Here is a 72089-nt window from a genome sequence, read left to right on the forward strand (position 1 = left end):
GGGAATGATTTAATGAATTTATAATTTATTTTCAATTCCGCGGAAAGTGTGAAACTTTAAAATTAAATTATCTATATATATAAAAGGACTTGTCCTCACTGACTGAGGTAAGACGCACGCACAGCCGTAACCGCTGTGCGTAGAAACGTTGAATTTGGCCAAAAATTTTCTTTCGTAATCTGGACATCCACTAAGAAGGGATTTTGAAAAATTTCAACCCTAAAGGGATGAAATAGGGGTTCAAAGTTTGTATGGATAAAAATTTACATCGGCACCGATTTTTATAAAATTTGATATTTAGATTTTTAAAAGTATTTAATTGAACACGTGTTTCATCGTTTTCTAGAATTCTCCCCCTAAGGGTGCAAATAAGGGGTTGAAAGTTTGTATAGGTTTTTTTTAAATCGTCACCAATTTTTATAAAATTTGAAATTCGAACTCTTAAACGTATATAATTAAACACATGTTACATGGTTTTCTAGAATTCACCCCCTAAGGGTGCAAATAAGGGGTTGAAAGTTTGTATGGGAAAATTCTTAAATCGCCACCGATTTTTATAAAATTTGATATTTAGACTATTAAAAATATTTAATTGAACATATATTTCATGGTTTTCTAGAATTCACCCCCTAAGGGTGCAAATAAGGGGTTGAAAGTTTGTATGGAAAAATCTTTAAATCGCCACCGATTTTTATAAAATATGAAATTTAGACTTAAAAATATTTCATTGACCCCATGTTTCATGGGTTATTAGAATTCACCCTTAAAGGCGAAGCTGCGCGCGTCCACTAGTATAATATAATAGAATTTAGGGTTTGTGCTAACCTTTCTATTTAACTGTCCATCTATTTTAGAGCCAACTTACAGTGTCATATGAGATAGAGGATGTAAATTGGGACCTTTGTTATATTCTTTTACAAACTTGTGAAAGTTTGTATGAAGAACAAGTGTAATAAATAGTAGAATTACGAATACACTATAAGGAGAAATAAAAAATATATATTTTTCGTAATAATGACAATAAAAAATAAAAAATGGTATCTAATTAGAAAAACTTAATGCTAGGTATCAAGTTAGACTATCAGTAACCTTGCGGCTAGTATTGCCCTTAACGATGTAGATCGACAATCAGGTTCGTTTATACCTTTCATAGTGTGAAGGTTGTTTGTTAATACAACAAATGACTGGAGTCAATATAGTTTAATATTTTTTTGATGCTCGCTTATATAGAACTTTGTAATATAAGCTTCAACTTAATAAGCTCATATATATATTAAAATTTTATTTAAATATCTATTCAATATTTTAACCTAATAAAACTAAAAAAACTAAACTATACTAAATATAGGTAAATATCCATTAAGTAAGTAAACAAAATATCTCAAAAAGATTTCCATTAGCAGAATTAACCTAAAATCCAAAGTAGGTAACTATATTCACAACCAACAATTAGTCAAACTTAAAAAGGCAGCGATGCAAAACTTCAGTATTATTCCACTCAACAGAACTGTAGAGTTATTTATTTCATTAACTGGATCTCTTAAGGTTGTTGTCTAGATCCTGCTATACTATAAAATTGGTCTATATTAGGCGCAGTGGCGCAGTGGAACAGCATTTGACTGTAAACGCAATGGCACCACCATTTCAATTCATACTCGGAGAAGTGATTACATTTTAAATTATTTTCATTTCCTCGCTTTGGTAGATTTTGGTGGCAGTGGCGCTTAATTCAACATTCCACCATTCAACATGCAATAGTTCTAACATTAGGCTGTGAGTTGGGATCGGAATATCTTACCAATAGGTTCTTTCTGCTTCCCCAGATACGAGAAAAAGCGTGACGGTGAACAAAATAACATATCACTAAATACTCGTCGTCTCGAAATAATGTGAAATAACAAATGTTAATGAAAATGCAGTTTGTTTGTTTCTATATTTTTTGCAAGAAAATATAAAAAAATATAGCATTAGCGTTCAGTGGAACAACAGGTGGGTAGCGTAACATTATTCCCAAGACATCTAGGGAGAACTTTAAAGTTATTTGCGGAATTCTAGATTTAGTACTTAAAATGGAATCCTGAAAGGCTAATAGAGTACGGAACGTAACTTTATACGAAGTAATTATAAAGCATGGCTTTTATATTTAACTAGTGGACCCGGACGCGGCTACGCCTGCTTGAACTATAAGAATATTTATTAACTATATTTATGAAATTATTTTCAGTTTTCAATATAATTAGTAAGAAAATATAAGCCTAAATAATCAAAAAGAATAATAAGTAGAGACATATTATTAGAAAAAATATCTGAGTTATTGAAATGAATCAACAAAAGAAGTAAAAGTAACTAAAGGATATTCTTAATATTAGAAAAAGTACCTAAAGTTTTCCGTGCGTGCGTACATAGGTACTCGTAGATATCGACTCTTTGAAATAACTAAACATTTCTCTATATTAAATAGGATAATTTTTGTGAGCAATATCAATCATATAAATATCAATTATAAATAGCAAATAATTACATAAAAATTAACAATAGTGCGAAAATGTATGAAAATTTTTAAAACGTCAACATCATCTGCCCGTTCACGTCGGTCATACTCATACTATGCCGCCCGAAGGCTAGGTCATTTGGAATCAGTGACATCTTCTTAATTATTTATTAGAATGTTATACAACAAACTATAATTTCAATTTAGATAAAATGCTAAAAATAACTTTTATATTTATTTTCATAAGGATGAATATCAAAATATAAGTTCATTTTGGGTGACGTTTTCTTAAAACAACAATCAAACTTTGCAAACCGTTGCTTAGCAACGACGGTTGTTATTAACATGGCAGAATAAATTGCATGTCAAATTAGAAAGTATTTTAATTTATTAGTATATATGTATAATGTAATGTTATATAGCCTATAGCACTTCTGAAGAATGCAGCTTTCATACAAAACAAAAACAATGTAAATCGGACCAGTAGATCCAGAGATCTTAGCGTTCAAACAAACAAACAAACAAACAAACAAACAAACAAACAAACTCTTCCGCTTTATTATATTAGTATAGATAGATTAGTGTTAATTACAATATGATAACTGGGTCAAATTATAAAAATTAAGCTTTATATACTGCTTGCTAGTGTTGAGACACTACGTTCTATGTGATTTGTTGGAATTTGATACATTTATATTTTACATATTAAAAACCGGAATTTAACGCCGCATTTTGTCTTTTAAGAGAAAGTAAATTAAATATTTAAATAAGTTTTGGCTGTTATAGGGTAGGCTGAAGAAAAATAATTTTAAAACACTCCATTCTCACGTTGCGCCATTACACCACAACGGCCAGGATTACTTCCACATTTAGGGATCGAACCTATTACTATAATAACTATTTCAGATACATTCCATCTTCACCATTCTTGTATCTAAGATAACCACTTACCAAAGCTGTCGAAGATATTTCAGGAAAATCTAAATATAAATATTTCTTTGTTCCAGATCACCCCGGCGCTAGCATGACGGCTGTCACATCTAAAAATAGACAACTCATCACCTAAAGGATGTTACATCTCCTCAAGATGTAAAACAATTTAAATATAACTAATGTATAGAGAATAAAGAAAAATGGTGAACTCAAAAAGACTTAGAGTAACAAGTAGATGTGTTCAACCGTTGTTCCTCTTGTTGCGGACTTGCTGTGTCATTTTTGTGTGTGTTCTAAGTGTGTGTGAGGGTTTCGTGGAGCAAAAGTTCGCGATGGAGCCCCAGGATCAGGTGAGGTTATCTATATATTTGAAAAAACGTAAAGTAAATTCACGTTACTCCCCGCATATCAGGGTAGGCTAAGGGAACTTAGTGCTAAAACACTCCGATTCTCACCGCCCTATTAAGACATTGAATGCCGTCGTAAAATATGTCTACGCCACGATGGGCTCTATTTTTATATTTTTTTTAACTTCCCCTTCTGTGTTCCCGCTTAGCCAGAGGGAATCTAGGAAGCTGGTGTTAATACATTCCAATCCTCATTAAGAAATATCGTTTCCCCACTTTCCGCTGAATTCTAGAGGCATTGTATGTTGAGTGGCGGTACTCAACGCCGCGCTTTCCTCGACAACAGAGCGGAAAATGAAAATATTAAATATTTCATTTCCTGGAGTGGGGATCGAACTCACAACAACTATCTTAACATTAGGTTCCTGCCTATCCTGCTGTACGCGAGATACGGTGAAGTTGAAAAAATAAATCATAAAATAAATAAGAATATAATTTCTATACACAAACATACAAACGTACTGTATTTTAATGTATTAGAACAACTCCAAATTTGCTACAAAAGAGCATCGAACTTCTGTCAAATAAGTGAAATACATTGTATAATGAAATTTGCATAACTAGGCTTCAGCTTTCGGATAATAAAAGCTGTAACAGTGTCAGTGACGTGATGAAGCACAGAAATGTCCAGTAATTTCGAAACTGAATATTTTGAATGTATTGACAAGCAAAACGCTAACTAAAATGACGCGGTAATAGTTTATGCCAATATTAGTGGAAATTGAAAATTGCTTTAATTTTTTTGCGTTTATAGATAATTTGCAAAATGATGAAATAATAAGGTTGTTATGGCACAGGAGCACGAAAGTGTAACTGTAACGCGACGGCTCAATGGCTCAAATAATTCGAATAGAAAGATTAGAATTGAACTGTTTTAATGTAAACAGCGTTTTAACTTAACTACTACTAGGTTCCCAGGTTCCTTCTGCTTACCCTTTTATGTGTGAGATAGAATGTGAATTTAAAAAAATAATCAAATATTTTCTTCAACAAACAATAGAGAAATAATAAAGGATTTCGTAACAAAAATACTAAATAAACAACTCTATATATAAGTACAGTCTGTATCGAAAGCGAGGCAGTGGGAACCCATACAGCTGTGTTACCTTTACACCGCAAATATTTGTTCGTTATGTTTTTGTATCGCCCAAAGATAGATACTAGAGACACGAAAGGATAACACTATTTATTAAAGTAACATAACTTAAAAATTTTGTGAATTTAGATTTTGTTAGAAAATTAATGATTAATCATAAGACATTCGTGGCGCAGGAGCTCAAAGTGTAACTGTAAACGCAATTGGTTGTGGGTTCGATCCCCACTCGAGTGGGGGATACAGATACAATAAAAAGAAAACTTAAGTTTTTAATTTTATAATTAGTACAGTAGGTAATTATAAAATGATCAAACAAAATTATTTTTTTTTATGAAATAAAACAAACGCAATTTTAATAGAATCTTCCAAAGTACAATAGTGAAAACTGCATTAAAATCAGTGAAGCCGTTTCTAACATTAGCGTGCACAAAAGCAGAGACGAAATGACAAACAAACAAAAATTTTGAAAATCATTGTTTCTATTCGATTAATATTAGATTTTCTCACGCGTCTACCATGTACAGACAGTCAATTTGTAATAGACAAAGCATTAAAAAAAGAGAGATACAACACTCATTTCTCCATCCCTCTGCTATATTACACATAATATATTCACAAAACAAAACATGCACAGTATTGCCAAGTTTATTAAAATTGTTAACTTAGCGCAATTTTCCCGAACAAAATTCTCTCACACGTTCCTCGAACTTATTTTATAGTTCTCAATACTGACAACGCTTCAGCGGAGACATGAATGGAATATGAAGTGGCTCTAAGATAACTTTACTAGTACTATAATTTTGTAACAATGCTTTGATGGGGAACAAGAAAATCTTTGTTTTAGGTAGGAAAAATCTAATTATGCATTACTTTTTTGTAGATTTTTCTTCATTTATATACGAATATACATTCATGTTATATGACGGAACCCAACGCTGTAAATTATCCGATTAGTTCGCTGGTCTAATGACATGAAAAGTTAGTTTAGTGATCACAATCGTATCTACTTGATAAATGAAGGATTGAGAAAGAATTGAAATTTCTTAGATATCTAAATTGTTTTTTAATTCGCGAAATTCATATTTTTTTATATAGCAGAGTACACTCCGATCCCATTAAGACACTTCTGTTCCTCACTTTCCGCCAAATTCTTTAGAAATAAAAAACGGACTCAACTTAAAGCCGCGCTTTTGCTTTGATACCAGAGCTAGGAAATGAAAATATTATATTACATATATAATTTATTTCCTCGAGTGTGAATCGAACCCATAATCATCGCATTAACAGTTGTACGATTGTGCCTCTGTGCTGAGACGACTTACTAGCGTATTATTATGTGAAACCAATAACTTAATTCATGTAAATGACTAAAGTTACATATAATCTTGCAAATTAAACTATAAATTTAAACTTGTTTTATATTTGAACTACGTAGCTAATTTCCACTGCGCTACTACCAACACAGAACTAAGCATAAAGTAACATCCTGTATACAAAAATGGAAATTTTCAAATCAAAGTGACTTATAACCTCAATTTAGATACATATATTACAAAACGATATCAAGAGGTTACATTAAAAGAAAAATAGTACAATCTTTATAATTAATTCGTTAGATAACTCGTTCAGATTAAGGGGCGTCCGGATGCTGTACGCAGAGTGTTTAAATCGAGATGAATCTTAAGATAAGGCAATATTAATTTAGTCAAGTATAACGTAGTGTGTGGTTATGTGGTATAATAAATAAATATAATATATGTAAGTTTGTATGTGTATTATAAATGATTTAAATATAGATTTTGTCAGCTATGAATATGTCATAAAGTTTCTAAAGTAATAAAAGGCCACCTACGTAAGGATGTATGGTAACAGGTGGTGATAACTGTAAGTTCAAATTTGTATATGTAAAATGTAATAGTTAAACTACGTCACTTAACAAGCAATATCTCAAATTTAGATAAAAACAGGAGAAAAACGTGTTTTGACGCCAGATCTATCTCTCCTTGAAAAACTTAGTATTAGGAGGAAAAAACTAAAGCTGCTTTATATTTCACATTAATTATTTCACTATTTCAAATATTTAATGTACTAATTAGCGACCTATACGTAGCTTTGCCCTCTTGAACACAAACAAAATCTTTACGTAAATTGCAACCTATACGTTATTCTAATACATAAGCTAGATATATTATTAGCAAAGTTTCATCACAATCTGTTTAGCATTTATAATATTAGTAAGAAATTTATCTTATCACAACTCTTCTTTTTCAGACTGCTGTAGTGGGTTCGAGGGTAACACTTCCCTGTAGAGTGGAGAACAAAGCAGGTCAATTACAATGGACCAAAGACGACTTCGGTCTTGGTCTGCACAGAGAACTTAGTGGCTATGATCGGTATAAGATGATTGGTAGCGATGAGGAAGGTGAGAATTTTTTTCTTTTATAATTATTTATTTTGTAATTTTTATTTTGGACTGTGTGGCGCACCGCCAATCTTTAAATCGGACGACCACGGCCGCTCTGTCAAGAGCGAAACGACAAAGAAGAAGAAGAATTTTGTAATGGTATATAAGGAGTATACATAATAATTACTCTTGATCTTTCTAGCCAGCCGTGGCGCAGGGTACGTACCTTGGAATCCCACTTGAAGTGATGAAATATTTAATATTTTCATTTCTTCGCTCTTGTAAAAGCTCTTCGTTGAGTTTCGCCGCAGGGAACGGGGGTCTCGTAACGAGAACGGAGTATCTTAACACTAGATTCTCAGAATTCTCTATTACGTGCAGCGTAAAGCTATAAATAAATATACAATTTTTAATGCAAACTATTATTCATAATATTTAACTACCTTTAACTATATGAGCTTTTCTTGATTACAATTTAATTACGTTGTGTGCTTTGCACCGACTTAGTTGCTTGGAAATTACATGCACGCTTCCGACTCGGAGGTATTATAATCTATGTTTATTTTCTTTTTACCCAGTAATATTCTCTTAAAGTCGACTAGTAGGCTAATTTCGTTCTACATTATATATTAGGCAGTAGTAGTTACTCCTTCATAAGGTAAATAATTACGATAAAAAAAGAAAATTTCTTATTACACTTTTAATTATGGTAAAACTTATGTTTATTGTATAGTTTTTTTTTAGTTATACACTGTCTACAACACACAGCTTGGTAGGCAGAAGGAACCTGGGAACCTAGTATTAAAACACTTCCGTTTCCCACTTTCCGCTGAATTCTCGTTATTGTTATATTATTACTTAAATTATCAAAAAATAAAAACGTAAATTGTAACCTATAAGTATATTACTATAAAGTTTCACCTAAAACAGTTCAGTAGTTTTAGCGTGAAAATGGAACAAACACACTCACAAACTTTCACATTTACAACATTAATAGAATATTAGTAGGACAAGAACTTTTGACTATTAGAAAACTTTCTTGAATTCTGTTTATTTCGAAGCGTTTGCTGTATAGATTACGAGCTTCGGTAAACCCAAGTTGACTGTTCGTAGTCAATTGTGACGGTCGTTTATTGTGATAGAATGGAAGTTTAGAATGGAAGGGTAGGTTTCAGTACATTGCAATCACTCGCTTAGTTAATTAAGCAAAGTTTTTATATCTTGATTTGTTTAGTTTATTATATATTTAATTCTATTTTGAATTTAAATTAGCTTTAGCAGGAAAAGGCGGAAAGTGGGGAACGGAGGGTCTTAGGTTCCCTCTGCCTAACGTGAAGCTGTGGCTTGTGGGTCCGATTTCCATTCACAGAATCGGTATTAGTTATTTTCAATTACACACTCTGGCAATGATGATTAGGAGGCGGCGCAACGGGCACCCAAAGTGGTGAACGGAAGTGTCGTGACACTAAAAAAAACTTTTGTAACGCCGGGAGAACTTAATTTCGAAACACTCCGCTCTCCGTTTCCAGCCATACAAAATTTATGTTTTATATTTGTCTAATTTTGTATTTGTTGTTACAGGCGACTATTCGTTGGACATTAGAGACGTAACTTTAGAAGACGATGCGAAGTACCAGTGCCAAGTTAGTTCAGGTTTAAGAGGTAAGTTGAATAACGATTTTTAAACTCTAATATACTAAGTAAATTTAAGTCGGTCGATATTAACATTTAAATTAAAAAATTAAATATATCAAAATGAAGGTTACACCATTTTACTTTAAACCCGATGACGATTGACCCGAACCCATACGATGATACTCAAATGCGTTCTCATAACTCCGATCTCACGATATGATATGTAATTTTCTATATAATTATACACGCTGTTCTTCAAATAGTGGCTTGTTAGCTCTATTGGTGGTGAAAAAACAAATAATTTTGGATTAAGTGAGGCAGTTAGAAGAATTTACGTGGTCGGCTATATATGTACATGTGAACTCATTTTGTTCGAAATGGATATTTTTTTAAAGCTTCACGCTATATCTTGCACATAATAGGGTAGGCAGAGGGAACCTGAGAATCTATAGTTAAGTTACTTCCGTTCCCCACTTTACGCTGAATTCTGGAGGCATTGAGCTCATATCCCTGTAAGGATTTAAAAAGTGTATCTGAATTTAACACCAGATTATTCTGCCTATTCTGCTTTATGCGGGATTAAACTTTAAACTAGTTTTATATTTTGACTGACAATCCATATTATTCCATTTAACTTAACAGAAGAATGGCTACCAATGAAGAACAAAATCATAACTTTTAATACAAAAATAACCAATTATTATAACAATTTAAGTAATTTATTATAAATATTAAAGTCACAGAAATATGCGTATAAAAATATGAACCATTCACAACAATACTTCCTAAGAAACTACTTAAATCCAATATCCTTAAGGTTCAATAGCGTAAGTTGAAACGTTTTAGGGACAAAAATGGCAGTAATGGCCTACATTCAGTACTTTGAGAAAATGTTCGATTTCAGATGTTTGAAGATCGTAAAAACCGTTCTAGTTTAGGTTTAGTACGGTTTTCTTATAGCTTCACGCTTTTTTTCTTATAAGTAGGTAAAAACTCAGTTTTCCGCTTTTCTGGTTTGCGGAACACAACGCCGTGGTTGCCTTTACATTTTAAAATATCATGTAATTAGACCTTGTTATTAGATCGAGATATTTAAAATTTTCATTTACTTGCTTTGATAACGAGGCAAAGCGCAGCATTGATTTTGCGCGCAACACGCAAAGCAACGAGAACTCGAGGGAAAGAGGGGAACAGAAGTATCTTTATATAAACGAATTGTCCTAATACTAGGTTCCCAGGTTCCTTTTGCTATATGCAGGATACAGTGTGTAGACAAAAATATGTCCTTTTGATACCGTTTCAGCACACTTAAGAGGATCAAATTTCAATGCTTTAAATATTTTAAATAGACTAACTTAAATAGAAAATAATTAAATAGAAATAAAATAACATAAAATTTAAATTTAAAATGTGTGAATAAATAATTATTTACATATTAACTATGAGTTAACCTCAATAGCTCATACAAAGTCTTCTAACCAGATTATATAAATTGGCTTCATGAAGCATCATAACAACATTTCTATGTTGCTTTATTTACTATGGACTGAAGTAATAACTTACATAATTATTAATTTTCTCATCTGTATTACTTTCGTTTTCTAATAATAATATAATTTTAAAAATAATATTTTTACTTATATATAGATTAAAAACAAATAGTTCATTTCCTCGAGTGGGAATCGAATGCATAACGCCAAGACTGCTGGTACTGTCGACAACTGATGGCTTCACCAACAAAGTTAATAACTACTTAGTAAATTCTAACTATTCGTTATCAAGCAAATGAGAACATTTTCTAAAACAATATTGAGACCAAACAATACAACGAAATTCTTTGAATAAACAAAAATAATAAAGAACACTTTAAACTAGTACACTTGGGCGAAACTTTAAAATTTCCTTTAAAAATTTCACGTACTCATATTCGATTTCTTTACAAGAAACTATTGTTTTTGTTTTTATTTTATTGTTGTTTTGTTTTATTTTGTTTTTGTTCTAAGTTCAGAATCTGGAAATTGTTTGCTTTAAATAAATTGAAAATCTCGGCCGGACATTTTCTTCTTTTTTACGTTATTATCGACGCTGTTATTAAGAGGGTACTTTTATAGAGAGCTCTTTTAAAAAAGTAGAAGAAAAAGGAAATTATAGTGGCTTTTTTAGTATTTTCTACGATGTTTTGATATCATAGTAATCTTTAAAATTCTGTCTTGTTATTTTGTCTTGTATACGAATACAAATTCGGTTTTTGTTAATTATATATTTTGTAATATATTTTTTTATAGTTTTAATAAAATAAATATCGCTTACTATTGTAATATATTTTAAGCATTGGGTTTATATTTCTAACAGAAGGATTAAAACGTCGATCAAATGCAAGTCGGATTCGCCCGACGAGGCGTACGTAGGGGCAAGGGCGTTGTGGATTCGATTCCCATTCGATGAAGTTAAATATTTAAACCGGTAACAAGGCAAGGTTAAGTTCCGCCACACAACTCGCGATACCTCTAGAATTCGGCGAAAAGTGAAAAAGGAAGTGTCTTAATGGGAGCTAGACTAGCAGGTTCCCTCTGCCTACCTTGATATATGCAGAATACAACGTAATGCTAAAAAAATACTCAATTCCACGATTTGGTTTGCCATTTAACTACTAAATTTAATTAATTAAAAAATCTTTCCGCTTTACAAGAACATTCAATAGAAAAGCAATGTCCTTTTCTATACTAATAAAATATTCCTTTTATAAAAAAAAAACGTTCCTAACGATTTCATGTTACAATTTATTTCAAGTATTTCTTAAGGAAATGTGAGATTAGGAACAAATTATTATTTTATCTTCTTTGAACTGTAATTTAACACTCATTTATAAAATTAATTAAAATCTCCAATGGTGGGTATTTGTGAGCTTTCGACGTTTTATAAAGGGAAGAATCTGAGAACGGTCTAAATTTTATAAAGAATATTGTGTCATAGGGAAAACGTTTTGTTATTTGACGAGAAGTTTTGAAAATGGGAAATAAACAAAATTAATATATATATATTTTTCCTTAACAGAAATAAAAAATATCTCGTGGAAATTAAATAATAATAATTAATATTTTCATTTTCTTGCTCTAGTAACGTGGCAAAACGCGGAACTAAGTTCCGCCACTCAACACACAATGCTTGAAGAATTTAAGTATATCATATTTTAAACAATTCAAATTATCTATAATGACTTCTTAGAACATAAATATAAAGACATTAACTTTGTAATTTGATGAGCGATGAAAAATGATCCGGAACTTTGTGAAATATAGAGATTACTATAATTGTGTTATTATATATAATTTTCTATATATATTATTCTAATTTTATTTATATGTGTGGCTGTATTCTATATAGTTGTGGGTTCATTGCTCACTCGGAGTAATAATTATTTTGAAATTATATTCATTTCATTGGATTATTGAGCTCCATATAAATTGTATGAAAAATATACGTTCACAATATGTGTACAATGTACATACATAAAATATTATATTTTGTAATATAGCGTGTTGAATACTTGAACTACCAGATAGAAGAAATAAAAATAATTCTCGAATGAGAATCGACCCTAAAACCGTCGCGCAAAAAGTCAAAAGCTTTTCTACCAAGCATCCGGCATCCAAACCGAATCAAAATACAAACTTCGAACTGGCTTCACCAACAAAAGGCCCAAATCATTAGGAAAATCGTCTAAACACCTAGCTTTATACGTAGGATTAGGTTTGAAACAATTCCTTAAATTCATACAATAAGGCATCTTAGTCATTCTCCTTACCATCCATTAAATACCAGACTGTACTGAGTTCAGAAATTAATTTACATAAGCTAAAATGTTCTTTTGATAAATTCTCACTGGGAAGCCTTTGAAAATATTCTTATCTGCGAACGCCTCTCATGGGCCTGCCTTTGTTCTAAGATTTAAGTTAAACTCAGTATTTAAGTAATCGTTGCTCTTATTTCGTTGAGGTATTAATTAATTTTGCGTTAATTGAGGAAAAAGAGTGTGGTTTTAAGTGTTTATTTTATTTTTGCAGGTTAGGCAGGGAACCTAGCCTTGTTTCTGCCTTATTTACGAAATATTACATTTTTAATTGCCGAAATTCTTGTTACCAGAGAGACGAAAAATTTCCCCGAGTGGGAACAGAACCCAAAACTCAACATAACCCTTCCCTATGCCTACCCTGTGATGTGGAAAATAGCTTGAAATTATAAATCAATATTGCTAGCATCATTGTCCAAATCTTCATAATTTTCCCCAATTTTTACAAAACTCATTTTACTTCTAACATTACTCAGCAGTTCTTATATCACAAGGTCCAAGAAGACTATCGAATACCAATCTAGCCTAGATTAATAAAGTTTTATTAAGGAAAATCCTCTCCCACCAACTTCCTGGTTAATTTAATCCAGAAAATTTCACTAGTATCAAAACTCAATCAGAAGTTAATGACAAGACTTCAGTTTAACCGACTTTGGATTTTATAAAGTATTTTCTTTGACACGATCGAGCCGTGCTAAGTTACGTAAGTTGTGCGTTAAGCGATCTTTAATGTGTTATTTTATCGTAGTTTTTTGTAACTTTCCTATAGGAGAATTAGTTAGGTTTGCAATATGGTGAGATTCTACGGATTTCTCGTTTTTTTTTGTGTGGAATAGGCTGATAATATTGATGACAAGGTTTCTCAAGGCAAAGATTTTTTCTTTTATTTCTGTAATTGTATTACGTGTTGTGAAAACTGTACTGTATATTTACACTTATAATGTATAACAATTACTGATAAAACTACTCTATCTACTTAAATAAGTAACGGAAGTGATAAATTTTAAAGCCTATACCCTTCCAGTAGCGTAATTAATGTAAATTTTTCATAATAAATTCCAAAACATACAATTAAACATATATCTATTAAACTCTAAACCATGAAATACTTACCAAAACTTAAAAAAAACCAAGACTCCTTCGTTAGCTTTTAATTAAGCAACGAGCTCCACAGGAACCACAAAGGGTCGAGAAGATCTAAACTTTCGAAGACAACTTCCCTACAAATAAACGGAAGCTATATAAAGATTTACATAAAAGTAACTGGCGGTTTTTTTATCTACCGACTACAATGGACAACTAGCTTGCGGGTAAATTGTACAAGTTCGTACTATTTAACTTTGGAACTAAGTTGGTTGAAAGTTTCCTTCATAGAAAACTATTCCAACTCCGTCTATATTGTCTTTTCATGTACTACGAACGAATACGCAATTTGTGCTCGGTTAGATTAGTCGTACGTGATTTAAAATTAGCTATTTGTTTCAAGTAGGTTTTAATTTAAATTATCTATAAAGACATTACTCTGTAATTTTATGAGCGATACAGACTAGAAAAATAAAATATATAGGTATATATTTCTACTCTAAAAGAACTAATCGGAACTAATCGGAACTTTATGAAAAATACTTATAGCTATACCAAAATATGTTATTGTATGTAATTTGATATATTTTCTGTTTTTTGTTTTGTATGTAGGTGAGGCTCTCTGGCTGTAGGCTGAGATCTCGTCTATTGACGACATTCCTTGAAAGGTTCCTATAGGAAAAAAGGTTCCTATAGGTTCCTATTTTATAAAAAAAAAGAACTATTCCAACGTCGTCTATATTGTCTTTATATGTACCACGAACGTTTACGATACTATTAGATTAGTTGTACGTTATTCTAAATACGTATGCTAGTTTGTATAATGTTATTTAAACTCGTCAGTTATGGGTTCGAATCTCACTCGGGGATTTCTTATAGTGTTATTAACTTCATATCATTTTATTTGTACTTTTATTCCCGTCGTTATTTTTTTGGTAATTGGGAACAAATTTTTTCAATTCCTTCTATCTACCCTGCTATATGCGGGATACAACTAAAAAAGTCTATGTGGGAATTCACAATCAGACGCAATGCTGATAAGCCAAGCTGGCCTCGTATCATATATAATTAGTAACAAAAGTTCACAAATCTATATTAAAGCCTGTAATCCTAAACTTCTGTATCTCAGTGCTACAGCGCCTGTTACAAAACTTGGGGCGTTATACACGCTTGCTTTCACATTTTAGGCGGTGGAAGTTTATTTGTATTTCATATATATGACTTAGTGACTAGAACATTAAAATAATAATAGAGGGAACCTAAAGTAACCATGTAATTCCCAAGAAAATATAAATAAAATGAGCTTAATAATTTTAGGGAAGTTAAATACTATTTTATGCACCGTATTTAACTAATAACTACTAAAATAACTACCATCTAAATTTCATATTCCTTGACGGTTCTCACAGGTTGTTAATTGTATGCTCTGAGAAACTTTCAGGTAACATAACTAAGGTCTGGCTTGGTGTATCTCTTGGCTTAGAAGTGATTTAAATAACTTATATTTTTATTATGATTTTGTGTAGAAATAATGAATAAAATGTATAAGATTCATAAAAAAAAATTTTTTTTGTAAATTGTCATTTCAGTTGTATAAAGATATGAATATGTTGTATTTTACTAGACATGTCAGGGTGAACACGTGTTCTGAAAAGTGAACCCTAGAGCATTCACTCCCTGCCGTCGTGGCATTATAGGTTCGATTCTCACTCATGGGAATGATTAAATTTAAAATATTTTTATTTCCTTGCTCTAGTAGATAAAGCACGACGATGAGAATTGCCATTCAAAACGAAGTCTCAAATAGAGATCTTAAGCAGAGAGTGGGCGAACAGAGTGTTTTAGCACTAGCCTACCCCCCTATACAGAAAAATACGGAACCCTAAGGATTTAAACGACCACTCAACACCATATTTTACAAGAAAACACCTCACTAACAAGATATAAAGAACATTTTTCAAACATAATTTTCCAAGACTGCATTTTTTTACAAAAAATATTTAAATTTACTAAGCCCACAAGTACGTTGCGTACTACAGAAAGCCACACGCTAGTTACTCGTATTTTGAGAGTCGAATATTTTTGACTAAAGTGTTTAAAGCTTGCATTAGAGTTTTAAAATATTTCCAGTGCCAAGTAATGTAATAACAAAGTGCGGTCGTGAAAATTTTAACCTGATTCTCGAAACTGAATTGTACTACGCCGGTCGGGCTGCAATAAACATTTTATTGACTTATACGAGACTTTTATTATCGATATTGGTGTATGTTTTAACTTAATATAAATTTGTTTTATACAATTATCTTTACTTGTATTGTTACTCATATTATGTATTTTAGTATATTTCTTAAGTTGATAAAGATATGTCTAATGTGGGATGTTCAACGTAAAAAATGTTTTGACACTAAGTTCTAAATACTTACCCTATTATATAGAAAAGTGACGATATCTTCCCAAAACTAATATTTCAATTTCATCCCTTTGAAGGATTTCAATTCCACACGTAAATTTCAACAATATATACTAAAGTATCAATTACTACAACTAGGTACTACTATACTACATCTATACATATAAGCGATAAACAACAGTGAAAATAAATTAAAATTTCTTTGTACAGGTGAACCCGCAATTAGGTCACGATACGCCCGCCTCACGGTGCTAGTACCGCCGGAACCACCGAAGATACTGCAAGGGAACTTCCACTCTACCACCGAGGACAGAATAATCAAATTGGAATGCATTTCCGTTGGTGGAAAACCACCCGCCGAGGTGGGCTATGATTGTATTAATATTGTTATAAAATTGACCCTTTTAGGCATTGAGTAATGTTAGTTTTTAAAAATGTATATTTTTTCATACAAAGCCTTCGTAGGAAGAGGAAACCTAGCGCTAAGAGAGTTCCTCAATTTTTCCGTGTTGAACTCAAGACCAGGTTTAGTCTTTTTACGAAAGAAAATGAGAATAAATATTCTGGAGTTCCTGAGTGGAAATGTTAGGATCCCACAAAAGTCGTATCTAGAGTCCACTGCACTACAACGGTCACAATATTTTTTTATCTTCTCGCCGCACATACCAGAAGAGGCAGATGGAACTTGGAAACCTAGTGTTAAAACACTCCATTCCAATTAGACTCCGTTTCCCATACGCTGCCCAATTTTTCAGATATTTATATATTCTATATTGTTTACCTTGGCGAGGCTAAAACTACCAATTAACAGATATGTCTAATTAAGGGGGAGTGATAACTCCTCCTTAATTAAACCGTACGTCTACATGTTTACAAAACGTTTGCCAAACTTTAAACCTGTAATTATCGTCAACTTATGTAGGTATAATAAAGAAATTACACCACTATGGCTCAGTGGGTAAATATTCTGTGCAAATGATGACGAATTCAATCTTTACTGAATGGAAAGGCCATCGTGGTTAACACTAGGTTCCCAGGTTCCCTCTACCTACTCTAGTATGAGCAAAATACAGTGTGAGTATCACTTCAACACTAGGCTAGCTCTAGCCTGCTGAATATCATATGTTTTAATAAATAAGAATTTTTGTATTTCATGCTATAAAAGTAAGAACTTAATTAATGCGAAACAGTTGTGGTCATTCATTAAAATTTAAATAATGCAACATTTTAGTACTCTGGTTCAAATTCCGACGTCGAAAAATGAATTATAAATGTTATGTGGGCGCAGTAATTATGGAAATACCTCAAATATGTATAGTGTAGTATAGTGTAGTGTAGTGAGCCCTAGTTTTGTCTTTAAAAAAACTGTTGATATTACTAGTAATAATAAAAATATAATTATTGTTAATTGTTCATTTGGTATTATTATTTTATATAATCGATTATATTATGAAGTAAATGGGCAGGGGTACAGCTGTGCGTTAAACTTCGCCATAATTATAAGACGTTAATTAATTAAAGTTCCTACTAAATTTTAAATCTCTACAGCAACGTATTTTTTTTGCTTTACACTTTTTAACAGAATATAAACAAGATAGTGTTGAGACACTCAACTTTTCTCCCAAATTTCAGTTTTCTAGAGCGTGTAAGTGAACATATTTCATTCCTCCGAATGTGACTTGAATCCATAGACGCTGCCATATTGTCTTCAATTAAATTTATTTTCTTCATGCTGTATCCCACTTAACCCCAGGGTAAGCAGTTGAACTTAAGTTAAGACACTCCGTTCTCCACTCTCTGCCCAATTTTCGAAATATTACGCATCGAGTGGCATTACTCAACGCCATGCTTTGTCTTATTACCAGAACAAGGAAATGAAAATTATTCGTCCCCCCTGAGTTTGAATCGAACCCATAACCATTGCGTCTAGAAAAAAAAATATTTAACACGTTCAAATAAAAAAGTGCGTTTACGCCTAATTAATATTCGTTAAGTTTTAACAGCGCCTTGTGAACGACTCGCAAACATTTTTGTTGCTAAAATTACTGAGTTTAAATATAAATGGCCTAACTTTTTACCCCTTTTACAAGTTTGTTCTCAGATTTATTAATTGTTATGCATTTTGTTTACGAGTTTTGCTTCTAATTTGTCGTTTTAACTATTAATTAAACTCTTGTAGCTTAGTTGGAAATGGGAATTCCGGTATAGTAGAAGGTAGTGGCGTCGATTCGTGGATGATGTATACAAATATTAGTTTTAAATGTATGTTAAATAATTTTTAAACTAAATATCCAACTAAGGATAGGTAGAAGATAAAAAAAGTTACTTCTTTGTGCTTAAATGTTTTATAAAGCGTGATACTGAAAAATATATTTATTTAAAAAAAAATCATCCAAATTGAGAACCTCTTCTTTTTTGAAGTCGGTTAAAATTAAAAACCCATCAGTAAAGACACCTATATATATAACGAATATACCATATAAGATTTTTGCTCTATCATTTAAAAGTCAACCCAGTTTTTCACATCCACAAACGTTCCCCTGAGCAATTTACTTAAAGCTATGGTCCAATTTACTTGGCTCGATAAACTACATGTTTCATTTAATCCATTCAAATTGTACGAATAGATATATTTCGCGATTTCCAGTTAAATTGAATATGATGTCGCGGAACATGGTCTCTGGAGGTTGCCGGGTTGTGCTTGTTAGTTTGAAATATTAATTGTGAATACAGTTTAATTTGTATTTAAAGAATGTGGAGAATATTTATTAATATATAGTTCAAAAGTTAATTTTTAATTTTGTATAGATTTGTAGCTTTTTCATGTAGGTATAGTAGGGTAGATAATTATTATATAATACTAATGATGCCATCTTGGACTAGTGGGGCAGTGTCTATTCATAAAGGCGAAAGTTTAAGGTTCAAATTCAATTAAGGGGAATTTATTTTCTTCTCCGTCTTGCTATGTAAAGAAATGTTCGATGTAGACTTTGAAATTAATCCTAGATTCTCGCTATGCCACCAGATTGCTTAATCTGGTGGCATAGCAGAAAGGAAAGCGTAAAAACAACAGAAGCAAAGTTATAGACTTTGGCTAAAATTTTCATTGAATATCAAATTCAAATTCATTATTATATTTCAAATAAATTGTTATATTTGAGTTAGAATGCATTCAGCAATTTAGCTTGCATAGATCAAGTAAATTAGCTGCACTAAAATTAATAACGTACTTTATGTTCATTGATTAGTTTCAAACTACCCGTTTGCCCGACTATGCAAAATGAGGGTTATGTTTTTAGCGTAGCGTAGTATATATGTCCGTTGTTTTGGCACGGGATCAGTCTCAATATTTTAAAATTTTAAAACGTTTACTAAAATAAATATTTATTTCTTATGCTATATTTGGTCCAACTTAGTTTAATTAATATTTTGCCTATTTCTTGTATACAATTAATATTTCCACTTCATAGATCACATGGGTGGACAGCAACGCTGGTGTTTTGACGCAGGGTGTGACCTACACTGTGGAGCCTCTGACTGATGGACAGAGATTTACTGCGAGGTATGTAATTTATGTTATAGCATATCTTAATATACGTATTTGTAGATTTGAATAAAATTAATTTTGAGATTTTATTTTAATTTCCTTTTCTTAACTAAATGCTGTATACGTTTGGTTTTTAAAAACGTTATGTATTCTTGTAAAACAAATATAAAAATAGGAACTCTGAACTACTACGTGCTGTTATATAGGCATCTAAGTCTTAAAAGAAACAAACAATAGTATCACAAAATATTTAAAACCACCGTGTTCAATTTTAGTATAATTTTACAATTCTTGTTGTAACTACCCTCCTACCAATCCTTTATTTCGCTATAGCAAACATATATTTTACAAATATAGATTTGATTCAATGTAATGTCAATCAAATTTTAATTAACATCTCTGAGTGTATACAATGTTTATACTAAAAGTAATTTAATATTTACCTTTCTCCCCACCAGATCAATTATAAGAATGGCACCTAAGCAGGATCATCATAATCAAACTTTCACGTGTCAAGCTCAGAATACAGCAGACAGGGCGTACCGAGCTGCCAGTATACAGATTGAGGTAAGGTATTAATAATATATATTATATTTAGGCCAGTGTGACTGTAAACGTGACAGGTTGTGAGTTCGATTCCCAATCGAGGAATAGAAATATTTAATATTTTCGTTTGTTTGCTCTTGTTTCGAGGCAGAGCCCGGCGTTGAGTTCAGCCACTGACCACGCAATGTCTTTAGAAGTGGTTACCAGATTGTTGAAAAAAAAAGATAGATAGAAAGGTACGACAATCTATTTAGGCTTTCAAGCCTAAGCTAAATTTCGTTAATGTTTGCAAATTTGCTTACTAATTTCTTATCTTGGATCATTGGATTTCATCGAAATCGATTTTTTAGTTTTTAAGTTCGTTTTTTTACATTTTGTTTACCAGAACCTACTTAAGTACATGGTATGATGAAAGATCTTTTAAATAAGTATAAAATTAGGAGAAAGTTTTAAAATTCACCAGATTATTTCATTTTAGTAAAATAAAACAAAATATTCATTCCTAGATAGACAAAGCAGTTCGCCCTAGAAAAGTTGGAGCTCGTTTAGAGCTTTGTTAACTTGCCTGAAGACTTACCGTTAATCATTAAAACCAATTAAGTTCCCTTTGTTTATTATCGCTGTCCAATTAAAACTTAGTTATACTGATTTTAATACAATCATTAATTTAAATGTACGTGTTACGTATAATTTATTTTGCTACTATGTGCCTATATGAATGTGCATGAACGTACTTCATAATAAAATTTAATATATCTTGGAATATTTCAGTCACAAAAAGAAGCAAATCAAATACTTTATATTAAAATTTCCATCTCCCAATTCAGATACGCTATTGCATATATTTTTGCAGCGATCTCAATCTATATGGCTATAGATCGACGCTTTACTGTAGAAATGGTATCGACTACATCAGTTATTGACTAATTCATTTATTTTTTGCATGATCTGTTATGAAAGAATGAATTAAAAGACGTTATGTGGAAAATAGTGTCTCAACACTAGGTCCCCTCTGTTCGATTGCTAACTTAAACTTTAACTTCCGAATTTAAAACTTCGTCTCGTTACCAAAGCCAGGAAATGGAAATTTTAAATATTTGATTCCCTCAAGTGAGAATCAAACCCACAACCTGTCGCATTCAGTTGCAGGCTGCCTCTAAATAATAATAATAATTAATATTAATACATTATGATCGATAATAAATAACTTTACTAGATAACTAATAAATTAATATCAGAATCGGAACAAACAGTTATTAATTCCGTAATTATACATATATTTACCTTACATCAAGGGTCACAAGTCCAATAAACAGATGCCTCCTACAATATCCTCTAAGCTCAGAGATTAGACGCGTATTGACAGAGCTCGTGTACATTAGGCCTAATAATATAGATTATCACTACGTTATAATGAAGTTGTTGATTATTATGGCTTAGAAATGGATTTATTGTTTACTATTTGGCAGCAATTCAGTGCAGGTTCGATAAAAACTGTTAAAATTAATATGTATAGTATGAAAGTAGCGAAGTAAAAGTATTAAATTAAATTAAAAATTAAAAACCATTCCCACGGGTGCGAATCGAACGCACAACCTATTGTTTGTTTTTCTGAACCTCATTTTATCTATTAAGAAATGCGTTGGCTTGGTTAAACGCAATAATCTCAGAACCCATACGTTCGAATTGAAATAAAATATTTGTGTAATGTATGTCCATTTATTGAGAAAAAGTATAAGGTTATATATAGTACTAGCGACCCCATTGCGGCTTCGCCCGCTTTTACTACTGGTTTATTCATATAATGTATGTTTGCAAAGCACTTAAGATAATGTGAAAATTAATTAAACTCTAATGCAACCCGCATTTTCGTAGTTTCAATAAGGATTTTCCAATTGTTTTACACAAACACAACACACAACAAAAACCTACCTACTAATAACTAATACAAAAATTATGAAACCAATATCGCGCTGAAATAATTCATTTAACTGAAATTATCCAATATGTGAAACGCATCTAAATCTTCTTTGCTATAGAGGCAGGCGGGTTTTTTTTCGAGCTTGTGGTTAATGCTGTTAAAACAGCGACACCGGTTGGGTAGGCACTACGTGGCTGCCTGTGAGCAAAATTAAATAGAATGCATCGGCCGGGAATCGAACCCGGGCCGCCGGCGTGGCAGCGAGCATTCTACCACTGAACCACCGATGACTGCTCATGACGCGCTTGTATAAATAAGCAAAACGTCGCGAGGCGCGTTTCGCAGCAAGGATGTTTTAGTATTTTAATAACTTCTAAAGTACTTATTAAAATGAAAAAACAGTAAAAGACAGTTCATCTACATTAAATGGCCAACGTAACTAATATACTTATTTATATGCTGAGAGTAAAGGATAAGTGAAACTTGACTCGATACAGTTGATGTGTGAACGGCGTGATGTGTCCATAATTAAATGCGTTTTTCTCTAAAACTATTCGCAATTTCGAAATAGTGTAAAAAGCAAATTTTATCTTCGTTTAACGTAGAAAATTAATAAAGTATTTTAAAGGATAAGGATTAATACCATTATGGAAAAATATCCCTCACAATAAAAAATATATTGAAATTACTATTTTTAGACAGAAATATGATCACTACACGTTATCCTTAAAAGATAAAAATATGCTCTCGCGGATTTTTTTGTAGATCTTATTAAGAGGAATAATACTCCAGTACATTTTTTTCATGTAGTACTTACTATTAAAGCAGCGCATGCGCGAAAGTGTCTCAACGGGTAGGACTTTAGACACATTTATCGTATTTATGTTAATTTACATAAGAATGTGCAAATAATAAACTATATATAAACCTTCCCTGAAAAATACTCGACCTAATGGTGAAAACCGCATAAAAATCCGTTGGGTGGTTTAGAAGAAGAAGAGTTAGAAAGTTCAGACAGACACGAAAAGCGACTTTGTTTTATAAGATATAGGATACTTAAAACTCTAAGCTATTTACATTTGATTATAGTTTTTCACCTATCGAAAAACTATAAATAAGACTTTTCATAGAAAAAATATTTGACATGCCACTTCTATTTTCTACTGTTCTTAAGCCTGTGTACATGATAGGAAAACGTATAGAGGGAAATATAAAAATCGATGTTTATACCGTTCTCTACTACATAATATGTATGAACGGGCGGTATTGACTGGAACTTTCAACATTCCCTTAGAATAATTTTTTTTTTTTTTAAATTAACATTTTGCCAAAAATTGTAAAGCCTAAGAGTTATTGAAGATTTTTTTCATTAATTGAATAATTTTAGTGCATTTTTTACATTATGAGAGCGTTGTACTTATTATTTATATTTTATTAGCTTCACGTTGAATCCCCGCAGAGTATGCAGAAGGAACCAAGTTTTAAGTCCATTCCCTATGCACCGCACGATTGCACGCACGTTTTGTGTAGGGTAGCTGAAAAATAATTATCCTCCAAATGAAAATCGTATCTACAACCGTCGCGTTTATAGGCAGATGTTTCACCGCTGCGCTACCACGTATAATATTCTTCAATATTCTATCAAGTCAGTCATATGTCACATTTTTCATTATTATTTATCCACATTAAATTGCACGTTCTGCCAGTCAACGGAAAAATTGAACAAAATCGATTTTATTATTTCCTTTTGTTTATACAACTCCCGATCGGAAAAGAAACTCACAACCACTGCAACACAATGATGCTAATAATTTTCTGTTTATTAATAATATGCATATTTTGCAGAGGGTACCTTCGTTACTCCATTTCCTAATAATTGTCACCCAATTTTCGAGACATCACGTATTTCAACATTTACAATACAAACTTTTTCATACAAAATAGTCTATAACAAATATTATTTCATCCCCAAGCCAGTCCTTGCTTATTACTGTCATTGGCACGTTACGGGCCTTATGGGGTCGTTAGTGAATTGTGAGTCCAAATTGTCCCATTTTACATTTCACTTGGCAGAATATTGATTTTGTACAATTATTTAAATGCTTGAGTAAATTTTTATGATTGTATTAAAAATTTGCTATAATATAATAGAACTAACACTGAAAGATAAAGGGAGTTGTTGAGGAACATACAAGATACGTTATTTCCGGGGATTCCCGTGGGAACAAAAAACGCAACAACCGGGAATAAATAAAAAAAAATGTTATTATAAACAATTTTCGTAACAGAATTCGAACCTACAACTACCAGGGATATCAGAAGGCCTACCATTCCCTAACTGCGCTACGACGGCATCAACATATCAATTTCTCCATTTTACCGTTCTATTCTCTCTACAAAATAATAAAGTGGAAAGTAAGCCAATTTCTATGGAACGACAAAATGTGATAAAAAAACTATGATCGATTCACGTCGCACGTTAGGCCTCGAGCGATAATTATTTTAAAAATATCACACTATTTTTATTATATTCTGTTCAGAAATTCCTTGTGTACATATTTATTTTAATTTTCATATACATACTGAGGTATTATAAATAGAATTTAATATTCCATCCATCCATCAGCCTTTCAACGTCCACTGCTGGACATAGGCCTCCCCTAATTCTCGCCACTCCGTCAGGTCCTGCGCCCGGACGTTAATTGTGTAGTGGCGGTTAATTTAATATTAATTACTTGAATTATTTTTAGCTTCACGCTGTATCCCGCACATAGCAGGATAGACCTCTGCGTACCCTGCTATGTGTGAATTTGGAAACGTAGTGTTGAGACACTCTGTTCCCATGTTAGAAAGTTAGCGAGTTGAAACGTTTAGTTATTTCTAATTAGCTAGATTACCGATTTGAATCAGTGATAACCTCGCTCCTGACGAGGTCCAACCACTGTGCCTCTTAGCGGTCACGTCCAAACGTAATATGTTGTTTTGTGCGTCCTTATTTATTCTAACCCCGTATTATTCTTTCTTTTCGCAAGGTGTAGGCAGGAATACTGTATACAAAAGGCTATGTTTCTACATTATTTATATTGTGAGGCCAAAAGTAAAGGTTTTATATAGTTTATGGAACTTATGGTGCAGTGGAATTTTGTATGCCAATCGATTTTAGTGAATTCAAATTTTATATTACACATAAGTGCGATTAGGATGTTGTAAAATGATTATAATTTATTTTTATCATACAATATTAGAAGTTTGGAGAAGCTATTGAATTTTAGAGTAAAATTTACTTAAACAAATAAGTTAACAACAATTGAAAAAGAAAGTAAAAGTCTTAATGAATCAAAAAGAGTGGAAATCAAACTCTCTACTTTCGCGTTAAATGAGACACTTCGAAACAGCCACGATAGCTTCAAATTTAAGAAATAATACATAAATATATGGATCGATACAATCCTTCTCGTTTTTTTTTAACTAAAAGTATATTTTTATGACAGAAACGAGTTCAAGCATTTTATTATCGTCGACAAATTTAAAGCAACAATATCTGGTTCGATTTAATTTTAATATTGTAAATAAAAATAGGATACTTTTAAATATACATGCAATAAATTTAATGATCAATAGTGTTTTGCTTGTGGTTTTACTCGCTTCGACTACGCGAACGGTTTTGCTTTTATTCGTTTTTTTTACGATTTTAAAATGATAATTAACATATGAAATACAAGTATATGTTTTTTTATGAAAATTGCCTAATAAATTATGAACTAACAATTCACAGAATTTTTCATGCCCTGCTTCAACCCCATTGGAAATGTATTTCTAAAAATCCTTTACTAGACATAATTTAAATGAACCACAATCCTATGAATACAATACAAAAATTATATTATCGTTTTATTTTTACAATATTATGCTCTTTATATGACTTTACGTGTTGAATGGCGTAACTTAACGCTGCACTTTATAGAATATACCAAATAGACATCGAACTCACACCATCATGCTTACAGTCAGACATTTCCACTACTACGACCTCAATATTAGCTAATGAAAGGCTTAAATATACATACATTTGTATTCAAAGTTTCATTTAATGTTAAATAGTACGTATACAGATACTGTATTCAAACTGTAATCAGGTAATTAGGTTGAAAGGCCGGTTGACAGAAAGAGGTCATTTTGGTGCCGGTACACGTAGTATTATGGTTGCTTCAAAAGAATGTGTGGGTCTCCCAGGTTTCCATTTAAGCTTTTGCCTTTTCTGTACGTTATTGCTGAAATTGGGGTATAAATATGGTTAAAAAGGAGGAAAATAAAGAATAGTGGTCGTTTTAAAAACAGTATATTAAATTATCATTTTTTTTTCTACTAAGCGGATTTTTACTTTTCATATGCTGGTAATGCACCAATACTATATCATCTTCAGAAATATGTAATTATCAAACGTGAATACAATACCTCAAATCTTCGACTATTTCCTAAGTTGGAATCTACCTTATTTTTTTTTCTAGAATCACGCTGTATTCTGCACGCAGTAGGGTAGAGAGAACGAACCTAGTGTTAAATTACGTTGCCTATTTTCCGCCGAATTAGTTAAAGACGTTGCGTGTTACGTGAGGGAAACGTCAATGAAGCACTTTACGTCGACACCAGAGCGAAGAAATGAAAATATTAAGTATTTCAATTCCTCGAGTGAGAATCGAACCCACAATCTGTCGCATTTATAGTCATGCTTTGTACCCTGGCACCACGATTGGCCTCATACCTTAAATTAATAAAAAAAATACTGATTTGACATGTCTTTAAGTTTCTAAGAAATTTGTGGAATATGTTACGTACGAATCCTTATAATATTTTAATTGTTTAATACATATGTACCAGCCACTGAACTATATGTTTTTTTCTCTTAAAAACAGCGTAAAAAGAAACACAATTTTCCATTTACAAAATAATATAAATATTGTCTTTGCCCGTTTAAAGGATATTACGATTCAAGTCACGGAATTATGGATACTGGAAATGGCATTTTAAATCATTTATATGTGAAATGTTTATTTATTTGGACGTTATTTATTTATACTGCCGTTACAACTATTGCTGTTACCGTTGATATTGCTTACTATTTACTGGAAAATAATTTACAAAATATATATTTTTTTAAAAAATAAGGTTTTTGAAATGCCGAATTATGTTATATTTTCATTTCTGGTCCTGGTAACAAGACAAAACGTGGCGTTAAGTTCCGCATCAGGCAATGAAAATTCCGCGAAATAAGGAGCAGAGTATTTTAACACTAGGTTTCCTCTGCCTAGCATGTAATATGCTCCCAAATATTGAAGCACAACGTGCAGCTAAAAATAAACGAAAATTTTAATATATCAATCAAAAATATATTCTGAAATATTAATCATTTAGGTTTTTGCACGCTCACTTGAATTCTCATAACAATATTTTGTTTTTACAGTAAATGGGAATCCATTGAATTATTCGTTGTAATTTCTGATGAAATAATATTTTTTAAAAAAATATTATATTAAGTACATAAAAATATTTTAGTAGTGTATGTGTTGTTTAAGCACATGCTTCATATATTCGCTTATTCCATACAATCACTGATTTATTGAAACATAGTTAGCATAAACAATCAAGCACAATCTCGTACCTACGACGCCACTCACTGTTTCTCACTTTCACTGTTTCTCACTCTCTCTGTTTCTCTCTCTGTTTGTCAATTTTTGAGACATTGGTTTTTGAATAGCGTAATATAACGCCAAGCTTTGTTCAGATACTAAAGCGAGAAAATGTATAGAATAAGCAATCCTCCAATGAGATCAAAGTTACAACCGTTGTCGCTTTAACATTGAGACGTAATAGACCTAAGTAGTATGACGCAGAATAACGCAGTAAGCTGTCATACAACTTACTACTTATTATAAACTAGCTGACCTGGCGAACTTCGTACCGCCTAACAGTAATTCTTTATTTTGTGTTTTTTAATACTTATTCTGCTATTCGGGACAGCAGGTCGGCTAGTATATAATAATAATAATAATAATACTTTATTGCACTAAAAACAAAGAAACAATACAGTAACAATATTTACAAAAAGACAATAAAAAAGTGCAATGGCGGGCCTTATCACTAAAAGCGCTTTCTTACATGCAACCGTTTGAAAGAAAAGAAGATAGCAGAAAGGTGTAAATAGTAATCCTATATCTTATAAAACAAAGTCGCTTTTCGTGTCTGTCTGAACTTTCTAACTCTTCTTCTTCTAAACTACCCAACGGATTTTTATGCAGTTTTCACCATTAGGTCGAGTATTTCTCAGGGAAGGTTTATATATAGTTTATTATTTGTACATTCTTATGTACATTAACATAATTACGATAAATGTGTCTAAAGTCCTACCCGTTGAGACACTTTCGCGCATGCGCTGCTTTAATGGTAAGTACTACATGAAAATAATGTACTGGAGTATTGTTCCTCTTAATAAGATCTACAAAAAAGCCCGCGACAGCATATTTTTATCTTTTAAGAATAACGTGTAGTGATCATATTTCTGTCTAAAAATAGTATCTTCAATATATTTTTTATTGTGAGGGATATTTTTCCATAATGGTATTAATCCTTATCCTTTAAAATACTTTATTAATTTTCTACGTTAAACGAAGATAAAATTTGCTTTTTACACTATTTCGAAATTGTGAATAGTTTAGGAGAAAAACGCATTTAATTGTTGACACATCACGCCGTTGACTCATCAGCTGTGCCGACTCAAGTTTTACTTATCCCTTACTCTCAGCATATAAATAAGAACATTAATTACGTTGGCCGTTTAATGTAGATCAAAACTGTCTTTTACTGTTTTTTCATTTTAATAAGTACTTTAGAAGTTGTTACAATATCAAAACATCCTTGCTGCGAAACGCGCCCCGCGACGGTTTGCTTATACAAGCGCGTCATGAGCAGTTATCGGTGGTTCAGTGGTAGAATGCTCGCTTGCCACGCGGGCGGCCCGGGTTCGATTCCCGGCCAATGCATTGTATTTAATTTTCCTCACAGACAGCCACGTGGTGCTTGCTTTTCATCAGGGACAGAATACCCTCTTCAGCATTAACCACAAGCTCGAAAAAAAAAACCCGCCCGCTATAGAGGCATAGCAACGAAGATTTAGATGCGTTTGCACATATTGGATAATTGGAGTTGAATGTATTATTTCAGCGCGATATATTTGGTTAAGTAAAGTAAGTTATTAGTAGGTAGGCTTTTGTTTATAATTTCTTCCGTTTAAAAATAGTCATTTAACTATCTAAAAATAGTCATTTAAATATATTTTAATAAGTACTTGAAAAGATTAGTAGCACAGATTTAAAATTACGGTACCTGCTAAAAAATCCTTGCCGAGTAAAACAATTGGAAAATTCTTATTAAACTACGAAAATGCGGGTTGCATTAGGGTTTAATTAATTTTCACATTATCTTAAGTGCTTTACAAACATACATTATATGAATAATCCAGTAGTAAAAGCGGGCGAAGCCGCAAGGGGGTCGCTAGTAATAAATATGATATTAATAGATATAAATAAGTTATCTTATAAACATACATACACTGATAAAAACACAACATTCCCTAATTCTTTTTTTTCCAGAGAATCTTGCCAGAGCGCTATCTATTGTGCTAATAGTTAAACTGTCACCGTTCGATCATAGTTAAAACATACCGTTTTCTCAGTATAAGTAATGAAAAAACATATTTTACTACACTTTACAGACTATTTAATTTTATTTATATTTTTATCAACAGTCATGTAATTAAAACGTTTTCAAATTCTTTTCTTGCAGAGAATCTTGCCAGAGCGCCATCTATTGTGCTAATAGTTAAACTGTAATCGTTCGATCATAGTTAAAACATAACGTTTTCTCAGTATAAATAATCAAAAACTATATTTTGCTAAAGTTTCAAAATTAATAATATTTCTCCCGAAGTAATTAATGCTTAACAAATAATAACTTGTTGAGATGTTTTATTCGTTATCAAGATTCGTTAGTACTTACTATTTGTTGTCAATAGATCTCCAATGTTAACTTCTTGAAAACATTAAATACTTATATCTTTTGATAGACTGAAGCGATTACAATGAAATAAAAACTAAAACCTACTCTGATTTAATTGTAATTTTTATATGTAAACGTTGCTTAAATTTGTTGTGTACTTTTTACGTGATACGTGTTCACATAAACAGACAAACAGACAAACAGATAAACAGACAAACAGACAAACAGACAAACAGACAAACAGACAAAAATTACAAAAATGCTGGAAATGGATTCTGTTAATTGTCCTTTAACACCCTAGCTATTTTTTTTTTAAATACTTTCAATGTACAGAAATGACTTTTCTACAGATTTATTATAAGTATAGAATAGATGAGTATTTAACACATTTTTTTAGCGTCACACTGTATTCCGCACGCAGCAGGGTAGGGAGAGGGAGCCTAGTGTTAAGACACTCAGTTCCCCGTTATCCGCCGAATTTTGAAGGCATTGCGTGTAAAGTGGCGGAACTCAACGCTGTGTTTGTGTTGTCACCTGAGCAAAAAAATATTAAATATTTAATTTTCTCGCGAGGGAATCGAAACCACAACCTGGAGCTACCTATCCTAGAAATATTTCAATAAATATTATAAAAGTATACATTTTCCACTAGCGTGTTGCTACCACAGAGTGGGGTTTGTTTTGGGGTTTTATCATGTAGGTGTTTTCGTTTGCCATAAAATAAGAACCCTTTTTATGGGTTACCCAATTACTTTTTATGGTCAGATGGACGATATAGCGATATTGAGATGACTTTTGCTATGGGCTATCTAGGGCTGGCTGTAGCTTTCTAATGTCAGGTATAAATTTTCATTGAGGTAGTCTATGAATAATATTTCATATATTTGTTTAGTCTGTTTATTAGTATTTTACGTTGGTAGGTAGAAAGGAGGTAAAAAGGTGGTGGCTGCCTTACGACGATGAGTTCCGTGGAGTAGAGAAAACTTAGTGTATTATTGGTTGGCTCCACTCTTTACCCCAATTTAGGAAATTGTGTGATGACGAAAATAAATCTTAATACAATGGCGAGGAAATGAAAATACTCTTCGAATCGGAATCGAACCTACACAGTCTTTCACTGTTCCATTCCATAATGGTATCAACTATAGTAATTGTAATAATATGTTTTTGAAATTAAAAAATATCAGTAAAAGTAATAAATAGTATTGGGTATGTTTAATTTGAAACTTTTCACGGTTGGACTAAGGCGTTTATTTTAATCGCGATACAAAAACGTCAATTACTTTATTGTCAGTCAAATAAAATAAACAACCTATCAACTGTCCACGGGTCGAAAGTTTCATTGAACTAACTGTATAGACGGCGGTACAGTTCATTTTCACTCGTAATCGAGTAATTTTTAACTAAAATTATTACTTTTCGCTTTAACTTAATCGAGTTATATATATATATATGGCGGCATGTAATTTTATTAAGTTTTCTAGATAACATTTTAAATTTAAAAAAAAATGTAATTGTAAAAATTTCTTTTTGGTTTTGAGATAAGAAAGATACTTATAATACTAATACACTGTGTTCCACTTGAATTAAGTATATTGAGTGTTAAATGGAGAAGCTTAACGCCGCGTCGCTGAAATCTGATGGCATTGCATGTTGAGGGCGGAACTCAACACCGCGCTGCCTCGTTATCAGAGCAAGGAAATGAAAATATTAAATGTCTCATTCCCTCGAGTAGGAAAAGAACCCACAAGCAGTCGTGTTTACACATTACGTGCGCCACGCCTGGCCTAAACAATTATTAATATTAACCAAAAGTACTCCCCAAAAAAATATATAATATTTACGTTCAATAAAAACGTGGCAATAAACAAAATTCATTATGGGGATGAACGAAAAAAAATGCTATAAATAAAGCGAACAGAGCACAGCCATAAAAAACCTGGATATATCTTGGTCAGTATTTTCAATAATCTATTCGGTTTTATATTTTCGTTTTTAACTTTACTCGGACGATAAATTTCCTGTTATTGTTCCGGGATGAATATTTTAACTATAATAGATTAGGTTTTAGGCGATTTTTTTGTTTGTTTGTTTGCTACGACATGTGCTACGGAATAGCTACGAGATAGTGAAATTTGAATGTATATTTATGGCTTAGTAATTATTATTGGCGCTCTGGTAACAAAGCGCAGTGACCTTGTTAATATCTCGCATAAATGCGGGATACGGCGGGAAACTAGAAAAAGTGTTAATATTATATATTTTTTTATAGACAGGATATACGAGTATAACAAGTTAAATGTTATTTACGCTTAAAGAGATTAATCCTATTTATTCAGTTTAATCTGTATTAACTTAGACATTATAGCTATTATCTAAATCCTTCACGCTTGTCTATGGACTTTACTAGATTTTCATGTTTTACTTTTGAAATATTTAGCTTAACTAGGTCTAATGAAATAACTTTCAATAAAAAAATACTCTTTTTATTTTGGTCCATGTTTAAACCTGCATGTTTGGTATGCAGAGAGAACCTTGGGTTTTGATACAGGAATATCCTTCGCGTCCTCCGAATGGGAAACGAATCCACAACCATTGCTTTTACAGTGAGAATCTTAAATGTTATCATATAAATTTTAATTTATTAATTATTTTATATTGTTCATAGGTGAAGTATGCACCCAAAGTGAAAGTTCGCGTTAAGGGTGGTCGACGGGTACCAGAAGGACGAGATCTTATTATAAGTGAGTAGTACTTACTTACTTACTTTGTAAACACGACAGGCTGTAGGTTCAAGTCCCACTCGAAGAAATGAAATATTTAATACGAGATTTCACGAGATACAGCGTGAAACAAAAAAATATATTATCATTTTTTTCTTTTATTGAAAACTGTAAAATTTATATAATAAAGAATCATCTACGCTAAGGTGACAGCCGTGACATTACGTAATTCCTTCCAAGAAATGCTGACTTTCTTTCGACATTTTTCCTTTTTAACCAACTTTTATTTTAAATTGAAATGTTTTAATTCAAAGTAATCTTTTTTTTTTGTTTTTCGCTTTTTTATATTTTCTAATTAGAAATTTATTATGGACTAGTCGTCGCCCGCAGCTTTATTTACGTGGACTATAAGATGTTTCTTTTGAAATTTCGAGAAAATGTATATATATATATATTTATATAAACACAGACAAAATGCAGCATTGCGTTTCACCATGTCTCCATAAGCGAAAAGAGAAAAACTACCCCATCATTTCGTGACGAATAGTCAGTCTTCTTTCTCTAGTCTAGAAGAACATCTTTTGGTGCAATTGACACCAGTGATCGGGCGCGTGGGTTAATATTTTAAATACCTTTATCTCGTACTTTATGCACCATCTCATACAACGGGATATACATGGAGAATCTAGTGTTATTATTCTACGTATTCTTCAAAATAAAGGCGTAACACAATTGTATACCTAATTATTATTCTACCGTTTAATAGCTGTTCTAAAATATTTATACACTTTTATGCACAATCGGTTAAAACTGCAATATTTCCGCAGGTTGCGTGGCCGATGCAAATCCAAGCAATCTCACTTTCAGATGGCTTATGAATGAGTCAATTATTGGGAATACATCAGAATTGGTGAGTGTCGTTCAAATTGTTATTGAATTATTGTGAAAAAAAATCTTTTCTTTTTTTTCATTTCATTTCATTTGATTTCAATCTTTATTTATATATTCTGTTTCTTTTTGAGTTTGTTTTTTGTTTTATTTTTATTACGTTGTTAATATTTATTTTAATAAATGCGACTTGTATTGAGTTTTTCATTTTTCGAGTGTTCAGTTAAATTTTGTAAATGTATTTATTTTTTGTTAAATAAAAAATTGTCAATTGGTATAAGGAATAGTTACATCTATATGAGTGGAAGGAATTTCTATATGAAAATGAATTCAATTTACAAAATATGTTACACTAAAGAGATAGAATTACTTTCATTTCATCACTCTCGGTAAGAACACCAAGCGAGGCGTTAGATCCTGCCACCCTACGCACAATGTTTCGAAAATTGGGGACTGTGGGGAACGGAGCAACTTAACACCAGTTTTCCTCTGCCTACCCTGCTATATGCGACATACATTATACATCCCACATTCTTACTAGTAACTTGCACAACTAAGGCAAAAGTAAATGTATTTTCTAGTATTTAAAAATTTTTAATATCTAATTTTAATTGACATTATCCATCCAATTTAATTTTAATCTCAACTAAAATATAAAAAAAATAACTAATATTAAATTTTAATACAGAAAATACCAAACATATCGCGCTCCTATAACGGCGTCGTTGTAAAATGCATGGTGTTCAACGACGTCGGCAAGAGCGAAGAGACAGAGACCCTAGAGATTACTTGTGAGTATTACAGTACGGTCGAGGAGTTGTGGCCCCTGAAGTTAGGCTTACTGAACTTTTGCGCATTGTTCACTTAGGAAAAAACTTGAGCAAGAAAAATCCTAAAATCAAGTCTGCGTAGCCGTCTACAGCTACCTTCAAGGTAGCCACGACTCGCCGACCTTACTATTTCTACTTTGCAATATTCTTCGTGTAATTCAAACAATACCCATCGTGACTATGAGTTTTCGTAGATGAAAGAAAATTCTTTAAGTTTCTTTTGAAATTGGATGTTTTTTTGGTGCATTTCGTATTTATTTTTAGGTGGTAATACCGTCGGATTACATTTTCATATCTGTGTTAAGAAGGCAAATCACGGCGTTAGGTTCCATCATTTAACACGCACTCGAAAATTGGACAGTCAAAGGGGAACGTATGTTTATACGAGTATATGGGGTTTTCGTTATATAATTTCTATAACTATTTAACAAATGTTACTGGACTATAACTGAAATATTATTACAAATAAATAATGTATTAGATAATTAGAAAATAAAATAACTAATTAATTTTTATAATTAGCACTAGTTAATTAACAAAATTATTGGTTTTAATTTTTTTATGGAAAACCAAACACAAATTGTAACGACCGTATAAGAATTTAGACAAAGCTTAATGAGACCGTGTCGCTCAGTAAATAGAATTAAAAAATATATTAAAAATATAAAAATGTTCATAGATCCACCTTCGTTCCGCCACTTGCCAGTGGATGTGGAAGCGGAAATAGGCAAGCAGGCCACGTTGAGTTGCGACGTGGACGGGTACCCAGCTCCTGAGATACGATGGCTGCATTATGAGGAGGACACTAATATTGTAAGTATTTATTTCTTTTATTTGATGGTAGTAGATTAAAATCTAGTTTAGTGGATTACTTATGTACACACTTATTATATTCATAGGTCTAATTTGGTAAAATACGGCGTTGTGCTCCGCCTTAGCCTAAGAAAATCTTAGGAGCATTGCTTTGAGTAGGAAGAAAAAGTATTTGATTGAAATGGTAGTGAATTTGAGTCTTTTTTGAGGACATGTCTGTTCAATTTTATTAAACAAAATTCGATGTTAAACATTTGGGATAGCGGAAATGAAAGTGACGTATCTCTATTTTTTATGAACGTCACCAAAAAAAAAAGCTTAAATTTCTAAATTTAAAAAAAATTTACGTATAACGTAATAACAAACCGATAGACAATACAAAGAGTTAGTATAAAAAAAAACTGTAAAGTTCGTTTCTATCAAAGGAATGTTTCAAAGCTCCTATAATATGTCGTAAGGGAAGATGAAAAATGACAGTTACGCTCCGTTACTTGTCCTGACATTTCATTTTGTTCGCAACTCGCGAAACTAGTCTCAAAAACTTAGCAAAAAAACATTCTTATAGCATTTGTTTATTTTTTACTCGTATATACATTTAAGTAAAATTTTTCATGACATGAATAGGTTATTCTACGTTTGACTGTGTAGGGTTTAAATTCTTTAGTGAAACAATGTCGTATTTGCAAAAATACATCAGATATCGTCTTTCCGCATATATATTGTTTTCTTTCATTATATATTTATTATCATTTACTTGCGAGATACAGGGTGAATCTAAAATAAAAAACCGTATTTATGTCATAGTTGCACCAAATGAGCGAGATACAGTCATGAGATACGGGTCGAGATGATGATGAGATATTCTTCAATAGGTTTCGCTTTTTCCTGCATAACAGTGTGAGTAGACACCTAGTGTCAATACCTTCCATTTTTTAGCCCAATTTGAGACATTACATACTGTATTCGACTTCGAGCTTTATCTCAGGAAGAATTAAAAATAAAATTAATGGAATTTCTATTGCTCTCCTGAACGGGAATCGAACCCACAAACGTAATTATAGCAAAGCAGTCAACATGTTTTTCATGCTTGTACAATTTTTTTACCTAATAACCGTCGCGTCTTAAAAAAAATGTTAATAAGAATATTTTTTAAATTTTGTCCAAAGGAAGTAAGGGAAAAAATAAAAATAGTCCTGTACCGTAGACGTGACAGCGAGCGACTTAGTTCAAGATGATAAATTATTATGTAGAAATGAGAATATAAACGTGAATTTTAATGCGAACATTTCTTAGAATTTTATAAGAATATAATAGTTATATTTTTATAAGAAAATATAGGTACGAGATGTTTTTTTTTATCCTCAAATTGTTTATTTTATTCACATTGGAAGGGACATTGATAAGGACTTTGTATAAAAATAAGAATTACGCTTTATTTTTATAATAATATTCTATTTGTATAATACTATGCGATAAATTTATTAATATATATTTTTATATAAGCCATCTAAAAAGACAAGGGTCTATACAGTACATGCTAAAAGTATTCTAATTGCCTCGAGTTGTATCTGAATCCACGACTATCGTAATTATAGAAGAACGGTTTTGAAGAAAAGTTCTAATGTACAGACAGACGGACACTGTGCCTAATTACCAGAGCGAAAAAATAGAAATAAATATTTTTATAAAATACATTATTTCCGAGAGAGAGAAAGAGAGAATCCAACCCTGAACTTGGTGTGTTTAGAGTCCCACACTTGTGGGGTAAAAGCATGTGTCTGGTACGCCATGACTTTCCTCTTACGAAGAATTATTAAGAGTTGTTGTGAGGTTTTGTTTTTATAATAGGCGTTAAAATCCACATACTAGCAGATAATATTTATTAGTAAAAACGGACCGAATATATCCTTAGTTAAGCTGGTAAATATCTATATATATAAATTGTAGAAAGACCAACGCGTAAATCGAAATAAAAGCTAAATACTATACTAATGAGAAATAATTCTACAAATGGCGCGCCGTATAACCATGTTAATTGAGGTGCTTTGGCAAATTTCGTTATTTACTTTATTTTTATAAGAATAATAAATCAAATAACATAATACGTAATGATTGTACTAATATTTTATTGGTATGTAAAAGTAAAGAAATTATTCTGGTTCTCGTGCTATAATAGATGGAGGATGGAGAACGTCATGGGTTCCTATTTCATGGAATTGTTTTTTTCTTCGCTCTGGTAAGAAAATAGAACAGAGGTTGAGTCGGTGCGTGGGTAAAGAAGTTTTTAACACTGGCAAGCCTCTGCTTATTCTGCTACGAGTATATGTTCGATACACTGTGTAGCAAAAAAGCAAAGTAAAAAATATTGTAGGAACAGATATTTATGAAATATCTATTCTGAGTTAAGAAAGTAGATACAAATATATTTTTCTTTTAAATATTTTTCTATTTACTTTTATCTCAACTAAAGCTATCGTGGCGCAGTGATTGATGATTCTTGGAGGCGCTTGTTCAAATTCCGCGGAGATATTGTAATTAAATTATTTCTTTTTCCACAGTCAGATACATTACGGCGTTAAGTTCCGCAACTCTAGGGATCTTTAAGTGCAAATAATGAACGTATTGTTTGTTACAGCGTGTCGGCAGAACAACAAATTTGACTTTAACAGTGGACACCCACACCACCGGTCGTTATTTATGCAAGGCGAGCGTTGACGGATACCCCGAGATTGAGGCTGAAGCGTCCATATTTATAAAAGGTAAAGAAATTTTGTTTATAATATTTGTTGTTATATTTAAATTTATAGATTTTAAGTCGCTTATATTTTTAAATGATGTAAATTTTTAAATGTATAAATTATAAGTTGATTTCAATTTTTCAGTTGTGTCAAAGACATAACAATTGTGTTGTCACTTTTAAATAGTTTTTTTATTAGTCCTAGCATAATTGGTAAAGCATGTAGAAATTGTTACTCTATCTAGGTTTATCTACATTTACATAGAAAAGTCTGGAATGTCAGAAACGTCTGTTCTCTTCTTTTTATTATGGCGTTTCGACCGTGCCAGACACTAAAAGTCTTTAGATGTAACTAAACATAAGATTATTCAATTTCTATTGAAAGGTTATTTTCCAACAATATATACAGTTTCTTATAATAACAATAATTTAAACATAATCAATAATCCATTTAGTTTATAAACCACTTAAAGGTTATCTACTTTTCTAATATAGTATATTCTATTGATTTCCATGTCAAACGCACGATTCACCAAATTACCTTTAACTGTTCCTAATTCCTAAGTAAATACCTATTAATATAACAAGAACACAAAATATATAGACTCGAACGGTATCTGGAACGAATGTCATTAATTAAACACATTTTCAACAAAGCTTTCCTTGAATATAGTAAAATGGCAAAACATTTTCCTTCATGGAAATAAAGAAATATCGTCCTTGGCTCGCTCCTTTTAACACTTCAAATGGAAATGGGATGTGTGGGTGTGTTTAATTGTATTTGTTTTGGTTATGGGTTTCATATTAGTCATTTTAAGTTATTTATTTTACGATAATAAATAATTTTAGATTTGCTAAATTTTACCTTAGAAAATATCAGAAGAATTCCTTTAAATTGATGCTGTCGTACTAAAATTGACACTAAGCTACCTCGAAATAAACTGAAATAATTTTTCCTCGAAGAAAATATTTATATTTACATATTCTGTCAGAAGTTCTGAATCTTAGCTGACAGTGTGTTATTAACTAAATAGTACGGATGGATCGATACGGTCTTTTCAAGGTATTAGCAATAAATTTCATGAAAACTGGCAACACATAATGGATGATAGCTCTGGTGCTGCCAATGTCCATTTTTTCTTTATTTATTATTTTCTTAGTTTCACACCGTATTCCGCATATAGCCGGGTAGCCAGAAAGAACTGGGTGTTACGATCCTTGGTTCCCTATTTGGAGAACTATACGAAATCAAATCCACAACCCTCGTGTTTACAGTGAGACGCTGTACCGCTTCGCCATATCCTCTTAATCAACTAAGGAAAAAGCAAGCAATGCTAGCCTTTATTTACTCCAGTCACATTAAAAATATTTCAAAGCTGTAATTTTCTTAAAACCGACAAATAATGAAATATTTTAATTTTCTTTAAAATGTTACCCTATTTTAATTATAACATTTTAATGGACTATTAAATTTGTGTTGCCATAATTAGCTTTTATAACAAACGATTCGTTCCACATAATTAGTTTTTAGATATTTTATGACTGTAATTTCAATTTTAATCTGAATACATTATGTTGTTTAAATTTATTATAATATTATGTTTCTAATTGTAAAAGTGATTGTTCTGGGTTCGATTCTTACTCGACATAAATAAAGTATCGAACACAAAAAAATAGTTTTAGGTTTAGGTTTAATTAGTTCCTGAGATTAGCACGTCTCTTCAGCTTAACAATATTAATATAAGAAATATAGATATAATTTGATAATTTTGTTTTAGGACCACCGAAAATAATATCAAACCATACACAGCTTGGGTCTCAAGGCGATACCGTGAACATAGAATGCGCTGCTTTCTCAGTACCAAGAATAGACAACATTATATGGACCTTTGACGGCAGAGAGATCGATACTGTCCACGATCAGGTTACTTATTTAGATATTGTTTTACCTAGGGTACAATTGAAATTTAATTTCAGTTGAATTAATAGAATTGGTTATTCAATTAATTTTATATAATTGAATTGGTTTTTTAAGTGTACACATATCCTATCTTGCTGTATTGCAATATTTAAGAAGAGAGCCCATCGTGACGCAGGGGCACAGGCGCGCGACCGTAAACGTGACGGTTCTGGGTTCGATTCCCATTCAAGGAAATTTGGGTGCAAATAGGGACCGGAGTGTCATAACACTAGGTGTCCACCTGGACACCTAGTGTTATGCAGAGGAGCAGAGGAACCTTCCTCTGCTTACTCTTCTATGTGCGGGATACAGCGTAAAGCTAAACAATAACAATTTATGGGTATATCTACCAAATACACGATTTAATATATTAATTTACATGCAAGTATCTAAATGTATAAAATTTTCAATTTAACCCAGGATTACGCCTTCCTCGAGGACTTACAGGCGGGCGGTATTGTGAATTCCACTTTGATTATACGAGAAAGTCAATCGAAGCACTTCGGCGTCTACAAGTGTAATGTCTCCAACGAATACGGGAGTGATACTATTGAAATTGTTTTGAAGCCTAATAGTAAGTATAAGACGTATATTTTTAAAGATTTTACTACGGATTTACTCGCGGCTTCGCCTGCTTGACGTTATTGCTATATTATAGGCAAATATACAAATTACTTGTAGCCATAACATAACATCCAGGGTGGAATTATCAGCACCACTTTAAATGAAACCACAGTTTTAACTAGTCTATAAAAGCCTAATATAATTCAGAAAAAAAATAATTCCCAAAAATGAAAAAGTTATTTTTTCAAAAAAAAAATAAAAATTATAAAATTATCGTTTTAAAATAAAACGCCATTTGTAAAGTATAACATAGGCACACACACACTTACCTGTCAAATCGGAAACGTCGCACACGTATGTGTGCGTCACACGAAATACAGGTATGGATAAAAATCGTGAAATGAAAAAAAATTCCTACGTCCAAACTGTTGAGGTACCTTGATTAATTTCTTAGGTGTGGGTTTGAAATATATTACCCCATATGCAGTTTGAATAAAAGAAGCGCTGTCTCTTCCACCCTGTATAGTTATGTTATTCTGATGAAAACTATGACTTATTGAAAAGTTTAATCTAAGTCTGTTTTATAGTTTTTGCGTAAAAATTGAACAAACATTCATCCGCCAAATTTTTGCATATATAATATTAATTGGTATATATTATAAGTGGTATAGTATAAGTATCGACTGATATATCTAAATTATTTGAAATATATTTAAAAAAAGAAAAAAATTGTAGTCTGTAAAACAAATTATTTTATGAATGTTTCCTGTATTTTCCAATATTTTGTAATGGAAAAGAAATATATGATTAAATTTTCAAAAATAATATGTATTTGACCATTAAGATGCCTTGTGGAGGCGTATGGAGGAGTGTGTTCAAATATTATGAGTTTTTTTAGTGTTTCAACACTCAGCTCTATACTTTTCAACCATTATAAAGATACTAGCGGACGCGCGCAGCTTCGCGTGCGTATTTAGGGGTGAATTCTAATAAACCATGAAAAATGTGTTCAATGAAATATTTTTAAGAGTCTAAATTTCAAATTTTATAAAAATCGGTGGTGATTTAAGAATTTTTCCATACAAACTTTCAACCCCTTATTTGCACCCTTATGGAAAGAATTCGAGGAAACCATGAAACACGTATTCAATTAAATACTTTTAAGAGTCTGAATTTCAAATTTTATAAGAATCGGTGCCGATTTAAATTTTTCTCCATACTAACTTTCAACCCCTATTTTGCCCCTTTAGGGTTAAAATTTTCCAAAATCCCTTCTTAGTGGACGTCCAGATTACGAAAGTAAACATCTGTCCAAATTTCACGTTTCTACGCATAGCGGTTACGGCTGTGCGTGCGTCTTACCTCAGTCAGTGAGGACAAGTCCTTTTATATACTCGTATATAGATTATATATTGGGTGACGGAGTTCAACGCCGCAAATAGCATAATTAGACTAGATAAGCGAAATTCTAAGCTTATGGACGATGATTTGTATAATATTATAAGTAAATATTCTTTTATTCTCCATACTAGTATTACTGATATCTTTATTATCAAGGTTTTTTGTTTTATTACTATTTGCTATTAAAAATTCCACAAGAACTATTTATTAGTAATTGGAAAAATACTATGAGAGTCTTATTGTTCAGTTGTGGTATGAAATCGTATGAAAGGCAACGGTAATTATAAAATGTAACTTATATAGAATACGGTGGGAATGAATTTTCAACGAAGTTATATTGGAAATATATAATATTTATATTATTGACGTCAAGAATTACTTGAATTTTGAGAAAAAAATATTCGTGGTCAACGATAGGCTGAGGTGGCGTTCGTCAGTTGACATAATTATTGAAATAAAAATATTTTTGTATTTTAATTTTAACAAGAGATTAAGGTTTATTTTTAATAAATCTTTTTTATTTTTTTAATGGAGAACGGAGTCTCTTAACACCAGGTTCTCTCTGCCTATCCTGCTGTATACAGTGTGACGCTAAAAAAATATACTACAATATATTCGTACGTCAATCTAACAAACTATCTACATATTGCTTTTCCCTGCCCAATTCTGCACACAGTCAGCTGTCATAATACCGCACTGTCAATTAAGGTTATATCAATCAAAGTGAAACTAGTATTCCAGTGGAGAACTGACGTGAATTACCTAAGTGTTTCATTACTTTTGTTGTTATTTGTTTTGATGTGTTTTTTAATGTAATTTCTGACTATAAAAACGGCATTTGTAGGTTTGATTCTCGCAGAGGGGTATGGATTACTTTAATTTCGTACTTTAGTGGTTGAGTTTTGTCTCTGCACAGGCAATGCCTAAAATTTGGGCGAAAACTAGGAGGTCAGAGTATTTTAACATTGATTTTTCTACGCCGGGGCTATAAACAAATAAGCGTTTAAAGTTTTATTGATATAGAAAAGAAACAAATGAGATTGTATGAATTTTTTCAATTTTAGCATTTATGTAAAAATCAATGTGCATATTACAGATAGAAGAGTGTTAAAACACTCTGTTCTCTTTCATCACATTCGGAAATCAATTTGCGCTTTGTCCATTCATTAGTTCATTTATTACAGCAACATTGGAATATAACAACCACACTTACTAAAAAAAAATTCATATTTCTTTTCATACGATTTTGATATACAATAATCCTATGTAAGTTATATTCTGCTCGCAAATTTCCTTTCAAACAATATACAGTTCCATTCATACTTTTCAATTAAACTACTCTAGCAAATGGAAAATCTAAATGTAGCATATGATCCACTATCTAACGATTCCCATATTGCTTTTCCCATTCAACATTTTAAAGATTTCCACTTAGAATTTGTGCGAAATATTTTTCTTTTGAGGAACTTTTTCAATCCGGCCGCAAAGATGTAACTTGAACGGTTGGAATCAGAATGTATTTTAGTTTTAAAAATCTAAACTTTATGCCACGTTTGTGCATTACCCTCGGGTATACCCGAGACATCTTCTCATTCTTCCATTGTATAAGTTTTATTGCGCCGAGATAAAAATCTTTCATTTTATTTTTAAGGACTCTTGCATTTAAAAATTTTACTTTGAATTTTTCCAACCCCAGTTTTTGTAATATCTAAAAATTTCATCATTAAAATCTAGCAATCTCAAGAGCCCAGTGAGAGCTACGTTTGTATTGTAAGTTGTAAGAATACGATATATGAGCCATACATGATTATATTTGTAATTGCAATACAAGACAAATTTCTTGTAGAAATTATGGAAAGACTAGACTGAACAGACAAAGGAAGACTAGACTTCAGTGCTATAATTATTGCAAATTAAATTAATATATTATAGATATAAACATTCATTAAAATAAAACTACTTTACTAATATAATACGTACCAAGAACCACATAAAGAAGAATAAGTTAAATTCATTCACATCAAAACTGACAAAGACCAGCTATTTACGGCGATCTGATAACCAAGCCGTAAAATATCATAAAAACTAAATACGTCTAAGAATACGCAAGCGTCTAAGGACATCAGGGACCATCAGGAACCATCAGGGGACATCAGGGGACATCAGTATTATCCGTTACATTGACGGTACCCATACCCCATTATGGCCGAACGACCAAACATTATCGTAAATGTATCGTCGTTTTAACTTTACGCCCGCCACATAAAAGATGCCATCTGTCACTGGGCCTTCAAATTTTTAGGGCACGTTCCTGTATTATAAAAAAAACGTTCTATTGGATTTTTTTAAATTGGTAGATTATATAATTTTTTTTTACAACTTTCTTCGGTTATTTGGTTAATATTATTGTTATTTTTTATAGGTAGGTAGATTCCTAGACGTCATTAGGTTAACGTTTCTGTATTCCTTCTTAACTTCTTAACGAAGCTTTTTTTTTGTAATTTACTACGATGTATTTTAGCCTAGCTTTTACCTACGGCTTCGCCTAGTTCTGAACATGACGTAATGATGCCTTTCTCAATAAAACGACTATCGAATAGCAAACAATTTTTTAAATTTCTCAAAGTAGTTCCTGAGATCAACGCTTTCAACCAAACAAACCCTGTCTACATTAGTATACTCGTAGATTGTTTTCAAAAAATTTATCTACCATTTACTATGAAACTGATAAAATAGAAAACAATATATATATATATGGAGATCAATTAAAATGTTTCACCAATATATTCAAACTCACGCTTCGTTGATTTCAAATAAACACTGAATGATAAAAAAAATATTTCCGAAACCCCCATCAAGTGTTTCCTTTTGTTCTATTTATTTCGTGTCAATTTCATTCAATAGTTCTAAATGCTATAAAAATAATATTTGGAAGTACTTGGTCATCAAATAATTGATAGTGGATTCGATTCCCGTTAAGACCATTCTTTGTTGTTTTTCTATTTTTAGCCTTTTAGATGTTGTGAGTGAGGCCAAACGCGACAGTTTGTGGATTCCAATTTTACTTGAGGAAAAGAATTATTTAATATTTTTATTTTCTTAACATCATAATGAAGCGCTGAAAGAATTGACGTAATAACATACATAAATATTTTTGAAGATAAATGAAAAACGTTGTGAACCTAATATACATATTTTATTGTGCACCGATTTAATAGAGTTTTTTAATTTTAGAAAGCTTCCCTCTACTGTTGATCCTGTTCGGAGTGACGTCAGGCACGATCATGGTGGCAGCTGTCATAATGTTGGTAATACTGTGTCAAAGGAAGCAAAGGAAGAACAAGCAATCGCAAATAACTGAAAAACCGGATGTCACCGTAACAGCCGAGGAACTTTTCAAAGAGAACGATAGAAATTCAAACATAAGCGATTTGAAGCTCGAATTGAGACAGGCTAATGGGACTTGTGAAATTGTAAGTTCTAATTTTTTCAGTTTTTTTTAGTTTTACGCAGGGAAGACCGAGGGAACTAGTGAACTAGTGTTAACACACTTCTTTCCTATTAAGATACTTGTGTTCCCCATTTTTCGCTGATTTCTTTAAGCATTGCGTGTTCAATAGAGGAACTCAACACCGCAAATATTTTCCAAAATCCTCGCTGTTTTTAGTAAACTTACTAACTTACTTTTTATTTCAGTTATTTTCATATTTTCCTTGCTCTGGTAATAATGGAACGCAGCATAACGGCGTTAAGTTCTGCCAATCAATACGTAATGTCTCGAATACTGGGTGAAAAGCAAACGGAGTTACGTAACACTGGGTTCTCTCAGCCTACAATGCTATATCAGGATACAATATGAAGCTAGAACATTAACTTTATTTTGAACCTACGAGTACAACTTAGTAAAAAAATGGTATATGAATACTAAGACTTAGTTAAAAATTATTTTTATACGAAAACAGTCCTTTCATAATATTTTAATTTTATGTCAAGCAATTACGAGGCAAATGCGAAAAATTTTCGCCCAAACAGTAGTTTAATTAGCGGCTAACAAATTAGCATACATATTATATTGTTTAAACAAAAATGTACTACAGTATTAAAATGTCACATATAATTGTATTACTTAATTGCGTCTACAAATAATGACTGACGTTAAAACCTTTTGTTGCCTTTTAACTTAATGTATGGAATGTTTTATGTTTTTTCTCTTCTTTTATGATTTTATTTTGTTTTATTTTCTTGTGGTTAAGTGGATAGAGAATTATGTGGCCACAATACAAGGGCGTATGAAAGTTAGTATTGAAAGGAATATGAAAATATGTTAATGTAATTCACATCCCGGCCGTCTTAACATATCTTCAGAACGTCTGACTGTCAACCACCTTCAGCGTCACGCTATATCCCGCACACAGCAGGGTAGGCAGAGGGAACCTCGTATTAAGATACTTCTTTCCTCACATTCTGCCGAATTCTGGAGACATGGAAGGGAGAACCTTTCCTAATAATAATTTAATTTCCAGGATTACTCTAACACCGGATCGGACAGCACGTTGTGTTCGAACGCCAAACTGGGCAGCGGGATCCCCCTCGCCGGCACTGTACCATTGACTTCCATAAATCAGGCGAACACGTACCAGCCGTACAGATATAGCAACGATTATACGGATCCCGCTTACTCTGACTGCTATAAGGTAAGTTGATTTATTAACAACACTCGCTTATTAGGTGCAACAATGACGTATTTGCCTTTTTTGTTTTTGTAATATTTCAATATATAATTTAACATAATATATTAGAAATTCAAAAAGTTGAGATAAACAGTTTTTATTTGATTTTTTTTGTCTTTTGTTTATCTAGTATAGTTAAACTTTAAAAAATTTTTAAACATAATTGTATAAACCTAAATTATTTTCTCACAATAAATATCCCAATTTATATATAATAATCTTTTCAGTTTCTCAGTAAATTTAAATATTATTCTCTTCCATACATAATAGGTTAATGGATTTGGTAATGGCTATCAAACCTACGTGCACTACGGGCACGACTACACGCCGGGCTCTCTGCGAGTGACGTCACCAACACTCGGTAGCGACAAACTTACACCGAATAGGTATTTTACATCTTTACTTCTATACTAGTTCTATAAAGCTTGAGAGTTTGTTTGGTTGAAAGCTCTAATCTCAGGAAATACAGGTTTTAATTGAAAAACATTTTTTTGTCTCAATATAAAATATATTTTTTTCAATAATGAGGAAAAAAAATCAAGCAATTATATTTTTTTCTTAAATATAACATATTTAATTAATATTATAGTCGAACAGTTAATGATTATTTAATTGCTTTCTTCAATTTAACAAAACGTTTGAAATTATTACCATTAGAGTAATGTAGCGGAATTAAACTATAAATATTTTATTAGGGTAACAACAATTCAATGGAATTCGAGTTGTTTTCTGTACTCTGTATATACCTGTACATATCTTCTATTTACTAATTTTATAAAGTTGACGAATTTATTTTGCTTGAACACAATAATCTCAGGAACTATTTATTTGATTTGTTTTTTTTTGTGGAATTTAATAAACTATTTGAAATCTTGTTTAAATAATACTTTATGATATATAATACTTTATAATATATTAAATTATATATTTGTATATATTAGGTCTATTAATGGAAGCCTACCAAGAAGCGTGGACACGCCGTCATCAACGCAGTACAATGGAAACGGATCGCAAAATAACTCACTACAGAGATCAACGAAAAGACAAGATAGCAGTAGTACAGCTTTGAATAATATAACGACTGAAGGTTAGTTATCTTTACGGTATATGCCGAGAGATATTCCGTTGTCCACTTTTCGTATTTTGGAGACATTGGGTTTCAATGGCGGCAACTCAACGCCGCGAATTACCTTGTTAACATAGCAAGAAAATGAAAACACTTAATTCGCTCGAGTATAAATCGAACCCACAATACAATCCGTTTATAGTCATTCTTGTAAGTAATATTACTTAAAAACGCTTTACGATAGCCAGAGAGAGAGGGCGCTAAACACTATAATCTCTCCGCAAATTTTACATAGAAAGACTTTTAAAAAAAAAAAATACTAATAGAATAAACCTACTTCTAGGACCAAGAATACCAAACGGTGGTTTAATACAAGGCGTGGACGTGCGTTACGCGGCCACGTACGGCAATCCGCATTTACGCACTGGCATTGGTACTGTGCATACTGCGAAACCTGCCTCGACTCCTGCGCCACCTCCATATTCTTCTGTTAGAAGTTCTGTTATTTTGCCCTCTGGTAAGTATAAGATACTACTAGTCTAGAGTGATAGTTCTTTTAGCTTCACGCTTTATCCCTCTTACAGCAAAGTAGGCAATATATACATAGCTGCTTCCCAATTTTTGAAACACTGTTGTTGATTGGCAGAGCTCAAACAAAGGAAGGAATGAAAATATTATACTTATTAAAATATTTCTATTCATTATATTTACAAGGTTCATACTAAAAAAAATATTCTTAACCAAAATCATGATGTCCGTATACTAAATACTAGCAATATAATATTTACGTTCCCAACAGGTACCTCATCTCATTCAATAACATCGCCAACCAGCCTCGCCTCGCCCCAGTGTGCGACGAGCCCTATAACCAACTCGACGTTGTCCACTGACAGTGCTCAGCCAACGGTAAGTTTGTTTTCATCATATGAGCCTTTTGGCGTCCACTGCTGGACATAGTTTATTTTAATAAACGTAAATTTGATTTTTGTAAGTTATTATTATTTTTAAAGATTTTTTTATTTTTTTAATAACACTTTTAATTATTTATTTTAAAGTAAAAATAAAGTTTATTTGATTGCACACACTAATCTTAGGAACTATAGCCCTCCATTCAAGGAAGGTCTTATGCTACATGGTGTTAATTGTCTCAATGGCGCCTACTTGCCATATGGATGCACCTATCTATGAGACCTAGAGACACCAATTAAATTTCAATTGTAATTAAACTACTTACCTGACATTTATCCTTAACATCAAAAATATTCATTGATGACGTTACAAATCTAGGACATATACACCTTTATATCCATAGCGGAATGATTTGGTCATTCCTTAGACAGATTACACGTGGAGATTAGTTCATGTGACGTCATCACGCTGACTGATTACTTCAAAGCCTATAGTAATCTCTTAAGCGTTGGCCTCAGTGTTCGGATACACTAACATACAGTTAATTTACTTATAGAATGTTAGAATTTCCTTTGTGGTTCTACTCATGTTGCTGATATAAGTCTTGTTAATTGTTTAAAATGTAAATAAAATTTGTAAGATCATATGTTGAGGCTGTCTTGGCATAGGGGAGGACTACGGACGTGGTTCTACCAATTTCCCGGGTCCTCCCATAGTGTCTAAGTCGGCAAACGGAGGGGTTTTAGTGGGTAAAATCCCACATAATCTGGTCCTCCCAAAAGATTGGATATCTTTCGAAGATTTCCCCTGCGAAAAAAAAAAAAAAAAGGGGGCACAAGCGTGTGACTAACGCGACTGTTGTAGGTTCGAGCCTCACTCGGAGTAATTATTGTATTTTAATTATTTTCATTTCTATTATCGATATTTTATCCTGCTCTAGTAAACAACCTGTTTTTCTTACGTCGTAAAAAAATAACGTTTTAATTTCATTAAATATCACAATTTTTTCACAGAATAGCTTTTTTAAGAAAAGTAAATTAAAATTGCAATGTCTTGAAAACATTGGCTGAACTTTTCCCAATATCCGTCTTTCCCGGATTATCTGGAAGTTCGAAACCTAGGCGTTAGTACTTTTTGGTCGTGAAGTTCACTGATTGCAGGAACAGTAAAAATCTTAAAGCAAAAATTTTAAACGGATGACTATAAAAAAATATTTCTACGCCTATTTCTTCGTATTATTATATGAAATTGTATAAAATAAAATAGCTAATTATTATATAACATAAATGATGAACTAATCCATCGTGGTGCAGAGGAAGCGTGTGGCTGTAAATGCAAAGATTGTAGGTTCGATTTTCACTCAAGAAAATTATTTATTTAATATTTTAATTCCCTCGATCTGGTATGAATTGAAAGATTGATATTATATCACGATAATGAAACTCACAGTTCTTTGTGAGTATTTACAATTTTATTTTCCCTTGATACATACATGGCAAAAAACTTACAGGTACATATATGCTAGTATAAGTATACATTTAATATCCATAACAATGTTTTACAATCGATATATCTTGTTTAAGGGAGTGACGTCCTCTGGCACTCCTCAGTCGCCGAGCTCACATTACATACTCGCGCCGTCGAATCGATCCTTAACTAATACTACAGTTACTAAGAAAGGTAAGGTGTTTTGTTTTTCTATAGAAATAAGATAGATAAGTAATTACATATATTAATATTTTAAAAAAGGGAAAACTCGATATTATGTAGAGAGTTTTGCATTTTTTCTCCTACCAGTGTGACCAAATGAAAGCAATATATTGCCCTGTGTGGAAATAGAACCCAAAACCACTGCGTTTACAATCAGCTGATGCTATACTGCTGCGTGACTCCATTGATTTATGTACAATAATTCAGTTTTTGTTTTGCAGGTAACGGCCTCCAGCAACCACTAGCAACACACGTATAAACGTTCCTAATAATAAAAAAAAACAATAAGTAACTCAAAGTAAGTGTTATAATTTAGTGACACAGTGAGTTTAGTGTTTTGAATAGGTAATTTTAGTGACACTCTTACGTGCAAGTTTACTACGAACTATTATGAACTAAATCTATAAAGATTTTACTGATTTAAAAAATGTTAATTAATTGAAATGTATCATATCTTTAAATTTATAGTGTTTTATATCTTCACGCATATTCATTGTGGACTCGATGAGAACTAAGTGATAAATCACTCAATTCTCAGTATAAAGTTGTCTAAATTTTATGTCTTTAATAATATGTGTGTTTCTTTAATTATATAAAAAAAGAATATATAAAAGGCCTATCTATATACCTTATAATAATTCTTATAAATGAATTAAAATTATATTATTTACACAATCATTTTAAATTATTTCACTAAATTAATTAATTATATTTAACAAATATTTACTAGAAAATAGCTTTTAAATATTAGTTGTGTTTTTCATATCAATTATGAATTTTATATCATTAAATTAATTTTATTTAGATATCTAGTAAATAAATCGCCCTGTATATCATGATTGTGAATTATCGTCAATTTCAAATCACCCCATTGAGACTGGTCTTTACTATGTATTTAACTATTTAGGATATTATATAATATATTTATTCTATTTTATTTGTGTAAAGTGAAGCGACACTAACTTTGGACTCGATTTGGATGGGTAAAAAAATATTTTGAAAAGCCAACTTGTAACTCGTGCATTAGTACGTTTGACCTATTCGGTTGTAAATAATGAAAATTAAATGACGTGAGTGTTTGAAGAGAGTAATATTTAGTAAGTATATATTTTCACTTTAATTATTAAAAAAATATTTAATGAGTTACTTACTTACTGTAAAAATCTTAATTTTTTTTTCATTTAATTTTTTTGCTTTATTAGATCGTTTATAAGTAAATTATGTTTAATACTAAATATGTGTTGAAATATTTAAAAACTTAATATAATCAGCCTGTAGATATGCCTTTGCAATTTAAAGATCACTCTTGATTTTTTTTTATTAGAACAATTATAATATGATATTATATTAATAACTACTTAATAAAACCATAAATATTAAATATATAGTTATATATTTTTAATCATTAATAAACAAAAGAAACAGCTTTAAACACAATATCATATAATTATTTTTGCCATTTCAACGTGTTTATTGATTTTACAAAATTAATTCTTCGTTATTTTATGCTATGTGCTATGCTATGCACTTGTTTGTAAAAAATGCATATATATTTTTTTTATTGTATATTGTATACTTTAAAACAAAAGACTTATTTTTAAAGTATAGAATATTAAAAAATAGAATATTAAAATTGTTTTTTTTTATGAAATATAGAGAAAAATATAAATATGGTTTAAACAATACAAGTGATTCTTTCATATTAATATTTTTAGCAGCATACAATTTTTCACGTGGAACTCTTTCAAAACATGAAGTACTTAAATTTAAACTAAAAAGCATAATTTAAGATTATTCTAATAAAATAAAGTTTTATATTGTTACCATCATGTCATGCAAGTAATCACGTTACTAAAGATGTAATTCATAGTTTACATTTTGGTAACAGCTTGTTACCAATATGATCATTGATTGTTTTGATTTCTAAAATATTTTAAACCAGATCTTATATTAAATTTTCTAGAAAAATTAAATAAAATTCCTAGCTTGTTACTAATGCTCAACAATTAAACTATAGTTAAAATTTTGTTTAAAATTTCGATCTAAGACTGATTAGACTAACCGACACCAACTGCTTATTTCGTAGTCATATTTATTTATTTTATAGTAATTAATATTTTTTATTTTATACATTTATAGAATTGAAAACTTTTAAAAAGCATACAATCATAATATACATATATATTATTAAAATTATAATTTGAATATTCTTCACAATATAGGACGAAATTATTCTCAAATTCCATCATTAGGGATACGTAAATAAATACAACAAAACTAATTAATAATAAATACGTACTTCCAATAGGTATCGGCCTTCGGTGTATCGACCGTCTATCAATCAGGCTCGTCGTTAAAATTTATGTTAGGCTCAATATCCGATAATTAGGCGTCGAACAATTACGTTGTCATTAAAGTTTCATAGTACATTCACCGCAAATCACTGTAATTTCAGGTAGAAAAGGAAATTATATTTCTAAATATTATATAGAAATATACAAAATAACAGAAATAAAAAGACACACAATTCAATTGGTGATTACAATAAATGAAAATATTGTTATTCCTTGGTCTTATTAATACCATGATAGGCTTATTCTATCATAAAAATTGATACAAAACTGTTTTCAATTCTATGAAGAATGTAATATTATTCATGTTTGCAAGAACATATCGTATATTTATTTATCTAATATTCATTCGGGCACTAAATTATAATATATTTTATGTATTTCATTTATTTTATTGCGATACAAATACTATGACTATTTTATTGTGAATGGCCTAGACAATTCAACGATTACTAATTCATATAAATATATAAAATATTGCTTTTGATCATCTCATCCGTCTTTATAGAGAAATTATTTAAATATTTTTTAAAATTAACTAATGATACATCATATAAATACACGTATAAATACACGTATATATATATAAAAATAATCATATTGTTTAATTATATTAGTTTCTTATTATTTTTTTGTAATAAATAGATAAATGCTTATACACTTGCTATTAAATTTATTAGTCATTGTTGAAATGTTAGTGTATAGGATAGTTTTTTTAAATATTTTTTTCTTTTTCTAATAAATAATATTTTTTCGTTAAACTACTATAGGTTCATTTCAAGTAAATACCTAGTAAAAATATAAAACATACAATTTACCTCTAAATTTCGATAAGCACTTACTAATCTAGTAACTATCATGTAACAAATATCGTTTACAGATATTTACAATCATACAATCTATACATTATAATATTATTTTTCTTCTGTTTTGTTTCATAAATTTCTGTAAACAACTGTAAATGATATTTTTACGCAATGTATATTTATTTTTTCTGTGATACATAGATTAAAGTGTGATTTGTTTTGTAAATAGTAATAAATAATAGTAAACAACAGTAATGTTGACAACACTAAAAAATGATGTAAAGCTTTCAATTTGATAACTAATTTAGTATTAGGATATTTTTTGTGGATTGATAGAAGAGAAGAGTGTTAAGTGAAAAAAACTTTAAGTTAGTGAAATTGTACAAATTACTTTTCTAAATAAAATGAAACTTTGGCCTATGTATATAATGTCTTATTTATTATCTTCTATTAATGTTTAAACGTACCTCTGTAAATCCCGTTTTTTAGTTATTTTTATTTCCCCTCTCTTGTGGACGAAAAGCGGTTTTAAGCTCCGCCGCTCAACACGCAGTCTCAAAAAAAAAATGGGCGGAAACTACGGCGGACTTACCCTATATACGGTTTATCTATTTCAGCACATAACTTTTTGACAACAGGGAGCAACGCAATCATCATGAAATTTTTAATTTCACCAAGTAATTTTATTATTAGATCTTTTCTATGGGTACCAAAATGAGGTAATCAAGTTAATTACCGCCATATATCTGGAGTTCTGGTGGAAAATCGAGGACCGGGAGACGCTAGGCTCTCTCTGAAAGTGTGAAGCTTAAAAAAATACATAAGTATCAAATTGACAAGAACGACTGAGGCCGTCGAGGAGTAGCTTCTGACTGTAACCACGAGGGTTGTAAGTTCGATTTCCATTCGGGGTAATGATTTTTTTTTCATTTCCTTGTGAGCCACCAATGCAAACGCAATATCCCGCTCTTGTTCTATAACCTGGATGGAGCGGTAACAGAAGGGAGCTAAAAAAACAGAATTAGAAATATTTTGCTAACATAATATCTATGTACATTGTATATTTATGTATGTATATTTATCCTTCATATTACTTTAGGCATTTGTCTACAGCAAGCTAGAGGGCAATATTAAAAATATCGTTTTATTTTGCGCATCTTATATCAACATGCTTCAATTTCAATATTCTAAATGACATTTCTTTATCTGTTTCAGAATTTTTCGTTATAAATTTTTCAATAACGATAGTATTTCTAGGAAAAAAAACTCGATCGAGAACTTAGCAGAAACTCTTTGATGTTGAAATTTAATAATATGAAGTTTTTCACACTGAAGACGTCTGTGTTTTTAATTAAAAACATTAGTTAAAAAAAACGAAACGCTTGCTGCTGACTGCACTGATAATTTCTTATTTTAAATTAAAAAAAAAACTAACTACTAAGTAAAGAGGTATTTCATATTTTTTTTATAAAACTGTTGTGTATAATATTTAAGAATTATGTATAAGTAATTGTATTTAATTGTATGTACTAGTGACGAATTTCTCTAACTCTCTATATTGAGTTGCTTAACACATGACACAAAAACGATCTAGTATATCATAGCAGGGTAGGCAGAAGGAATATGGGATCCTAGTGTTCAGCCAATCTCTTCTATTACTTATTTCTATTACCCGTACATCATATTTTACAGTATTATAGAGTTATTGCATTCAAAATTCAACGCCGCCTTTTTTTTAGGCAAGCCGCAATACTATTCTACATGAAAATTACTTACACTAACTAAAGTATATACAATGTACAATCCGTTGAAAATAAACATTGTTAAAACACACAATGTACGTACATACTGTACACATTAGTGTATCTAGTGTACCTTTTATTGCAATACACTGAGAATAGATTATAAAGTCTATTCTCAGAGTATTCCAATAAAAGTTTCGAACTAGGCTGGTCTGACATAGCGTAGGAATAAAGGAAGAGCAACCAATAACTGAGGGGATATTTTTATAGCGACATACACTTCGATATTATAGTTGCGGCTACTCAAAGATCAAGTTTGAAGAACGATAAAGGGGTTTCACGCTTCTTCACGCATAATTCGAGACATTCCTTATTGAGTTGTTGGTTTTATCCTTAACTTACACAACCCTAAAAAAGGAGTTTTATGATATATCTATAATATATTAATAAATTTTAATCCCTATGTAGGAAGTAATTGGTTCGCTTACAATAACCACATTAACACCCACGTTCCTTTCAACATTAGAAAAGTAGATCTTTAGGTAAGATATTTAATAATATAAGGTTACGAACAAATCAGTAGAGCACAATACCTTCTCGTTGTTATTATTAGATCTATTTATATTTGTAATGGAATCCATTGGGCTATTAACTGAATTGGGGCCCTTTTATTATATAAAATTATATTGGGATATTTTTGGGTGAAAGTAGCTAGTGCTTTATTTTTATTTTTAGATAAAGCGCAAGCGGAGCTTAACGCCGTTCTTTGCTTTTGCCTGTCATATTTCATTCCCGTAAGAGGATATTGAACCCACAATCGTCGCGTTTTCATATACATACTTGTTCATCTGCGCCGCGATGGCTGCAAAAATATATAAAAAGTGTCACGATTTTTGAACGGAAAACGGTAAAGTAGTGTCTAAGCACCGTTCCCTCTCTCTAACCTTGCTTAAAGCATGCTTAAAACGATCTTTTAATATTAAATATTTCTTATTCTTAATATTAAATTAAACTATCTGTTCCTGAAAAATTTCTACCATTTTCTTATAGTAACCCAAATCTTATGGAGAATCAAAGTACATTCCAATAAGAAAGATATATCGTTCTCGATAGGGAATCGAGCTTAATGTTCTGTATGAAAGCTTTCTATTTCAAAATAGAACTATATTGTATAGACATTTTCAATTCTATTTTCTATTACAATTTTACAAACAAATAAGCCGATTTTCTAACGTACTAACCATAATGGATGTATGTGCTTTTAAAAGTTTTTTTTACGTTATGCATATTCAATATTTTATAAAACGGGATTAGATGTCTAGATCTTAGACTTTTTTTTCAAATTTAGTAATAAAATTTTAAAAAATCCTGAGGACAATGAAGGTATAGGAATGAATGAATTAAGATTGAAATCGTTGATATCTAAACATCCTTATTAAATTTTTTCTCATAGGTCATAATATTCTTTGTTATTATTTATTTCTTCTTTATGCGAAAAATGTTTAAAAAATATAATTTATAATAACTATAATTTGAAACTACTTACAACATTATAACCAAAACAAATATAGAGAGCCAAAACACTAAATTTCCATATTATAACCATCAGATTTTTCGAATTACTCCACAAAAGCCGTTTGATAGTTTCGTCCACCATTTCAGTGTTTTGCATATAGTTGTATAGAACCTTTGTAGCTCACGGATTACCCAGAACATAGATATATGGCGGTTGCTTTCCCAACCTTCGAATTTTCGGATCCCAAATATTTTTGCCTTGTTGATTTTTGAGACGAGTTTTTTTAGGTCCTCTCAAAAGGCTATTCGTGTTTTTCTTTCTTAGGGGAATGTTAAATCTTGTTTGATCGCTGGAATTCATTTAGTACATGTGCCTCGGGGTGTGTGTTTATGTATATTGTGTAGGAATAATAATGAAACACTGACTTTCGAGACTTATTTTAGTATCTAAATGTTAAAAATTTTGCTATTTTAGTTTTTTTAGGTAGTTGTGAGAAAAGTTAATATTTTTAGACATTATTAAATGCGTATTCCGCCCACAGCAGAGTAGGCAGAAGGAACCTAGGGACATTCCGTTCCCCACTTGTTGAGGGGCTGAACTCAACGCTGCGATTTATTTTGACGAAAATATAAATTAAAATAAATATTTTATTTCATCGAGTGGGGTTCGAACCCACAACCAGTCGCGTTTAAAGTCACACTTTTTAGTCCTGCGCCAAGACTGCTTCTAAAAAAACTTATAAAAGTGTATAAACAAAAAAAACAAACACATACACAAACACACCAACAAACACACAAACACATCCACAAACACACACAATTCACAATACAATACAATATACTTTATTGCACATAAAAAATTTACAAAAATTATATACAAAATACATTGAGACAACATGTACAATAAGGCGGCCTTATCGCTTAAAGCGATCTCTTCCAGGCAACCTTTGGTCGTTGGAGTTGTATAAAAAAGATGGTGGGTGGTGCATTAAATTGCAGGACATTGTTTAATAGTAGAAATAAAAATAAAATACATATACATATATATGTATATATATACTACAAATAAATATTTATATAAATAAATATAATAATAAACAATAAATAACATATATATATATATACATACAAATCATAGATATAATATTTATACATTTCTAAAAAGTATTTTGAAAAGTAAAAGTATAAAACAAAGGCTAAATTAAATATTCATATAGTGGTTTTTAAGTGAAGTTTTAAATTTTTTGTAAGGTTTTGGCATGCCTGACCTCAATTGGTAAGGAATTCCATAGTCGGGCAGCTTTAATAGTGAAGGAGTTAGTCAGAAGGAGAAGGAGTTAGAGTTAGTCAGGACTTATAAGGACAGTGCTCGAGTCCGGGGTCTCGCAGGCGATATACTCGGTCTTTGACACATTGCCAATATGCATTTCATTCATGGAGAATGGTTATGTAACGCAAATGTTGCAGCTAGAATGTATCGGAGAAGTGACCAAAACGCTGAACGTCATCCCGATTATCATGTATTTCGATTTTTCTCTCTTCAACAAAGAAGTAATCCAGCAAGTATCGTACCATTTCGGAATCCAGATTAAATGCGCCAACTTTTAAAGTTACTTGCAAAAACAGTGTAGTACATTTTTTTTATAGTACAGTCGGTTAAAGTTGGGTGTAGTAAATATTTTGAATTTAATGTTTGGCAAAAACACCACATTTTATTGAAAACTGATGCAGGTATGTTTAAATCTTAAATTGTAATTCACAGAAGGGTTACTCATGATTACATTACAGAAAAAAAATGAAGAAAGAGTAATATTTGTAGTCCTGGGACTTGAAAAACCATCACAGGGTGTCGGTTTTTGCGATATTTTTTAAAATCAATATAATATGAAAAATACATGACAAAGATTTTTTTTTATATTTTTCTCATAACTGTCACGACTTGGTCTATCACCTGGTTTCGTTTTATCGTTGACTCCTGGGACACCCTGTATATATACCGGCAATTTAGTTTAGATATGAAAATGAATCACCATTAAACATTCTGCGCGTTGTTGAGTTCCGCCGCTCAACATACAATATTTCAAGGCGGGAAGTAAATGATACAGTAGCGGCGTTAGAGTAGCGCGGTTGGTTAAATGCTTAGGGTGCCTATGGCGCCTTGAGAATTAAAGATAATCAGAATGGATGGTGACCACGGACCATGGACCATGGACTAAGGACCACGGACCATGGTCAGTCCATTCAGTTTATGGTCCATAGATATGTCATTTGACACAAGACCCTTGTGCTCGATACGTCATCCTCGATATTCCTGACCCACCACTGGTCTGCCTACTTTTCTGAAATAAAAAAAAATGCTATAATAAAATTAATTGTATAACTATAAAGTATAAAGTAATTGTGCCTAATATGTAACTTTACAATTCCCCATGAAAATGTAACTATAGAAAGAGAAAAGAAACGAAACAAAAAACTGCTTTTATTTTCCAAAATGGACAACAAAATTTAAAACATTTCAAAAGAAAATAACCTTTATTTGTAAGAAATTATAACCAAATTCCTGTACATGTAATATGTTGGAAAACATTCTAATTTTGCGCTTCGTATGTCGTCGCCGTATAAACTTCTTTTTATGTTCAGACGCGGCTCTCGTAAAGATACTACGTGATATTTTTGACAACGCGCCTACGAATTCCGTTTGAAATGAAATGTTAAACATATGTATGAATATTAGTTTTATTTAGCTTCACGCTGCATCCCGCACATATCAGGGTAGGTAGAAGGAACCTGGGAACCTAGTGTTAAGACACTCCGTCCCCATCCGGACACTTTCCGTTCTTCAATTTCTGCCATATTCGGGAGGTATTGTGTGTTGAGTGGTGGAACTCAACGCCGCGCTGCCTACCAAACGAACGGAGTGCCAACACTGAAATATGATCTTGAACACTCTTTAGTATATGTTATATGAATTACCCTTTTTTTTCTAGATAAGTATAAAATTTATATGTAATATATAGTATATAACTATGTAGATTTCTTATATTTTTTCCTTTTGATTCTTCTTATTCTTAACTGTTAGTGAACCCTCTTACATTTCAATATTTCTTAAGTTACTAAAAGTTAAATTTTGTACTGCTTCTTTCTTTACGAAACTTTTATAAGAATCAACTCAACTCAACATCACTAAACAACAAATTTCATAATTATACGAATAGGTATTGTCTAGCAAATATTTTTCATTTAATTTGAAAAATTAAAAAAAATATTTATGGTTTTTATTAAATGGCAATTATGGCCCCTAAAATAATAATTAGCACAGGGTCCCCACAATTCATGGTTTACCCCAATGTGTGGCTGAGTTTAACATTTTTTTTGGGAGTAAAGAAAACGTATTCCTCGTGTCTCGTGTCACAATCAGAGGAGACGACTCAGACGTCAGACGACGAGGAGAGACTCCTCGTAAGTTTTCCATAATATTCGCATATAAACTTATCTTTTTGTATATGAATTTCACAATTTTCTTCGAATTAAATAACTAAGTAACTAATTAGTTAGCCTAAAATTTAAATAGGGTGGCATAAATACGTATCAATTTCAGATATAAGAAACATCCCGAATTTGAATTCCATATTATTTCCATATTAACTACTATTATAATACAATACACTAAAATAATGTATACCTACAGAATCGTTCATTCATAATATATATCTACTATAGAAACAGTTTATTTTGCAATAATCAGGAAACAAAAAAAAAACATTTTAAATAGGCTAAGTAACTTTTTCATTATTTATGAAAAAATATATGAATGAACGAATGAATGAACAATAACTGTAAAAGGTACAGAACAAATGGTTCCCCAGAACGGGGTAAAGTTTAAACACATTTCAAACAAAGCTTTGGAACTGAACTGTTTCCCATTCAGATTCAGATAATATCAATAAAAACGAGAAACTCGTAAAATTTGAATACACTTTAAAACTGTAGTAAAAGCCTTATTTTGCTGATTTTTTGGTCGAAGTCGTTCTTTGAACAGCTGAGCTTGTTAGGTAATTAGGTTTTTTCGGATGAATTTTTAATCCCTAACTAAAATGGTTTTAGTTCATTTTAGTTTAAGTTAAAGGAAATGAATTGTTTTCATTTCTTCGTTTTGGTAAAGACAAAGTGCGGCGTTGAGTTCCGTCGTAAAAAACCTAATGTCTCGAAAATTGGCCGAAAATTAAAAGACTTACTTATACGTTCTCAAGGCGTCACCATCGCAAAAATTGTCAAAGGCAAATAGGAAATGATTGTTTCATTCAAGACTTATTTGAAGGTTTTGGTTTCATTTCGAAGACTTAGGCTGTACGTCTCACACGAATAAAATGTTTATATGGAAGTGACTTTTTTAATTTGTTTAATTAATTACTTTGTGTTATTTTAAAGCACACAAGCGAGGAAATGAAAATTCTTCACTCCCCCGAATGGGAATCGAATTCAAAACCATTCACAATCTAATCCCATTCACAATTTATCAAATTTCAATATCAATGAGATTTAATTAATTTTTAATTGAGTCTTCTATAGTAATACATACAATAATATGTTAAATGCAAGCGGCTTTGTACAGATAGAGCTAAAGCCTGTTAATAGGATTCTGTTTGTTCCTTTGAATGGGGATTTAGTCATTGCCTTCTAAGAGCTGATTGTAGATGGTAAGAAAACTTAGGACTATCTCCAAAGCTACCACAATTTATGATCATAAAGATATATTTGAATAAGTATTAATGTATTTGAACTTTTCAAAATAGAATGTTGATAATAAGAATTTGTACCCAACACGTATATGTATATAATGTATTCATCATTCTCATATTTTTGCAAGGCAGACAAAAATTACTATTACTATTTTTTTTTCACTATGTGTCATAGCATATAATATAGGAACTTAATCTTAAGAAACACTCAGTTCCCCTTGAAACACTTGAAAATGAAAATTTTAAATATATCTCTTTTTCGAGTGAGAATCGATCCTACACAACCTGAAGCTTTTACAGTCGTATGCTCCTTGCGTCACGACTGGGCTCAATTTACTAAATATCAATTATCTATAAAACGCACTGGGTGCAACTGGGTAGCAGAATACCTTGCTAATAGATTCGCTTTACCTACTAAATTATGCTTTAAACCATTTCGTACTTAATAATTTCTAGCTTCACCTCATATTGTCAGTATTTCAAAAGCACATTCCAGTAATTCTATAAATGTTTACTAAACTAGAAGTAAAAGTTTCCATCATTTCCAATAGGCTTTAATAGATTGCCCCATCCCTTTCTAACATTTGAAATACAAATGAAACAGCGATAGTTCATCAAAGAAAATGTTCGCACTGAATGATTCGAACAAGAGCGCTTAATTAACAGTATGACGAACGCCAATATAATAAAAGGTGAAGGGATAATGAAACATTTTATCTTTTTTTTATGTTTAGGGTAAAAGGGGGACTATGGACCTATTGTCTTATGTAATGAATGGTGAATAGATACAAATGCAGGTAAGTAACACTCTTGTAGGGTAATTGTAAATGGTTAATTATTTTCGTTTCTCGTATTTGACATTTACGGCGAGGATATATTAAATTCTCTATACTCTATAGGGTCAACACATCAAATTATGATCTTCGTTTTCAGTCCATATACGAGATATTGTGCATTAAGCGGCGGAACTTAACGCCGCATACTTTGTCTGATCGGGGAATTTAAAAAGAAAAATCCTCTAAATCCTCAAACCCAAAACCATCGTATTTACAGTCACACACTGTACCCTGCATCATGGTAGGCTCATTTATTATGGATAAGTTGTAAGTTAATTTTAATTATAGGATCAATAACAGAAAAGACTTTTATGATTTTTTCTTACAGCTTTACGCTGTATTTCGCACACAGAAGAGTAGGCAGAGTAAACCTTGTGTTAAAACACTCCGCTCCCCTAATTTGTTACATTTGTACCGCTGCGCGACGGCAGTCGTAAAAACCTTCAAATATTAAAATAATAAAAAAGGTTATTTAAATCCGTTACATCACCATCCGGCTAACTTCATTAAAACCCGCCAAGTATAGAAACTGACGACGCGACGTTCTTTTTATAATGCGATTCTTGCCAGACCTGATTAAAGCATTACTTAAGTTACATTTAAAAATTTAAATTTATGTAAATAGTTCTCGAAATTTTACTTAAGACGGCGATAAGGCGGTTGGTAATTATAACAACTATCTATCCATTAGGAAAGTTTATTTAATTAATGACTTCACTTACAAATTGAAAATAAAATAGAAAAAAAAACGATTTTTAGTTTTTTATTCTACTTTTACAAATAAATTAATTTAGAAGGATAGATAGGATATCTAATCCATTGTAATTTATATACAATGTACCGTTAGTCAAGAAAGTGGATGTAAATATTAGTTTTTTGGCAATTTCTTTGAAGAGAATTTAAGATGTAAAATGAAAAATCCAGTTATTTTTCGTTCCTATAGGAATTTGGATTTTGCTTTCTTAGTGACTTGCACTACCTAAAATAATATATTTTTTAAGGGAACTAGTTTTTTTTTATGGAAAAACCAGTGAAGGGAGCGTACTGGTCACGTTATGCATAAGAGATCATCGCCGCCCACTACCCCATGTAACACCAGAGGAGCTACAGGTGCGTTGCCGGCCTTTGAGGTTTAAATAGACACGCTTTTTGAAGGTACCCAAAACCGTAGTTTCGTATGTGCATTTTTATTAGTTGCTCAATGACGAAAGATTTCTGCATTTCATCTCTTTGGTCACAAGAGAAATCATGGAGAAATTTTCGGACAGAATGAATCCTGTCCGAAAATTTCTCCAAAAAGTGAGAACGTGGTGCCTTAAAAGTAGGTTTCCTCTTACTTACCCGTATAAAGGATATATAAAGTTCTAATATGTTATCAAAAAGAAAACATACAATAATTTTATTTCTATTAATTCGACGCAAAAATTGCTTTTTTAACAAGCACACACTTTTTTTTTTACTATTATTACATTTTTAAACTTTCAAAACTAAAATATTTTAACGATTTGTAGTATAACTTGCAAAGGTCGCGGTTACAAACTTGTGGAAAGAAAACACAATTTAAGTCTACACACGATTTCGTTAAGTAAAAACCAACTGACTTAGAAATCAGGATTCGCTAAAAGTACCTCCTTTAACTTTATATTTGTCTTTCTAAAGAAAATATTTGATGCTTCCACTCTTTATGGTAATGCTTCTTACTTGAGTACTGTTATACGATATTCAATGGAAGTTATATGTTACATTTTAGAAGTATTTATATCTACGAATATACTAATGTTATAAAGCATTTTTTTTTAACAGTGTTTTTTTTAAAACCTAGTATCTAGTATTAAGATACTCCGTTCCCATTAAGACACTTTCGTTTTCCGCTTTTCCTCAAATTAACAAAAAAAAGCAGTCCAGCTGCGATTGCGGAATTTTCACCACTCTATACATTTTCTTGAAAATTTAATTATCCATCTATACTAATATAATAAAGCGGAAGAGTTTGTTTGTTTGTTTGTTTGTTTGTTTGTTTGTTTGTTTGTTTGTTTGTTTGTTTGTTTGTTTGTTTGTTTGTTTGTTTGAACGCTAAGATCTCTGGATCTACTGGATCGATTTACTTTGTTTTTGTTTTGTATGAAAGCTGCATTCTTCAGAAGTGCTATAGGCTATATAATATTACATTACACATATGTACTAATAAATTAAAATACTTTCTAATTTAACATGCAATTTATTCTGCCATGTTAATAACAACCGTCGTCGCTACGCGACCGCGTTCGTTACCGCGTCATTTTGATATTCATCCTTATGAAAATAAATATAATAGTCACTTTTAGCATTTCATCTAGATTGAAATTATATTTCTATAGAAATTATATTCTTATATTTCAAGCAGGCGTAGCCGCGTCCGGGTCCGCTAGTAGTTAATACGCTTGTTAGTTACACGTAATGTCTGTTCTATGGTGGTGTTAATATTTTTTTTTTAATTTCAATAGCATCATATACATAAATGAGAAATGAGAGCCAAGTTAAATGTTAAGATGTAAAGCGTGTTCTCGACTCTATCGATAAAAAATTACAGATCTATATGGGTGCCAAGTTCACTTAGAATAAAGTTCAAAAACTTCACTGTCACTTTTTTACGTATAAACTTTATTATATTTACACGCAAGCGTAATTCCTTCTTGTACTGGAGTATTAATTTGATATTTTTCTCGGAGGCCGGTGACAAAAAATAGCCAAGTTAAATTTAGAGCTTGAATCTACTTTAAAGTGCTTAATTAGTATATATTTAAGTGAAGCAAGGAAAGATTTCAGGCAATAAACGGGAGACCTAACATTTGCCTTTACTACGAGTAATAAGTCAACCGTATCATCTAAGTAGTTAGGTTTTGGGCATACTGATCAATTTTATTGTTATGATATAATGCATTAATGCGAAAGAGCGTATTTATTCGATTTTTTTTCAAAGTTTCTACAAAGACAACTATAATTACCAGACACGCATTGTGCTATAGATATAATTATTTCTCAGAGTTTAAATTAATACAATCGTTGCATGTACAAAGTAAAACGTTAATGAAAAATATAGATGATTATAATTTAAAATTCAAATGAATGATTTATAAGACATATAATATATTATTTCAATATAATTATTTAAAAACAAAACACTAATAATCGTCACACAGCAACCCCCATGTAGTAGGACGTAGGGAGAGGGACCGTTAAGACATACTGTTACTCACGCACTGACAAATTTTCAAGAGAGAGAGATCGAGCCGAGCTTTGTCTTGTTTCCAGAGTAGGGAAATAAAATTTATTTATTTTCGGAATGGGAATAGAATCCACATCATAACGGCCCTAAAAAACACTGTCAGCAGCTGAGAAAACCTAGGAACCTATAGTAAAGAAACTTCCGTTCTCCACTTTTCCCCCTTTTCTGGAAGCATTGCTAGTTGAATTTTTTAACGGACGATTTCACAACCTGTCGTATTTACATCACGACGGCAAAAAAAAAGTTTATAAATTTTCAAAATAATTACAGAAAAAAATCCTTAACAAAATTTCTTTAGCAACATTAAGAAACAGCACCAATGTAAACTTGCCTTGAGAATCAACGAAACGCCTACTTTATTATGCAAATGGATAAAAGCGAATTTGCCTCAACGTAAAGGAACGTGAATTCAATTTTCCACCTTTTATTGGGCGACCTTCAGAAATGAAGGATATTTCTAAATCGGAGGGAAAAATAGCTTTGATAACATCAGAGGTGGTCATTGGGTTTGCTGACATTTTTTTATTTAAATGCTTTTGAGTTTATCTAATTAGCTGTATTTTATTTTATGTTCTTGAATATTTTTTAAAGCCACCGTAGCTTATTGGAACAGTGTCTTACTGCATATGTGAAGTTTGTGGGTTTGATGATACTACTACTCGGGGAAATGACTTATTTTGATTTCCTTGCTTTTCTAACAAGACGAAATGTCTCTAAAATTGACCAGAAATTAAGGAGCCGAGTGTCTTAGCACTAGGTTCCCTCTGCCTGCTCTACGCTCTTCCTCCACATCCCGCCGAATTCTGAAGGCACTGAGTGTGTTGAGTGGCACAACGCCACAGTGAAGAAATAAAAATATGAAATATTTCATTTCCTCAAGGAAATGTGGGAAATCTCACAACCTGTCGCATTAAAAATCACACCCTTGTTCCTCTGCGTCACGACTTGCCTCAACTCGGCTGCGTTCTTTGTCATCTAGAGTGTATATATAATTATTCCCACGACTGAGATTTGAACCCAAATCCGTGGCGTTCAGTCAAATATTTCCCAATCATCTTACGATAATGTGAATATACGTATATGATCATTACAATACAATAGATACTTGAATTATATTTACTAAAGAACCTTCATATTGAATAAAAATGTCAGTATTGTCAGTCAAATATATTTAACGACCTAAATATTCTTACACCACTTATACCCAGAAACTTTTAATTTATCCCAACCAGTCTCATCTAAACGACTGATACAAGAAACCCTAATTTCTGTCTCGGCCAACTAATTTTATATTCGCTCGATATTGCAATCTGACCTATTTTACCTGGTCTGGGGTTAGGTCCGTTAAAACTACTTGAACTTTCACAGCGGAGTATAGGGGCGTATTCTATTCTAATGGAACGGATCGTGATTTATCAAATTTTGAACGGTATTTTAAATAAAGATGTAGGGTTTTTAGCTGTCATAGTTTGTATTTTTTGTATGGGTTGGCTAATTAATGAAATAAAAAGAAGAAAACGGATGTTAAGCAATATATATTTTCTTTTAGGGCTATACGATTGTGGCTGCAATAATTCAAAAAGGGAAAACACGTAATTGTTTTTTTTTATTTTTATAGCTTACACTTCACAGCTTACGCTTACAGCTTCACAGCACATAGATGTGAAGACCGAGGCTCGAGTGGGAAGCGAACCCACAACTTTTCAAACTTCCAGTTAGTTTTTTGAGGGGGTTCTAAGGGAGCACAAGAGTTAAGTGGTTAGTCCTTAAAATTACTACGTGAAAAGAAAAAAACTACTTTTTTATGTTTTATGGCTCACAAAAATAGACTTACAGGCCACCAGTATATGAATGATCGAATAGTATAAACCGATCGTCCACCATCCGGTCGAAATCTACAGCTGCATCCGCTATTATGGTGCAAAGTGCAACTATATAAGTGATTTCAAGTTGAACACTTACGCTTGCCTCGTTATTCGGTTTCATGTGTGAAATTTCAAAAGTGACACTTTTCAACAAGTCAGCCTCAAAGCGGTTTGTAAACTTTCTGACGTTTAATTGGACGATTTAACTGTAACTGCTATAGTATACTATGGTTTATGTAGTTATGTAATGCGGAAGGTTTAAGCTACGCTTAAGGTTTTTTTAAATCCTGAACACAGCAGGGTAGGCAGAGGCAACCTAGTGTGAAGACACGAGTTGAGTAGCGGAACTTAACGCCGCGGTTTGCCTCGTCACTAGAGCGAGGAAATGAAAATATTAAATATTTCGTTTCCTCGAGTGGAAATTGAGCTCACAGCCTGTCCTAATTTTTTTTGTTGAATTCTAAAAAAATATTTTTTACTGCTCTAAATACAAAATATTATGAACCATATATTTCTAAGATTCAATTATATAAACCATAATAATAGAATATCCACAGATATAAAAGAAGAAGACCTACGAAACCAATTGAAAAACCAATATCTATATTACACAGATATAAAAAAAACCCAATCCATTTAACGTGACAGAAGAAATCACGAAACAAAATCAAACGTGTTGTCAATGGAGGATAAACTTTATGATAATATTTTACTTTCGCGTGTTTCTCAGCGGAAACATCTTCAATCGAAAATAAGGGAAATAATAAAGTATATATAGTGAAAGAAGGCTAGCGGAAAATACAGAGCTCTCCGACAGTATGGGGCTTTGGACCAAATCAATTATACGGGAGAAATACATATATCGCCGTCCCCGGAGAACAAAATGATAATTGCCAAAACCATGATATTATCGTTATACGATATTTGAGTTAATGCATCTATATCCATATACTTAATTTTTAGCCGACTTCTGTGAAAAGAGGAGGTTTGATAATTCGACAGTATTTTTTATGTTTGTTACCTCAGAACTTTTTACTGGATGAACCGATTTTGATGGTTTTTTTTTTTATTAGAAACCTAGTGCTTCCCATGTAGTCCTAGTTTAATTTGGTCCAACTTTGATAATGTTGATGATGAGATGATTGATGAGAAAAATCACATAATTCTTTAATTAGCATTCAGTATGTGCGCGGCAAAATATATGAAAAAATAGATTTCAGACGGGACCTAAAGACGATTATGTTTCTATTAATCAGTAAAAATATTTTTTTTAATTTTTCATGATTATGCCATTACCATTTTATTTTCCAGGGACGGCGTTATATCTGAGCAATATGTTGGTTAAACAGCGTAATAATCGAGGATTTCTATTTAAATATAACTTTTTTTTTGATGAGTATTGTGGATAACTTGATACTTTTCTTAAATAGCAATTCTGTTTTTTATAAGACTATTTTGAGATAAAGAAATGTTATTTAAATTATGTCATTGATATACCATTTAAATATTTTATTATTTATTTTTATTTAAAAAATATATTTAAATAGACAAAAATTGTAAAATTTTCCCTACAAAGATGCTAACAATATTAAATAAATTGTAGCAAGCTTATAAGAATTTCAACGTAGTAAATGAGTACTTATGCCTTAGTAGCTTATATGGTTTCCAATAGACTAATTCCATGACTTCTATTAAAAGTATTTTCCGTTACTAATATGTATGTAATAACACGTTAAAAATATTAAATATTATATATTTAGATCAGACTTGCTATCGCCAAATTGAAATAGAACTATTTTCATATATTTATCCTACTAAAGTTTGTTTCCAAATAAATAATAGAATATTAAGGAAATATATCATAGAATTGTTTCATATTAACACATCAAACTCGAGCACGCGATACTGAAAGGTGATTATTTGGTTGATTTACCACCTTACATGCCCAGAATATTGTATAGGGAAGGGTTCCGTATTATAAAAATAGTAATAGAAATAATAAAAAAACCCTCTGTGAGTAAATAAATATATAATTAATTATTAATAAATAATAATTAATTCTCCATGTAGGAATCGAATCCACAACCTTTTACAGTCACACGTTAGTGTCCCTGTATAACGATAACCTCTATATTTTCATATGTAATTATTCCCAAAAGCTTATCTGAAAGTTGAAATATCGTTCAAAATATCCAATTATGAAGTAAGAAGTTAGCGTGGGAGCTTTGGTAGAGGGTAAGCCTTTTAAGTGTCACTAGTCCGCATACGAACATATAACGATGTAACTTAAAAAAACTTTACTTGGCCTAATTTTGTAATATTTAATATTTAAAGTATGTATAATATATATTTATATAGAATATTTAGCATGGAGTACAAACGTACGACACGACGGCTGTAGGTTCGATTCCCGAATAAGATATTTTATATTTTCAATTTCTCGCTCTAGTAACAAGACAATACGCAATGCTTCAAAAATTCCGCGAAAAGTAGAGAACGGAAGTGTCTTAATGGAAAACAGAGTGTCCTAACACTAGATTTCTAGGTTCCCTCTGCCTACCCTGCTATGTACCGGATACAGCGTGAAACAAAAAAAAAATATTTAGTAAGTATATAGAAAAAAGTTTTTTTAACTGAAAATATGACTAAAACGCATAGCATAAGTGCGGATTCGAATCCATTGAATTTTGAATTATTCCTCTATACATATAATGAAATACAGCTATAATTTTATTGAAAATTATCTACGTACGTACGTACGTATGTATATTTCTTCAATACAAAATTCGTAGTAGTTAATGTTGACCTGATTTCGCTCTGCCTTTTAGGGCCATTTTATTACTTCGAATAACCTTAAAATACGCTTCATAACCCACGTTTCTATAAAAACGATTGCAATAAATGCTATTGTTAGAAATACGAAGAAAGTGAAATTATCTTAGAACTTTTAGGTAGACAAAATTCTTTTATAGGTTATAAGATTTATATTTAAGCTTCTTTTTTATCTATTTAGGTAAGTACCTTCCGCATTATATAAAAATAAAATTGACAGTTTTTTAGGTATTTTTAGTAGATATTCTGTGGAGTTTCATGAGGAAATTTGCAGTATCTTTGAAAATGATAAAAGAAGAAAGCGGAGTGTTCAATAAAACGAAGGAACTAAGGAATAAGGAAAATAAACTATAACTATTTACAGTTATTTAGTCAATTTAGATGCACCAAATAAACAATATAATGGAAATATTTAACACCAGGCACGACCTCTTTCAAAGTCAATAAATTTCTATAGATATAATAAAAATATAATCATTATAGATATTTTATAACGGGACGTCATGGCGCAGCATCACACCGTTGCATCATAAACGTGAAAGTTGCAAATTTGATTCTCACTCAAAATCAATTATTATTATAATTTTCTAGATCTAGATAACAAGATTTTTACTTAAGGCATTGAGTTCTGCTACTCAACATGCAATATGGAACGGAGTGTCTTAACACTAGACACCCTCTGCCTACCCTGCTATAAGCGGGATACAGCGTGAAGCTAAAAAAAATTAAGTAAAATTACCCTTGTAATCATAAAGTTACTATAAAATATCTCAACCTAAAAACCGATAGAATAAATGTTTTCATTTGTTCTTAATGACGCCTTAATTCAATTGTTGGTATATTTGATGGAACTAGTCTGTTGCGGTCTTACGGTTGTGAAAGTGTCTCTATATTTAATGTGTTTGGAGAGCTTTAATGCGAGTTACGTGTATTGTCTATTTAGATTTTAAAATGTAGATACTGGTTGTGGATTCGAATTTGTAAAAGTTGATTTGTAAATATTGAATGATTGTATTGGTATCTGATGACTATATTGGCACGGTGGTGCAGAGTTTGATAGTAAACGCGACGTTCAGAGTTCGATTCTCACTCGAAGAAATAAAGTATTTTTATTTTCTTGTTCTGGTAACTAAACAAAACACGGACTTGAGTTCCATTACTCAATACGCTGTTTCGAAAATTGAGCGGAGAGTGGAGAACGAAGTGTTTTAACACTACTTCCTCCCCACTAATTCTGCCATATAAAGCTAGATAACTGTATAAACAATATTTTTAACAAAATATAAATAAACCGTACCTGTTCACCATTACACCATCATGGCACAGTGGGAAACTATTTAATAATGTACAAGGTTGTTATGGGTTCAAATCTGAAGATTTTGACAACTATGCCACAACAGCCTAAATATAATAAATAAATACAGTTACATAT

General features: G+C 31.5%; 1 protein-coding gene across 1 annotated transcript; it reads left to right on the forward strand.

The window, feature by feature from the left end:
* The first annotated feature begins 3502 nt into the window (after nt 1-3502).
* On the forward strand, nt 3503-54287 carry LOC146540963 (irregular chiasm C-roughest protein-like). Its single transcript, XM_085185269.1, has 21 exons — nt 3503-3774; nt 7199-7349; nt 8913-8993; nt 16520-16671; nt 19780-19871; nt 20315-20423; nt 33044-33119; nt 33926-34008; nt 34675-34777; nt 35496-35629; nt 38265-38388; nt 40145-40290; nt 40747-40900; nt 45526-45764; nt 46815-46985; nt 47292-47407; nt 47963-48108; nt 48431-48604; nt 48887-48993; nt 50580-50676; nt 50928-54287. The coding sequence occupies exons 1-21, from the start codon at nt 3625-3627 to the stop codon at nt 50963-50965; spliced, it is 2643 nt and encodes an 880-aa protein (XP_085041395.1). The 5' UTR covers nt 3503-3624; the 3' UTR covers nt 50966-54287.
* The last annotated feature ends 17802 nt before the right edge of the window (nt 54288-72089 follow it).

Source organism: Heliconius melpomene, chromosome 1 (genome assembly GCF_056956725.1).
Source record: "Heliconius melpomene rosina isolate 202511_hmr_F chromosome 1, ASM5695672v1, whole genome shotgun sequence".
Taxonomy (NCBI): Eukaryota; Metazoa; Arthropoda; class Insecta; order Lepidoptera; family Nymphalidae; genus Heliconius; species Heliconius melpomene.

Excerpts from the sequence above, each read along its gene's own strand:
- LOC146540963 (XM_085185269.1), top strand. The coding sequence starts at position 3,625 with ATGGTGAACTCAAAAAGACTTAGAGTAACAAGTAGATGTGTTCAACCG. Across the intron at positions 7,350-8,912 it reads GATTGGTAGCGATGAGGAAG|GCGACTATTCGTTGGACATT; the intron begins GTGAGAATTTTT and ends TTGTTGTTACAG. Across the intron at positions 34,009-34,674 it reads TTGGGAATACATCAGAATTG|AAAATACCAAACATATCGCG; the intron begins GTGAGTGTCGTT and ends ATTTTAATACAG.